The 72089-nt window shown below is 39.7% G+C and overlaps 2 protein-coding genes and 4 pseudogenes across 2 annotated transcripts; 1 reads left to right on the forward strand and 5 right to left on the reverse strand.

Annotated features, from left to right (window-relative positions):
• Positions 1 to 5208: 5208 nt before the first annotated feature.
• LOC136167706 (olfactory receptor 4C3) lies at positions 5209 to 6117 on the forward strand. The gene has a single exon (XM_065935215.1). It carries the CDS (start codon positions 5209 to 5211, stop codon positions 6115 to 6117), a length of 909 nt encoding a protein of 302 aa, XP_065791287.1.
• Positions 6118 to 11772: 5655 nt separating this feature from the next.
• LOC136167915 (olfactory receptor 4C45-like) lies at positions 11773 to 12715 on the reverse strand (annotated as a pseudogene).
• Positions 12716 to 18107: 5392 nt separating this feature from the next.
• Positions 18108 to 36680, reverse strand: LOC136167435 (olfactory receptor 4C3D-like; annotated as a pseudogene).
• A 1703-nt stretch (positions 36681 to 38383) lies between these two features.
• On the reverse strand, positions 38384 to 39313 carry LOC136167707 (olfactory receptor 4X2-like). Its single transcript, XM_065935217.1, has one exon. The coding sequence runs from the start codon at positions 39311 to 39313 to the stop codon at positions 38384 to 38386; it is 930 nt and encodes a 309-aa protein (XP_065791289.1).
• A 6413-nt stretch (positions 39314 to 45726) lies between these two features.
• Positions 45727 to 46654, reverse strand: LOC136167708 (olfactory receptor 4X2-like; annotated as a pseudogene).
• A 16989-nt stretch (positions 46655 to 63643) lies between these two features.
• LOC136167436 (olfactory receptor 4B1-like) lies at positions 63644 to 67525 on the reverse strand (annotated as a pseudogene).
• Between the last annotated feature and the right edge of the window lie 4564 nt (positions 67526 to 72089).

Below are 72089 nucleotides of genomic sequence, written 5' to 3' on the forward strand. Positions count from 1 at the left end.
GTTATAGGAAATTTCCAGTGATTTAAGAACAAGTCATGGAGCTGTCATGGAACAGTACACAATCACAAATCTGAGCTAGAGTAAAGAATCATCCATACAATGTACACAATGAAATTCTAAGAGATTCAAAAATAGAGATTAACTGCTTTGGACCAAATAGGCTTAATTTCTCTTATCAAATCTAACATTAATTATTCCAGTAAATGTTAGCAGATTGTTTCACCTATCTATTTTTTCATCTTTAATAGAAAAAAAAAAAAAAAAGAATTTCCCAGGTGGCTAAGTAGTAAAGAATCTGCCTGCCAAGCAGGAGACACAGGTTCGATCCCTGGGTTGGGAAGATCCCCTGGAGAGGGAGGACTTGGTAACTCTCTCCAGTGTTCTTGCCTGGGAAATCCCATGGACAGAGGACCTTGGTGGGCTACAGTCCATGGTGCCACAAAGAGGCAGACACAACATCACAACTAACAACAACAAATAGGAAAATAACATTACATGCTTCCTTAAATTGTGCAGATTAAATGACTTCAAGCAGAAAACTGAGTCAGCTAAAAATTAACAAAAATTGCCCAGACTTCGTTTTAACTTTCAGAGATTTCACAAGAGCATAAACTATTCTGGGGACAGTGGTTCCTAACTGAGCACTGCTACTGTTATTCACTAACCAGAATGGCAGGGAGACCAAACGTCCATCCCAACCTCACTTCACTACAAAATGTGTCATCACAACCAACAGGCAGTTCTCTGAATACTGAGAGCTAGTCCCTCACCAACTCCCTATTCTGGGATTAAACCACACTTAAATAGTGTCTCCCTATAGTGACAATAGGGAGAGCTGGTGGGATCAGCTATGAGATGCTTGAAAGTGAAAGTCACTCAGTCGTGCATGACTCTTTGTGAACCCATGGACTATAGTTCATGGAATTCTCCAGACCAGAATATTGGAGTAGGCAGCCAGTTCCCTCTTCCAGGGGATCTTCCCAACCCAGGGATCGAACCCATGTCTCCCACATTGCAGGTGGATTCTTTATTGGCTGAACCACCAAGGAAGCCCAAGAATACTGGAGTGGGTAGACTATCCCTTCTCCAGTGGATCTTTCCAACCCAGGAATTGAACTGGAGTCTCCTGCAAATTGCAGGTGGATTCTTTACCAGCTGAGCTACCAGGGAAGTTTGAGCAGCACTTATTTCAGAAGCTCTCACTGATAATGAATCCTTTTATTCCGTTCCCATCCTCTGGAAGAAAGAGAAAAAAGGAGAGCTCAGTTGGAGAGACCAAGAGGTCAATCTCTATATAGAATTTGTGATTTCTGGGGGAGACTTCAGAAACTTGTTTTCAGGTGAGTTCTCAACCAGGAATTTGAACCTAAGATGATGCCAGCATTGCATTTCTAATGTTCTTAAGATTTTATTATCAGGTTAGCTCTCACTGTAATTATAAAGGCTTTAAACAATAGATATTTTGCCATAATCTCCTATGAGTGATTATTTTATAAATATATATATACTTATAAGCAATAATATATAAGCAACTGTGTGTTTAAAAAATCAAAATTATCTTTTAAACATCTAGCTGTAGTTCCCAAGAAACCTGGAATGCCACAGGATAATGTAGAAATAAATGTGATGATGGTGATGGTGACACTGGTAACACTTATGCCACTAGCTATTTACTGAGCCCTTTCTTTGAGTGAAGTCTTGACCTGAGGACTCATTCTATGTGTTTGGGAGGCAACAAATTTCTGATCTTAATTTGTGTCTTTCTTTAAACCTCAAGCCGTGGAACTTATCTCTGTCTAAAATATTTCTTTATTTGAATGTAATGGCGAACCTAGGCTTAGGATGGGGTAAACATCAAAAACTTAATGCTAGTGTAAAAAAAAATAATTATGACACCTTTTCTTATTTGTGTGTTTACTCTGTGCAAGACCTTTATAATTCTTTTGCTATTTAATTCTTATTAAAGCCCAGTGAGTACAGTAATACTGATATTTACTTAACATTGTTGTATGTAATATATGGCTTCCCGCTGGCTCAACGGTAAAGAATCGCCTGCAATGCAAGAGACCTGTGTTCAATTCCTGGGTTGGGAAGATCCCCTGGAGGAGGGCATGACTACCCACTCCAGTATTCTTGCCTGGAGAATCCGCATAGAGAGAGGAGCCTGTGGTCTACAATCCACGGGGTCACAAAGAGTCAGACACAACTTAGGGAGTAAACAATAAAGGATATTATATGTGAAAGCACCTAGGACGGGTGCTTGGAACACAGAAGATGATCAATAAATGCTATTAATTTTTGTTCTTATTGTCCAGTCAGCAACCTCCCTAAAGATGCTAACCCTACAATATCTGTTCCTGAAATAACCTAACTCCCTTTTCCTCCTAACAATTTGTGGACTCTCTCTCTAGACACTATAAGGACACTGGGCACTTTTAGGAAATAAGGTGAAAGTCTCCTCCTTGTGAGACCAAAACTGCATTCAAGGGAACTAATTAATGATGGCACCACATTGCATTTTAACCTGTGAGTGAGCCAAAAACCAAGCCCCAGAACTGTCTCAGCAAGTGATCCTGTGAGGAGAGAACTAGTCTCCTTCAGAGAAACTTAGCAGTGGTAATCACCATGTTATCACGCTCACCACATAAGTCACCCTTTGCAGAGGAAAGAGAAAGATTTTCTCTGAGACTATGTTGATGAATATTGTTAGTGGAAAGCAGAGCCGACAAACCAGCTATTCCTTTTTGAGGGTTTTCTCCCTAATGTGAGCCACAGTTTTTGTTGTTGTTGTTGTTGTTGTTGTTTTTTTGGCTTCTCAATGACAAAGAAAGTAGATATCAGATTATCTACTATTATCTATTATCTACTGTTATCGGTGGTGGTGACATCAGAAGGCATAGAGCCTGGAATGTCGAGTGACCTGGGTTCCAGCTGCACCTCCACCACGAACCATCAGTTCAACTTTGGACAGCCTGCACCTCACCTTTCTGAGTCTTAAATCCACCACCTTTAAAACAGAGATAACTGGAAAGGATGGTTTTAAATGCCATAGGGTTCTTCAGGAAATAAGAGAGAAATGGATAATGGAACAAATTCTCTGCTGCTTATGAATGAATGATGCCCTTTTGGGTTTTCACCTAGTATACTAGTCTAAGAAACTTTCAGTTCAGATACATTCCTGCAATCAATAGCACTTCTTCAATCTAAGATTTGTCTAAATGAGAAAAACAGTTCTAATCTCATGCAGGAGTTTGAGTACATGGAACAGTGATATTTGGATTGATATGCTTCGAGCTGGTCTAGGTGACTCTAACAACTCAACCATGTCCACCATTTCATGATGTTAGGATGTAAAATAGCAAAAACAAAGACAAAATACCAGATGACGTGCTTGTGTCCTCAGATCCAATAAATGTAAGTTGTTGTCCATGGCATTGGTGATGGTGACTTCAGCGATACCATTGTTTGAGTGGTTATCATATCCAGGCTCTGTACAAACACTTACATGCACTGTTTTCACGGACTGCTCTTTGCAGACTCAGGGTGTAGCAGTTCTCTTATTTTCATTTTATAGATAAGAACATTGAGGCTTTGAGAAATTGCCCGTGATTACACAGAAAATAAATGATACTGGAAATATTCAAACTTAAGTGAGTTTATGTGACAGGATAGTATGGTGAAGCCCACAGACTCTATAGCAGAAATTCCTGGGTGTGTCCTAACTCTGCAACTTATTAGCTGATTATGCTTCTGTAAGTTTCTAAATGTGTCTCTCACTTTCTCCCTCTGAAGTAATGAGGAGAAATATAATCATCTACATTGTGGGGATATTATGAGGATTAAATGGGCTTATATATTTAAAGCAGTTAGAACAGTGCTTGCAAAGACGGAGTGTTACACTGATGACATTTATCACTGCCATTTGTGTTCTTGGCCATAATATTCTCCTCTGAAAAGGTAATGATTTATTTCTTGCAGAAACTGTATTTGCCTTTGTAACCATGCTTGGAAAGAAAGTGTGCAGCTTACTGATCAATACAAGAATCTTCTCTCCAGCACTTCTTATATTTGCGCATCTCTTCCTTTGACACTCAATGATTCTCCTTTCATTCATATCAAGCTGAGCATCAAATCCTCAGCAAGTTGGGAGATTTAGTTACTTTAAGAAGATTTATGTCTCCAGGAAATAAACTACTGGTGGGTGGGATGAATGACAATTTTTTGTTTATTTGCTTGTTTAATCAAAGCTCAGACAAGCACAGCCATTTCCTTAATATAATTAGGAGAATAAACCATGAGTAGGAATATTTTGTTGGATAAGATTCTAATTTACAAGGACATTGGTTAAGACAGACCATCCCTTCTTCCTCTTCCTGTAGCCTCCTTTATATAGTGAACAGGCAGATAATCATTTAACAAAATTTTTCACTGCTGGTCACTTTTTTTTTTTTTTTTTAACTTTGACTCATCCCTGTAGACTGTAGAAGGACTGGAAGCCTTTAACTAGAAGGATCTCCCCAGGTCCAGTGAAAGTAAAGCCCAGACATACATATAATGTGTAAAGCAAGGGGGAAGAGTAATTTAACTTCTTATACATGATACTGCCCGCAGCACAGGCAGAAGTAGGAGTAAATGAACAGAGAAACAGACCACTTGGGCAAGTCTCCATCTGCACCCAAGTCAATGTCTCCCTACTCTACTTCAGTTTGCTTTGCATCAATTTGTGTTACTACTGGAAACACAGCAGAAAATGTAGCAAACCTCATTGCAAAGAAGAAGAAAGGGTTAATCCAAAGGGTATAAACTATGCATGCAGAGATTTCAGAAGATCCTAAGTATTCATGGATTTCTTGAGAGACTTTGTATCTATGTGGAACCCTGCTGAAAATTGTCAGAGATATTCTTTGGTTGAATTAGAAAATTAATGTCTGCCAAATGTTCCATTTCAGTAGAAACAAAGTAAATTCTAGATAATTAAATAATTAATTTCAAGTAAAAACAGACATCTGTTACACAGTGATGCTAAAGTTAACAGGCTTGTTTACAATTTGTGGTGAACAGGATGAATTGGTACACAATTTTTGGAACAGAAAGGGTTAAGAAAAATAAAGAGAAGTGGGTTTGGCTGCAGGAAATCTTGTAACATTTTGTTTCTCTCTTGACTTTATAGGTAATACTGGATTCGCATCCTTAGTGTCCTTGGACTCTATGGAAATACCACACAATATCACAGAATTTTTCATGCTGGGACTCTCACAGAACTCAGAAGTACAAAGAGTTCTCTTTGTGGCCTTTTTGACCATATATGGGATCACAGTTTGTGGCAATATTCTCATTGTGATCACCATCACCTATAGTCCCATGTTGGTTTCCCCTATGTATTTTTTCCTGGCCAACCTGTCCTTTATTGATACTTGTTATTCTTCTTCTATGGCCCCTAGACTCATAGCTGACTCCTTGCATGAGGGGAGAGCCATCTCCTATGAGGGTTGCATGGCTCAGCTCTTTGGAGCTCATTTTTTTGGAGGTGCTGAGATCATCCTGCTCACAGTGATGGCCTATGACCGCTATGTGGCCATCTGCAAGCCCCTGCACTACACAACTGTCATGACCAGGCATCTCTGTGCCCTGCTGGTGGGGCTGGCTTGGCTGGGGGGCTTCCTGCATTCCCTGGTTCAGCTCCTGCTGGTCCTGCAGTTGCCCTTCTGCGGGCCTAACGTGATCAATCACTTTGTCTGTGACTTGTACCCCCTGCTGGAACTTGCCTGCACCGACACCTATGTCATCGGCCTGCTGGTGGTGGCCAACAGTGGCGTGATCTGCCTGTTGAACTTTCTCCTGCTGGCTGCCTCCTACCTCGTCATCCTGTGCTCCTTGAGGTCCCGCAGTGCAGAGGGGAGGCGCAGAGCCCTCTCCACCTGTGGGGCCCACTTCACGGTTGTTGCTTTGTTCTTCGTGCCCTGTATGTTTACTTACATGCGCCCATCATCTACTTTATCTATAGACAAAAACATGGCAGTGTTTTATGGTATCCTGACTCCTATGTTGAATCCACTCATTTACACTCTGAGAAATGAAGAGGTAAAGAATGCCTTGACAAAGTTATTCACACAGTAAGAACTTGCGGATAGCTAATAATTTGGAAAGTAGGAAATAAAAATGACTTTATTTTGGAAAGAGGAACGAACCAAAACCTGTTCCTTATTGCCATATACATCTTAATCCATCTTATCCATTCTTTCATCTTCATGGACTTTACTGATTTGCTTAGTCTTTCATATGAATTGCATATTTTGATAATAAAACAACTATATGAAATATATATCATATGAATGATTATTACCCAACTTTAGAAATGAAGAAACCATAACTATTGATGTGGTTAATTGATTCATTAAAATTATCTAGCTTTGAACTGCTTGAAACAAAACTCAGAATCAGTTATTTTTGATCTGTCATACCAAAATAATTTCACACATAGCCACATATAGTAGTTTGTGTGCATAGAAGTCTGGCTTCTCTTCCATCTCATCACCATTTATGGCATCAGCAGCTACTACAAAAATAGAGAAGAGGGTAAGATCTCAGTTCTGGAGACAGATCAACCTGAGTTTGAGTCTTATTTCCCATACTGCTTCGTGGCACAAACTTGAGCAAGTCTCCAAGAACCATTAAGTTCAAGAGATATTTATGAGATAGTTATTGCTTTACCTGAACTTCTATGCATAACAAAAACAACAGTTGCACAATTCTTAGGCAAAATATTGTCTTTCTTAACTTTGCCACATTTTGATAATGTAGTTAATAATAGCTAAGTATAGCAGATTTTGAGCCTTTAACAATTCATTTCTACTGTTAGATTAAAAAAATATAATTAAGCTAATTTTCTAATTAACTACAAAATATGAAATCATTGGGAGGGTTATTAAAAGTAGCCAAGCCATCTTCCCACAGTTTAATCTCAGGAAGCTTTCCAGAAAAGAATGCTTACTTTACTTGAAATTCAAAAAACGCTTTTATTTTTATTAGAGTTAAAATAGCAAATAGCCAAAGGGACTGATCTAGTGCCCCCTTGCTTTCTGTTGTTCAAGTTATGATTAACAGCAGCTCAACCATCTTATGAGTACTGCTCATTTTTGAAAAATTTCAACATGCTGGAATAAACACAAGAGTAAATACCACCAGGAGTTTTCTAGATGATTTATTAATTATTACTAATCTGTTTACAGAGGAAGTGTTATCTTCCAGATGATGTAAAATATCTTTCCTCCTAAACACATATCTCTTTCAGAATTTAGAAAATAAGTGTGTGTGTAAATCCACTTATAAACCCACTATCTAGAGGTAATTACCATTAACAATTTGGTAAATAGCCTTCTAATCATCATCTTTTTCTTCTCTTACACTTATTCCTTCAGCTACTTCTACACACTTGGTTGAGTTTCTATCTTTCTAAAAGTTATCTGGGACTAAATTATTTCTTTAGTTTACAAGGCATCTTAGGCAAACAAATATTTCTGATCCTCAGTTTGCAAATCCAATAATGGGCAGTTTAGGGACATCCTTGGGCGTCCAGCAGCTAAGACTCCATGTTCCTAATGCAGGGGGCCCAGATTCAATCCCTGGTCAGGAAACTAAGATCCCACGTACCACAACAAAGCCCACAAGCCATGACTACTGAGCCGTAGGGCTCTAGTGCCCACAGGCCAGGACTAGAGAAGACCATGTGCAAGAAGCAAGATCCAGTTCAGTTTGACTCAGTCGCTCAGTCATATACAACTCTTTGTGACTCCATGGATTGCAGCACACCACGCTTCCTTGCTCATCACCAACTCCCAGCGCTTACACAAATTCATGTCCATCGTGTTGGTGATGCCATCCAACAGTCTTATCCTCTGTCATTCCCTTCTCCTCCTGCCTTCAATCTTTCCCAGCATCAGGGTCTTTTCCAATGAGTCAGCTCTTCCCTTCAGGTGGCCAAAGTATTGAAGCTTCAGCTTCAGCATCAGTCCTTCCAATGAACACCCAGGGCTGATCTCCTTTAGGATGGACTGGTTGGATCTCCTTGCAGTCCAAGGGACTCCCATGAGTCTTCTCCAACACCACAGTTAAAAAGCATCAATTCTTTGGTGCTGAGCTTTCTTTGTAGCCCAACTCTCACATCCATACATGACTACTGGAAAGCCATAGTTTTGACTAGACGGCCCTTTGCTGGCAAAGTAATGTCTCTGCTTTGAAAAAATACTGTCTCGGTTGGGCATAGCTTTTCTCCCAAGGAGCAAGTGTCTTTTAATTTCATGGCTACACTCACCATCTGTGAATTTGGAGCCCCCCAAAATAAAGTCTGTCACTGTTTCCATCGTTTCCCCATCTATTTGCTATGAAGTGATGGGACCATATGCCTTGATCTTAGTTTTCTGAATGTTGAGTTTTAAGCCAAGTTATCCACTCTCCTCTTTTGCCAAAATAAATATTTTTAAAATTTTAATTTTTAATTACATTTAACTTTTAATTTTTTAAAATTAATTAAAATTTTTAATTAAAAATTTTGAAAAGCAGGGCAATTAATCCTTATGACCTTATGAAAGGAGATTGACTATGAAGAGCATTGTATCTGACAGGTGATAGGAGTCTAGTGAATTGTCAAAAATATACTTGTGGAATAAAAATAAAAAAACAAAAACTATATCTGGCATTATTATTCCACTGGTCATGGTTACATGGCAATAGCTCAGCTACTTAATAAAAAGTTCACCATCTCTCTTGAACTCCCCTACCTCAAGCAGAGTATTATTTTATTTATTTGTATATATTTTAATGGACAACAGCAGAATGAATACATATTCATATCAAATCTATTTGCTAATTTAAAAAATTAACAAAGGAAAGTACTGAAATATAAGCCAATTGTTACGTATAAACTAATGCAGATGGATAATAAAATAATTTCAAAGGGATTTCCTATTACATGGGAATCAAATATTTTTGTAATTGCCAACCAATCCCTAGCTGGTTCTTCTCAGACTCATGCATTTCAGGTCTGTGAGAGAAAGTCCACTTTACAATTGGTTAACACATGAAGGCCAAAAGGTTTCGAGAAGAGAATTCTCAAGATTCAAGGGAAACATGAGAAATTTAGTATATTGGCTGTTTATATTAGGGGGATACAAAATGGTTTTGGTAAAGCACTAAGGCTGTGGGTCACATAGGCTTAGATTTAAATTCTTGTTCAGCCAAACTTTAAATAACTGATCTCTAGCAATATAATTGACCTCTCTGACACTTTGTTTCCTAATTTATGAAATGGAAATATTAATATGTAATTATTGGGCTATAGTGAAAATTAAATAAAATGAATATAAAGCACTTTGCACAGGGTGAAAACACAAGTAAGAAAAGCTGTCATAATTTTTTGCACTAACATTCACTTATTTATATTCATACCATTCTTAGCATAGGTTCACAATTATGTGCAAATGAAGAAATATAAGTTCCACAGTTTGAGATAAATTAAAGAAAGACATAACTTAAGGCCACAAATTTGTTTCCTCCAAAACATATAAAATGAGTGTTCAGGTGAAGACTTTATTCACAGAAAGGGCTCAGTAGACAGCTATCATTATCATCACTATTATCTTTGCTTTTACATCATCCTATTTCATTCCAGCTTTCTTGGGGACTACAACTAGATGTTTAAAAGATAAATGTGATTTTTTTTTTAAACACACAGTTGCTTACATATATTTACAAAATGATCACGCATAGGAGGTTGTGGTGAAGTAAAATATCTATTTTTTAAAGCCTTTATATATACAGTGAGATCTAACCTGATAATAAAGTCCTGAGAACATGAGAAATGCAAAGCCAGCATCACCTGATATTCAAATCCTTGGTTGAGAAATCTCATGAAAACAAGTTTCTGAGCTCTTCCTCAGAAATTGCAAGCTCTGGCCTTTTGGTCTCTGGAACTGAGTTGTCCTTTCTCCTCTTTCTTCCAGAGGACAGGGTCATGACAGGATCCACCATCAGTGAGAGTTTCTGAAATAAGTGCTACTCCAGCATCTCACAACTGATCCCACCAGCTCTCCCACATGTCACTGTAGAGACATTTAAGGGCGTTTTAATCCCAGAATAGAGAGTCAGTGAGGGACTAGCTCTCAATATTCAGAAACCGGCACACTGGCTGACATGACACATTTTGCAGTGAAGTGAGGCTGGGAGGGACGTTTGGTCTCCCTGTGGTTGTGGTTAGTGAATAACAGTAGTGTTTTCTGGGCTCCTCCATCAGGAACCACTATCCCCAGCATCCCTTATGCTCTGGTGGCATCTCTGAAGGCTACAATGTCTGAGCAATTTTAGATTTTCAGCAGACTCATTTTACAAATTAAGTAATTTAATCCTCACAATTTAAGCAAGTGCATAACATTAGTTCCCTTTTACAGATGAAAAATACAGAGAGGTGAAACAATTTGCTAACATTGACAAGGCTGATTAATGCTATAGACAAGAAGAGAAATCAAGACTTTTTGAGTCAAAGCTCTTAATCTCTGATTTAAAAACAACTATTTCTGAATCTCTTGGAATTTTATTACATTTATGGTCCAGATTATTTTCTATAACACAGGTTTGCGATTGCTGCCCAGTTCTGTGACACATGTTCTTGTGCTTAGCCACTAGGTCATGCCCCACTCTTTGTGACTCCATGGACTGTAGACCCCCAGGCTTCTCTGTCCATGGGGTTTCCTAGACAGGAATACTGGAGTGGGTTGCCATTCCTTCTTCAGGGGATCTTTCTAAACCAAGAACTGAACCCACGCTTCCAGATTGGCAGACGGATTCTTTACCACTCCACCACCAGTAAAACTCCCTATAATACACACTTGTTCTTAAATCACTGGTAATTTCCCATAAGAACAACTTCATTTTCAGAATTTTCGTTTCCTCTGTTGGAGTCTAAAACTACTTTAATGTACAGGCATTTTCTGCCTTAACTCTACAGACTTTATAAATGATGTTTCTTTCATGCTCACCAATATTATATTTCCAACTTTTTTGTGTGTACTATGGTATACTACAGGGAATGATGGAAATGTAATTTTTGAAAACTACTTCTGTGTGCAAATCCTGTCTTCTTGGGAATGTGATAAGTAAAAAGTTGGGGTTTTTTTTGTTTTTTTTTTTTTTTTTAATTACTGTAGTGGGAGAACATTTATAAACCTCTCAAACCTAGGATGATCAGAAAAAAGTATACTTTGATAAATGTACTTTTAGAATACTCTCTTTACTGTTCTATATTTTTTTAAATGTATAGTTACTTTCCTTCTTTTAAAATAAAACTTCACTCTAGCTATAGTGCTTGGTATAATGAGTATTCAACAATATTGCTGTTGATCTGTTTCATACCCACAATCAGGGCAACATTATGACTTTTGTGAGCCTTTGGTACTTTCATCCTCATGGACCATTTCCTCCATAAAATATTAAAAATCATATTTTCTGACTGCATTGTTATATAGATGACTATAATCCAAGTTGAATTTAAATTATATTAATTTTTTCTGGCTGTTTTAAAGTTAAAACATGTCAAGGGCTCTTAAAAATATTGTGGGCTGTAGGCACTGTGTCGACTATGCCTTAATGGGTATCAACCCTTGCTTACAATTTATGAGCCCCTGAAAAAAAAAAAAAACTGATCCAGACTAATACAGGAAATAAATTCCTATATATATCACTAGTGTTTTGTTTTTTAAACCTGAATACTCCAAATAAGGTTTATTCATCACCAGTTTTCATTATTTGTCCCCAGAGCTTCTTCATGATATTTTTCACTTCTGCATTTCTCAGGGTGTAGATTAAAGGGTTCAACATAGGAGTTACTATGGTGCAAAACAGTCACAGCTTTGTCAATGGGGAAGGAGGTCATGGGTCTTAGGCAGAGGAATGAACAAAGTACAAAGAATGAGATGACAGCTGTGACGTGAGAGGCACAGGTGGACAGGGCTTTGCGACGCCCTTCAGAGCTGTGAGTCCTCAGGGAGCGCAGGAAGACAACATAAGAAGCAACCAGCATTGAAAAAATTAGCAAACACAGTGACCCACTTGGAGAAATCAGGGGCCCCAGAGTGTGCATGTCTGTGCAGGCTAGCTCCAGGAGAGGTATTAAATCACACATAAGATGGTCAATGACATTGTGGCCACAGAATGGTAACTGAACCATGAACAAAATCTGGATCCCTCCATGGAGAAACCCTAAAGCCCCAGCCATTCCAGCCAGCAAAGCACACTCAGGTCAGTTCATGACAGTCATGTAGTGCAGGGGCTTACAGATGGCTACATAGCGGTCATAGGCCATGCCAATCAACAAGACAATCATGGCTCCAGCAAAGAAATGTTCAGCAAAGACCTGAGTGATGCAGTCACTGAAGGAAATGGTGTTCTTTCCAGAGATCAAGTAAAAGATCAACTTGGGTGCTGTGGAGGAAGAGTAGAAACCATCCATCATGGACAAATAAGACAGAAAAATGTACATGGGAGAACCGAGGGCTGGGCTGGTGAAGATGGTGACTGAGATGATCTGGTTACCTGCCAATGTGATCAAGTAGGTGATCAGAAACAAACAAACAAAAACAAAATAAAAAATTAAGAGCTTTTGCATTCCTGGATTCTGGGTCAGATCCAGTAGGATAAATTCTGTTACATTGCTCATCCTTTCCATCAATTCATGTTGGTCCTTCTGGAAAGATCACAGCTTTTCTGAATGACTGTCTCAAATTTAACATAAAATATTTCATCATATATACAGAATCAATCTATTTAGTGATACATAAATACTAATTACAGCTTTGTAAAGCAACTTGCATTTTTCAACAGCATCTTTTAAGGAACATTGTTGTTGTTTAGTCTGTAAGCCATGTCCAACTGTTTTGTGACCCCATTATCTATAGCCTGCCAGATTCCTCTGTCCATGGGATTTTCCAGGCCAGAATAGTGCAATGTGTTGTCATTTTCTTCTACAAGGGATCTTCCCAAATCTGGGATCGAATCCACATCTCCTGCATTGGCAGGCGGATTCTTCTACCACCGAGTCACCAAGGAAGCCCTTTAGGAAATTTATAGTGTTTATTAATATCTTCTTATCATTATGTCCAAATTCATTCTTAGAAAGTTTAACCTTCAATTCACAGAATCTAACTACAAAAATTATCTCAGTGAAATGAAATTGACTAAATTAAGTTAACCTTCTTAAGTTTCAGAAAAAGAACTAGTTGTCACTAACCAGGATTAGTTAATTGTAGATTCCTCAGTTTTTAAATTAAGCAGCCATTGCTTTCTTCCCACCAGCATTTGCTCCACAGCTGCAAATAAACTATGTAAACTATCAAGAGGAACATTAAAGTTCTTATGTCTCTAGACAGCTCTCTCATTTTATTGACTTGCTCAGAAAATGAACTGTTAGTTAAGAAAGTGGTAGTTCTAGGATCTAATTTTGACTAGACTCATTTTCTTGGCTTCTTGTGAGATTATAAATCCATCTTCAAAAATGTAGTATGAAAAATTTTTCAAATCAGGAAGAACTAGTACATGGAATTATAGAATGTATAAGGAAATCAAATCTATTTGATTGGACATGGTTTTCTCAAATCAATTCTGCCAAAGAGACTTTGGGAGCAGTTAATCTCAAACAGATCTTCGGCTTGCTGGTGCATGGCTCTGTGGCTGTTATTTACTTCAAGGTCCTTCTTTACAACTCTTTCTTCACTGACTCTAGAGAAGTGCTTAAATAGATTTTCACAAAGTGCAGGGTTTGGTAGTGCATTGACCTGTCAAGTCCTCAGAGGATTAGTACTTGTCCCTGTTGGAATTTTTACTGACTTTCCTTTGCTCCTGTCTGGCTCCCACAAACAACAATTAGAGGCCAGAAATGCAGTTGAGCTTAGGTTACACACATGTCTCTGGCTATAGTTAAGGCTGAGACTTGGTAAGTTAAGTGCAAAGTTTGGTGACAGGGCTTTGTTCCTCACTTTGGTATTGGTGATACTGGCGAAGATATAAGGGGTGATTTTAGGCATAGGTCAGAGTTCAGAGAATAAATTTCGCTCTGAAAATATGAATGTTCAAAAGGCTATGGTTGCTCTGGGAATGGAAATGACAGTCTTCAAAGTTATGTGCCAGCTTATCCTGCGATATTGTGATGTTTTTATGAGGAGACTTAGATGACAGGATTCCCAGTTCCCATACACTGAGCAATTTAAAAGTCATAAGCATATAAACTTCCTCTGGGATGAGTACCTAGGTGACAGGTTCTCATGGTTTCTGTGGTATTCTCATGGTATTCTCCCTACAAAAAGAGAGAATCATGGGAATTTACAGTAAGTCCTAGGCTTTCACAGAGTAGCCAGTGAGAAAATCACACCCAGCTAGTCACTCATGTATGAAGAAGTACAGAGGTAGAGAATAGAAACACTTCAGGAAGGAGGCTACACTACTGTCGTCTGTCCCTCCACTTCTGAGGTGATGAAGATCCATCTGGGACCCCGTCACCTTTCTTTGCTATCAATCTTTACCTTTAAACCAAATGAATGCATTCCTGAAGTTCAGAACAGAGAGGAAGCCATGCACTCAGTTCTCTCCACAACTGTTAACAAATTTGCTCCTATTTGCTGCCAACTTCACTCAAAGTCTGTCCCTTCCCCTTGATTCTTTTATTGTCATACAATACACATAACATGAAATTTAGCATTTTAAGTGCACAGTCAGTGGCATTTAATACATTTATTAATATATTGTCATGTAAACATCTTCATAACTTTTTCATCTTCTCAGATTGAAACTCCACATCCGTTAAATAATTGCTTCTCATTCCTGCCTTCCCCTAGCCCCTAGAAACCATAATTTTGTTCTCTTTGCCTCTAAGAGTTTTATTATTTTATACAATTAAATAAGTGGAATTAGGCAGTATTTGTCCTTCTATCACTGACTTATTTTACTTAAAATAATGACATAAGTATTCATCCATGTTGTTACAAATGGCAGAATTTCCTTCTTTTTAAAGCCTGAATGATTTTCCACATAAGTATACACCACATTAGAAAGTCCATTCATCTACTGATGAACATTTAGGTTGTTTCCACATCCTGGCTGTAGTGAATAATGCTGATAGAGAAAAGTGACAGTTGTTCAGTCACGTCTGACTCTTTGTGACCCCATGGACTATATAGTAAATGGAATTCTCCAGGTCAGAATCCTGGAGTGGGCAGCCTTTCCCTTCTCCAGGGGATCTTCCCAATCCAGGAATCAAACCCAGGTTTCCCTCATTGTAGGGGGATTCTTTACCAGCTGAGTCACCAGGGAAGCCCAAGAATACTGGAGTGGGTAGCCTATCCCTTCTCCAGCGGATCTTCTCAACCCAGGAATTGAACTGGGGTCTCCTGCATTGCAGGTGGATTCTTTACCAACTGATCTATCAGGGAAGCTCAAAAGTGAAAGTGAAAGTGTCTCAGTTGTGTCCAACTCTTTGCGACCCCATGGACTATACAGTTCATGCAATTTTCCAGGCCAGATTACTGGAGTGGGCAGCTCTTTCCTTTCTCCAGGGGATCTTTCCAGCCCAAGGATTGAACAATGCTGAAATAAATTTAATAGTGCAAATACTTCCTTGAGATCTTAATTTAAATTGTTTTGAATAAATACCAAAAAGTGGGATTACAGGACATGTGGTACTTCTAACATTGATTTTTTGAGGAAACCCCCTCCTGTTTTCCAAAGGGTCTATACCAATTTATATTCCCATTGACAGTAAGACAAAAGTCCCCGTTTCTCCACATCTTTGCCAACCCTTTTGTTTTATATAATGGATATTCTAACAGTGAGGGGATATCTCACTGTGGTTTTGATTTGGATTTCCCTGATGGTTAATGTTGTTAAACATCTTTTCATATACTTGTTATTCATATGTGTGTCTCCTTTGTAGAAAAACATATTCAAGGCCTTTGCCCATTAAAAAAAAATAAGCTATTGTTGAGCATGTGAACACTAGGTTAAAGTGAAAGTGAAATCACGCAGTCGTGTCCGGCTCTTTGCAACCCCATGGACTGTAGCCTACCAGGCTCCTCCATCCATGGAATTTTCCAGGTAAGAATACTGGAGTAGGTTGCCATTTCCTTCTCCAGGGGATCTTCCCAACCCAGGGATTGAACCTGGATCTCCTGCATGGCAGACAGATTCTGTACCCTCTAAGCCATCAGGAAAACCCTTTAAGTACTGGATACCTAAGTTATTACATGAAAATAATAATTTAATTACCTAAAATTTATTTTGTTTCTATTAAATTGGAACATTTAGCAGACATTGATTTTTCTAGTTCAACCTGAGTACATCTCTGACAATTTTCAGCAGGGTTCCACATAGATACAATGGCCCTTGTGTAACCCATGAATAGGACTTCCTGAAATCTCTGTATGTATAGTCCATACTTGAGTCCATATTTGAGTTAAATCTTCTGCTATGCAATGAGGTTTTCTACATTTTCTGTTGTGTTTCTAATAGTAACACAAATTAATGGAAAGTAAGCTGAAGTAGAATGGGGAGACATTGACTTGGCTGTAGCTGGAGACTTGCCCAATTTCTCTTTTACCCCCATTTGCTTGTTTACCTCCACTTCTGCCTGTGCTAGATAGTATCATGCATAAGAAGTTAAATTACTCATTCCCCTTGCTTTACGCATTATATATACTTCTGGGTTTTGCTTTCTTTCAATTTGGAGAAATCTTTCTAGTTAAAAACTACCCATCCTTCTGCAGTCTAAAGGGATGAATCAATGTTAAACCGTCAGTGAAAGATTCTATTAAATGACTTTGTACCTATTTACTTGAGGGAAGGAGGAAGAACAATGTCCTTGTAAATTAGAATCTCATCTGGTAAAATATTCCTGCCTACCCTTTATTCCCCTATACTCAGGAAATGCCTGTGTTTATCTAAGTTTTGATAAAATAAAAACAGTCCCACCCACCAGCAGTTTACTATTTTCCTGGAAACACGAGTCTTCTTAAAGTAGCTAAATATCTCAACCTGCTGAGAATCTGATGATCAGTATGATGAATCTGATAAATCAGTATGATGAATCGGTATGAGAATCTCATGATAGTTGGATGGCATCGCCAACTCGGACCCTAATTTGAGCAAACTCTGGGAGTTGGTATGGGAACTCCCAGGGAAGACTGGCATGCTGCAGTCTATGGGGTCACAAACAGTTGAACAGGACTGAAAAATTGAACTAAACTGAATGATAAGAATTGGTGCCTCTCTGGTGGCTCAGTGGTAAAGAAACTGCCTGCCAATGATGGAGATGTAAGAGACGCCGGTTCAATCCCTAGGTGGGGAAGATCCCCTGAAGGAGAAAATGGCACACCACTCCAATATTCTCGCCTGGATAATCCCATGAAAGAGGAGCTTGGCTGGCTATAGTTCGTAGGGTTGCAAGTGTCAGATACGACTGAGTGTCTGAGCAGTGGAGCAGTGTGTGCTAACACCAGATCGATGCTTGATAAACCATACACCACGTTGGAGTGTATGTGCATGTGGGTGCAAGTGTGTGTGGTCACATGTGCACACTGGACATTTGTTTCAGAATTTCACACCACATTACAGTTAGTATACAATCATGCTTATACATTTACATGACTTTAGTTCAATCAATCTTAATTGTATTACCTGTCTTCTAAAAGTATCATCAAATTATAGATTCTTTCTGATATCACTGTCAGTATACATCAGGTGCAGGTGAATCATCAATAACTGTTGTGATCAGTACTCTGATGTGGAGAGTTGGAGGACCAGGTTAGTAACATTTCAATAAGGAGATTTTGCCCATGATAAACTCTAAGTACCCCAGACTGAGGAAGGCTCCATCTCAAACACAAGTTGGGAAGAGAAATGTGGTGCTTCCATGCTCTGCGGTTTAGGACAAACTTAATAATTAAAAACATGAAGTGGCATATACTCACTTGCATGGTCAACAACACAGAATATGGATATATTAGGCATAATTTCAAACATTCAAATCAGCTTTATTCTGAAACTTGTTGATGATTTCTCAACTTTCACAATGACTAAGAATTCTTCTCTGAGAGTGACTGGTCATTTCTTTCCCTAGGTTCCTGTATCCTCCATCCACAATTGCTCATTTTTTTCCAGAGATTTTTCAGGGCATTTTTCACCTTTGCATTTCTCAGGGTATAAATCAGGGGGTTGAACATGGGTGTCAAAATACAATAAAACACGGCCACCATTTTGTCAATGGACAAAGTAGATGATGGTCGCATGAAATAAATATACAGGGCACGAAGTACAAGGCAACAACCGTGAAGTGGGCCCCACAGGTGGAGAGGGCTCTGCACCTCCCCTCTGCACTGTGGGACACAAGGAGTGCAGGATGACGAGGTAGGAGGCAGCCAGCAGGAGAAAGTTCAACAGGCAGATCACGCCACTGTTGGCCACCACCAGCAGGCCGATGACAGAGGTGTCGGTGCAGGCAAGTTCCAGCAGGGGGTACAAGTCACAGACAAAGTGATTGATCACGTTAGGCCCACAGAAGGGCAACTGCAGGACCAGCAGGAGCTGAACCAGGGAATGCAGGAAGCCCCCCAGCCAAGCCAGCCCCACCAGCAGGGCACAGAGATGCCTGGTCATGACGGCCGTGTAGTGCAGGGGCTTGCAGATGGCCACGTAGCGGTCATAGGCCATCACCGTGAGCAGGATGATCTCAGTTCCTCCCAGTAAATGGGCAACAAAGAATTGAGCCAGGAATCCCTTAAAAGTGATGACTCTCCCTTCATACAAGGAGTCAGCAATGAGCTTGGGATTCATACATGAGGAATAGCAAGTATCAATAAAAGACAAACACGAGAGGAAAATGTACATAGGAAAGCCCAAGGTGGGGCTGAAGACAATGGTGATCATGAGAAGCAGGTTGCCCTGAACAGAGACCAGGTAGACAATCAAAAAGAATACAAATAAAACCCTCTGTACCTTGGGGTTTTGTGAAAGTCCTGAGCTGCCATAAGAACTTGGATGAAAAGAGATTTACCAAAAAAAATTTTTCACTACCTCTTATAAGGCATTAAAAAAAATATTGGGGGAATTCAATGTGCAATACAATTAAATCAAATCTCGAATCCTAAAGCAAAGACATACAGATTATTTTTTGTGCTTTAAATTAGTAATTTTGCCAAAGTACAAAGTTAAATTACAGACAAAATAAACAACTCCCCAAAATATTACATCTCTTGTTTTGTAACCATTATGAATAAATTCTCATTCTTTTTAGATTGAAATCTTCATGGAGCTTTTTGTAATAGAAATTATATATACATATATATATATGTGTGTGTCATATAAGTTCATTAGAGATACCCAGTTATGGGAAAATAATTTTTTCCTAAATATTTTTCACAGCCACACTTCCAACTCCCAATTGCACTGTTCAGTGCACCTGGCTATCTTCTATATTTCTTCCATCATCTACTATAACCATGGAAATCATCCTTGACTTTTCCCTTTACTAGTCCATCTTATAATACCAAAATGAATCACTGCAACTTTTCAAATCTTATTCCTTAACCTTCATCCATTCACTGATTCATTTATTTATTCATTTATTTATTCCATAAACATTTTTGAGTATCTACCACACTGCAGGCTTTCCTGGTGGCTCAAATAGTGAAGAATCTGCCTGCAATGTGGGAGACCCAGGTTCGATCCCTGAGTTGGGAAGATTCCCTGGAGAAGGGAATGGCTACCCACTCCAGTATTCTTGTCTGGAGAATCCATGGACATAAGAGCCTGGCAGGCTACAGTTCATGGGTTTGCAAAGGGTCAAACACAACTGCATGACTAACACTTTCACTTCACTTTCACCATACCCAACCATAGTTCTCAGCACTGCTGCTTCTGCTGCTAAGTTGCTTCAGTGGTGTCTGAGTCCATGCGACCCCATAGACAGCAGCCCACCAGGCTCCTCTGTCCCTGGGATTCTCCAGGCAAAAATACTGGAGTGGGTTGTCATTTCCTTCTCCAATGCATGCATGCATGCTAAGTCGCTTCAGTTGTGTCTGACTCTGTATGACCGCACAGGTAGCAACCCACCAGTCTTCTCCATTCACAGGATTCCCCAGGCAAGAACACTAGATTTAGATTAATTAGCAAAATAAGTTGATGGCTGCTACAATAACATCATAGCTGGTGTCTCCGTCATCTTCGTCACCCAGACACCTGCACAGTGGTTCACATTTCAATCACAATGATATTTATTAAACTTAATCATTCAGTCATGTCATTACCCAGTTTAAAAGTCTTCAAAGACTTCTTTATATTCAAGATAACATCTAAGCATTTAGTCCCTGGACCCTGCAAACCCATCCATGTTATTCTTCAGCTCCCCTCCCTATTCACTACTGTGGACTACCCTAAATTTCTGACCAAGTCATGCTCATTCACACCTCATTGCAGTCCTCGTGTTATTCCATCACCCCACCTACTGCCCCATCCTATATACCCATTCCCAATCCTACTGATTGACTCTTAAACATCCTTTAAATTTTCCACAAGGAAAATGATCTCTTCCATCACCTTAGTCTGGATTATAAGAACTTCCACTGTACACCTACATCATCTCCATTCTGGACTTTTGCATACTATGTTCTATTGGTCTTCCTCCAGCCTCCCACTCTACATTAGGAGTAGCTCGAAAGCAGGAATTTTTTGTGCTAGGTATCCTCACTGCCAAACCTGGAGCAGTGTTCAGTGAATATCTGTTAAATGACAAAATCTAAAACCAAAAATTATAGGAAACTTACAATACCTGGATCTAAGAAGATTGATAGCTTCCTATTAGAATTTTTATTATATTCTAAAATGGCAGGGTGACAGAACCAATATAATTCTTAACAGGTCATCTGGTCCATATTTCTGCATCATCTGGTCTTTCTTCCCCCCACTTTGAAGATATGTGTGTTAAATGCCTAAATAGGATTTTCAAAAGTTCCTGCTGAGAGAGAAAAAAATGCAGTGAGAAATTATCTATGATTTCATAATCTCTTCTTTGACTTGGAAATCTCCCACAACCCTGAGTGACCCAGGTTCAAAAACTGGGTGAGGTATTTCATCTATTTATGGGCTACAGTGGACTTCTTAAATCATCACTTCCTACTTTTTCTGCTTAAAATCCTATCAAGAGTGTTTGTGACAATTTGACACACACATCTTTGGTTTTTGACCTAGACATATGAAGTAAGCAGTCCAAGTCACAGAAGCTAGGTTGTGGGTTACTGAACACAGACCCCATATGTTCTTACCCTCAGCCTATACCCCCTCGTACACCATAAAGCGTCCTCTAGAACCCAGAATACAAAGCCCATGGAAGGACAGAGGAACAGAAGAAAGACAAAACTGCTCACTCTGGTTTGTGCCAAGGTTGTGTATCAGCAAATACTCTAAGGAAAAGGTGGGGGGAGTAATTACAAAAATAAATCAGAATGATTAGACAAAGTTTCAAAGACATTTAAAGTAGATTAAATATAACTCCTAGTACTGACATCAAAAAGGAAAATTCTCAATTTTCTAGTGCACTTTACTTTCACTCTTTCTTCCATATATGGGTTTTTGTTCACTTCTCACTTATACTTTGGAAATTATACCATATATTTAACATATAATCTTAATTAATATTATAATTTAGACATTTCCCATATCATTGCAAACTCTTTAAACATTATTTTTAACAATAGCATATTATTCTTTCAAGTGGATGCATCAAATAATAGTCATTGTTTCTAATACCATGAAAATCTCAACATGCATTAATTTATTTCTGGGTCCCTAGGATAATTTCTCAAATGAATATACAATGTGAAAGCATGAATGTGTTAGTCACTCAGTCATGTTCGACTCTTTGCAACCCCATGGACTGTTCCAGGCTCCTCTGTCCATGGAATTCTTGCCTGGAATTCCCCTGGCAAGAATACTGGAGTGTGTTGCCATTTCCTTCTCCAGAGGATCTTCCCAGCCCAGGGATAGAACCTGCATTTTCTGCACTGCAGGAGGGTTCTTTACTGTCTGAACTATTAGGGAAGCCCCAAATATACAATAGAGAATTATAGATATTATAAAGACTTTTGATATCTCTAACCAAAAGGGTACTACTCCCAATTTACACAGTTATCACCAAAATCTATTAGATTATTTCTTTCTTTCACCCAGGCCAGTAATGAATATCACAATTTATTTATTTTTGCTAAATTTTTCTTTCTTTATTTCTTTTTGCTAGACCACTGCTGATGGTAAACAACTTCCTGTGTTTTTCTATCCAATGTATTCTCTCTTTGGAAATTGTTAAAGTTATAAAGAGCAATCTGGAGTGAACTGAGAAGTAACTTATTAGATGACTGAATTTCCCAACCTTATCCTCTTAGGTGAAAACTCTTAAAATTTCCTGCCAAGCTAGTTTTGGAATTGGTTGAGAAAATTTTATGTCCATATAATTGGCCTATATGAACATATAACTCATTTTATTATGTACAATATTGTTTCATCATTACAATCAAACTGAAAAGCAAATTTTATTTTCTGCTTCATAGGTGATGAAATTAAATATCAGTGAAATCTCTCCTCATACTTAATATCCCAAGGCTAGCAAGTGGTAAAAGAGAATTTAATCACAGCTGTATCTAATTGTCAAATTCACACACATTTCATTGCATCATTCTACTAGGTTAGAAAACTGCCCAAGTTTCATAATTCTTTCTTTCCTAAACAGCACCATTTGATATTAATAATGTCTGACCAAGTCAGGAGGACTGAGTTCTCGTCCTAAGTCAGCCAAGAGGTAACTGTGAGACTTTCGGAAATTGACTTCACCTTCCTGAGCCATAATATTCTCACTTGTAAAGTGACAGAAACTGAAGGTAAAGAAAAGTGTTGTCAAGACATAGAGAACAAATATATCAACATGAAGGGGGTAAAGGGGGGATGGAATAAATTGGGAGATTGGAATTGACATATATACACTACTATGTGTAAAATATAAAACTAATGAGAACCTACAGTATAGCACGGGGTGGGGGAAGGTACAATTAGTTTGTAGGACATATATTAAGTTAATGTTAAAAATGCATTCCAATATACACTGAGTGCAGACAAATACTGTTTGATTCCACCAATATGAGATACCCATGCTTCCTTAGTGACTCAGATGGTAAAGAATCTGCCTGCAATATGGGAGACCCAAGTTAGATCTTAGGTTGTGAAGATCCCCTGGGGAAGGGAATAGAAACCCACTCCAATATTCTTGCCTGGGAAATCCCATGGACAGAGGAAGGAGTCTGGCAGGCTACAGTCCATGGGGTACAAAGAGTTGAACACAACTGAGTGACTAGCAGACACACATATGAGATACCTAAAACAGTCAGGGTTATAGAGTCAGAAAGTACATCGGTAGATGCCAGGGGTTGGGGGGCAGGAGGAGGAGGAGGGAGGAAAGGGGAATTGGTCTTTAACAGAGACAGAGTTTCAGTTTAGGAAAGGGGAAAAATTCAGGAAATGAACGATGGTGAGAGCTGCACAACAATGCAAATGTTCTTAGTGCCACTGAATCATACAGTTAAATATGGTTAAAATAGTACATTTTATATTATGTAATTTTACCACAAATGAAAAAAATAAATAAATAAAGTGTTATCTGCTGTAACTAACTGTGGTGGTGTTTGGTGTTTAGTCACTCAGTCCTGTCTGACTCTTTGCCACCCTATGGACTGTGGCCCTTTAGGCTCCTCAGTTCATGGGATTTCTTAGGCAATAACTAACTGAGCCTGTTAGTAAACTGAAATTTTCCCTTGTGCTTGCAAGCCATTGTTTTCATTTTATAATCTCAGCACAATTTGAGACCTGGGCTTGAATCCCAGTGTTGGTACTTACTAATTGTATGACTTTGAGCAGATTTTTAACCTCTTTATGCCTTGATTTCCTCTTCCTTGTATCTAAAGGGATAAAAATCTGCTTTCATTTTTTTCCCCCTACTTATTATCACAGAAATGAACCTCAAGGATCTCTTTAGTGCAGTTCACTCCTTCAAGACCCTGAATACCAAACCACTGATTTTGGACTGTGCAACTCTAAAGTTAGTTACTTCAGCAATTACAAGTCTGAAAGAAGGACTTGAAATATTCTACATGCACCTTGAAAGATGAGCTATAGGAAATTATAAGGGAAATGTTATATTCAAAGTATTTGTAAGCCATGTAAAGCGGGAGTTCATTCACAGCTCCCGAGATTCACAGTAGGTTTGAAAGGCCTACCCACAATTACTAAACCCAAAAATACATTCTCTTGGTAGCCAGGAAGAAATCGATCTAGCTACAATTTAGCGATGAGAGAATTTATCTTCCAAGTTCCACTCTCCTTGTAGACATATCAATCCAAGTCACAGGGAGAAACTAGCAGACTGGGACCAGCACTCCAAACACGTGTTGTAGTCTTCTGGCTATACTGCAGGTCATGAAGAGACACATTATAGGGAACCCATCAGCTCAGGAAAACTATAACCTGCGATTAAGGTTTCAAGAAAATTTTGCCTAAATAGAAAGCTTCACTCACCCAACCTAAGTTTAGTATCAAAGAACAGTCTGCTGTTGTAAAAGAAAAAACAAACAAACAAACAAAAAAATCAGTTCATATTTACACACAAGAGGGAGAAGTCTTAGTAAAAGGATAGAGAGAAGAGAGGCTTCTGGGAAGGAGGAGTCAGAGAAAGAATCAAGGAATAGATATCATTTTTGGCTATTTTGTTTGTTTACAGAGACTGAGAACAAGCATGTATTGATGTTTAATTGGCACAGGTTAGAAGGAAATGGCAACCCACTCCAGTAATCTTGCCTGGAGAGTTCCATGAACAGAGGAGCCTGGCAGGCTACAGTCCATGGTGTTGCAAAGAATCAGGCATGACTGAGCAACTATCACTCACTCTACAGTAAACTCTTTACACACATCATCTCAGTCAATCTTCACAATAATCCTTAAGATACATGTGCCATGTTTATAATGAAGAATCCATGTCAAAGACAATTGGCATGCTCAAGCTTACTTCTCATGACCAGTAAGTAGCCCAGTCTGGATTTTAATTGAAGCTATCTATTTGAATACACATCAAGGGTTTGAAACGGAATGACCCTGAAATATTAAATGGTCAATTGTGATCAACTGGAAACAGCAATAGATTCTGCCAAAATGAGCAGATGCTCACTCTGGGTAAAAAGATTTACAGGCTAAAACATCATTAAACCAGAAGATTCATAGCTGGGGCCCAGAACTTAAAAATGTATTACATTGAGGAATTCAACTAGGTCCAAAGACCAGCCTGTCCTCTTTTAAAAACCGGGAGAGAGAAGTATCAGCTTTTTTATGCTTTGTTATAAAAAAGACTGAGACATAGATTCAAAAAGAACAGAATTTTAAAAGCTCAAAATTTAAAATTCAAGGCTTCCCTGGTGGCTCAGTGGTGGCAGGCAGATTGGGTTGGGTTCGATCCCCAACCCAGGAAGATCCCACATGCTGCAGAGTGCTACGCCCGTGCACCCCAACTATTGGGCCTGTGTTCTGGAGCCCAGGAGCTGCAACTACTAAGCCTGCACCCTGAAACCTGTGCTCCAATACAGAAGAGGCCCCCACAATGGGAGGCCTGCTCACAGCAGCTAGGGATTAGCCTGTGCAGCAACAAAGACCCAACACAGCCAAAAATAAAAAATTATTTAAAAAAACCTTAATTCCTTAAAAAAGAAAACTCTGACATTCTAATGGACATGACTGAACCAATGAATATTTTTATTCAAAATGGAAAAAAAAGTACAGTATTAAGCCAGCAAAGGATGAATTTAATGTATTCTAAAATCCCTGACAGTGATTGTAGCAACCCCAGTCCCTTTTGGATCAGCTTTCGTACCGGCAGTGTTCCACATCTTAGTGGATGAACACTAACGCTTCCTAGAATTCATCAAATCAAATTAAAATAGAGCTGAGACATGGGAAGAACCTTAGATTCTCTATTCATTTACTCATTCATTCTTCATTCAACAGGTATTATTTTAGGTATTGGGCTAATTGATCGGGAAGCAGCAGAGGAAATCAGCTTGATTCCCCTTCTCACAGAGAGCGTGGTATTCAGTGCTGTGACAGACATTTGCCCAAGAATTGTATGAGCACGAGGATGAGTCCCATCCCAACCTGGAGGCAAAGAGTGGGAAAACTAAATTCCTCACAAGTGCTAAACTTAGCTCCCTCAGCACTAAGCACTCTCAGCTTCTCCCTGCACAGATTATACTCATCTCTCACCTGGGAACCTTGCCACTGCCACCCTATGGTCCCTGGATGACACCCCCAAAAGTCTCCCACCCATTTCTCTATGCTCCACAGTTTCCCCACCCATCCAGCTCTCCTGGTCATGGGGCTTCTTTATTTCAAGCTCTGCAATGCCCTCCTCTATAACTAAACTCCAATCTCTGACATCCAAGTTGTTGATTAGGGCCCATAAATTTCAACAAGGCATCACATTGTACACCTTAAACTTACATATGCTATGTGTCGATAATATCTGGATGAAGCTGGAAAAAAATACACCTACCTCATAAGGCCTTTATGAGGTTAAAATGATAGTTTATATAAAACACTTAGAACAATGTCTGGCACGTAGTAATTGCTATGTAAGTATCTGCTACCACAGCTACTAGTAACACCATCATCATTACTATCTTCAATGTTGCTATTCCCTAACCACCTGCACAGGCTTCCCTGGTGACTCAGCGATAAAGAATCTCCCTGCCAGTGCAGGAGATGCAGGTTTGATTCCTGGGTCAGGAAGATCCCCTGGAGAAGGAAATGGCAACCCACTCCACTCTTTTTGCCTGGGAAATCCCAGGGACAAAGGACCCTAGTGGGCTACAGTCCATGGGGTCGCAAAGAGTTGGACACGACTAGCAACTAAACATTACTAACAACAACCATGTGCATCTAACCACTTCTGTGCTTTTTAGCATACAGATACTTGATTGAATTATGTGACCCAAAGATAGCATAAAGAAAGTTTTGTAATATAAAGAAAATCCCAATGACCTAGAGGGGTGAAACGGGGGTAGTGGAGGGGAGGTTCAAGAGGGAGGGATCTATACTTATAACTGATTCACGTTGTTGTATGGCAGAGACCAACAGAACATTGTAAAGCAATTATTCTCCAATTAAAAATAAATAGAACAAAATAAAGGAAATCCTGAGTGTTAACATCAGGCACCAGTGCTCTCAGCGGCCACCAACCACACCACATCCGTCCTAGGGAGTCTCTAGATCAGGTCGCCCCCATCTCTTGAGGCTGCTTCTTCAGGCCCCATCACATCTGCTGATCTTCTCTTCCCTCTACCCAGAGCCCCACATGTCTACCTCCAGATCTTTGGAGAGAGGAAAAAATCAGTTAGCATCCTTACAACTTCTTCACTCAAAATAATCACCCTTTTATTTTACTATTTAATACTTTATTCTGTTACTAATATGTTTTATTAGGTATGAATAAACTAAACAGTACAGCTTAAATCTTTTCTGCTTCAACTTCTCTTTAGAGATTCAGGGACCTTGACTTTATAAAAGTCAAATGATAATTGAAATCTTTCTTAAGAAAGCAGTAGTACTCACTCCAAATATGAATTTTGCCATCATCTTTAGTATGTTTTTTTTTTTTATAGTGTGAAACTTTTTTTTTTTAATAGTGTGAAACTGAAAATCTTCTAAAATGTTCCCTTCACCTCCCCTAGTGGCCATAGACCACCTAGAAGCCCTTCTTCCTTCTGTGACTTTTTCAGCATCTCCACTCTCAAACAATGGCCTTTAAGCTTAGCTGTAAACGTCAGCATGTTATCACACTGTACCACCTACTTCACACATTTGTCTCTTTCCTCCTCCTGTTGGTCATTTTTCACCCAGAGGGTACATTATGGAACTGTAAAAATGAATCTACAAGCAATCCATTATTTTTTCTTGAAATAATGGGATATAAAATCTGGTAGGGACATTTGAAAGTTTATAAATCTAACTTCTCATTTTAAAGAAAAGAGACACACGGCTCAGAAAAGGTCATGAAAGTGTGAGGAAACGGTGGAAATTGAGAGCTAGGATCCATCTCGGAAAATCTACAGCCTTGTCAAAGTCACCACACCACTCTGACCTTCATCCCATCTGCTCATCCTTCCATCCAAGAGGAACTGATACATTTGAGCTGGACATTGTACACAATGAGGTTTCAGGTTAAGGAGGGTCAGATAGAAAAAAAAAATACACATGGCTTCTGCCGCCATGGCATGGTCAATGTAGTAGGCATAATGACTCATTTGGGGGGATATAATTTGGGATCAGGAAGATTTTTCAGGATTGCAACAATATAACCCAGGGATACCCTGGAGTTAAACACTGTTAATAGTAAAAATTGTGCTTTCTTATTTGTAAATTGAATTTTGCAAAGAATTTGCTCATCCATTAACATGTTTGTTGATCAGAATGTTGTATATTAATAGAAGGCAGGGCAGATGTGATTATCAGCATTCATTTATTCTGTAATACACCGCTGTAATACACTGTAATACACTGCTACCTTAGCAACCACTAATTCAGCTCAGAGGTCTAAGGTTCCTCATTTCAGAACTTCCCCAACTAAGGTTGTTCCTCCACCACTAATGCAGTAGTTGGGCAGGGTTTACACTCTGGGCACCAAATAGCTGGGGGCATTGTGGGAAGGTGTACAGAGGGTTAGAGAGATGGTGATCAGTGCCACACTGAGAGGCAGCACAGCAAGACTTCTGTCTAGGACAGCTCCTGGTCCCGTGAACAGCGCTTCTAGGAATGGCCCATCCATCCAGTCCTTCCTAGGTGCCCCATCTCTAGCCCTTCCATTCCTTACTTTATCAAGTGAATTCATTAGTAACTCTATCATCTGTATTAATTGTCATGGGCTAGAAATGCTCTTATAGTGCAAAACAGCCCAAAACTCAGTGGCCTAATTCCAGTAAAAGTTTATTTCTCATTCACACTAAGTCCAATGCAGATTTGCAGATTTTAGGCACAGCTCTCCACCAAGCTGTGACTCCCAGAAACAGACCCATAGCAATATGTGATGCCTCTGGTCTGCTGGGGCTTCAGGACCAACTGCTGGATCATCTGCACCCAGCTAGCCAGTCATCAAAGATAAACTGAGGATCACTGGGGACATTTTAAGGACCAAGTCTAAACGGGTACATTTCCACCTTTTAGTAACATGACCCCATGTGGATGTAAGGGGGCCAGGAAAGTCAGCTTGTGTGCCCAGAAGAAAAAGATGAAGTAATTTGGTAAACATATTCCATTATTCAGGCCACAATTCCTCATTTACTGGCCTCTATCCCTCCTTTCAGAAAACTAAGATCATGGCATCTGGTCCCATCACTTTATGGCAAAATAGATGGGGAAACAATGGAAACAGTGACAGATTTTATTTTCTTGGGCTCCAGAATCACTGTAGATGGTGACTGCAGCCATGAAATTAAATTGATGCTTGCTCTCTGGAAGAAATGATATGACCAACCTAGACAGCATATTAAGCATATTACTTTAACAACAACAGTATAGTCAAAGCTATGGTTTCTGCAGTAGTCATATATGGATGTGAGAGTTGAACTATAAAGAAAGCTGAGTGCTGAAGAATTGATGCTTTTGAACTGTGGTGTTGGAAAAGACTCTTGAGAGTCCCTTGGACTGCAGGGAGATCAAACCTGTCAATCCTAAAGGAAATTAGTCCTGACTATTCATTGGAAGGAATGATGCTGAAACTTTGGCCACCTGATGCGAAGAACTGACTCCTTGGAAAAGACAATGATGATGGGAAAGGTTGAAGACAGGAGAAGGGAACGACAGAGGATGAGATGGTTGGATGGCATCACTGACTCAATGGACATGAGTTTGAGCAAGCTCCGGGAGCTGGTGATGGACAGGTAAGCCTGGCTGTAGTCCATGGGATCGCAAAGAGTCGGACATGACTGAGTGACTGATCTGAATTGAACTGATTCCTCCCCTTTTCCCATCAAAGTTTATTTATTAGTATATTCAAGAAACTTTTGATACTCAATAGATCTTGATAATCTAATTAAAACCAGAGTCCAAATCATTGTAACACACACAAAAAATGTTTTAACTTTTATATTAGCTGCTTTCCATGCCATGAATACTTGTCAAGTATAAATTATTGTCAATATAGTAGATTCCACACTTGAGACCCAGGATCCACTGTTTATGGTTCTATGATCTTGGGCCAATGACCTAACCTCTCTGTGCCTCAGTCACTCATCTTTGAAATGGAGATTTTTTAAAAATTCTTATTGGAATATAGGTGATTTACAATGTTGCATTAGTTTCAGGTACCACAAAAGTGAATCAGTTATACATAGACATATATCCATTCTTTGTTTAAATTGTTTTCCCATATAGGTTATTACAAAGTATTGGGTAGCATTCCCTTTTCTATAGAGTAGGTCCATATTAGTTTAAAATAAGATTTTTTTTTAAAAGAGAGAGAGAGATTGACATTAGAAAGCTGGACTTCAAAACTTCTCTTCGGATACAACCCTCAATAAACCTGGAAAGATCCGGTAGTTCTTCCATGAGCCCATCAGCCACAACGGGAGGATGCTGGTAGTTATCACTGGTTCATTGTCAAAGGCAGTATGGTAGACAGTGGGAACAAAGTAAGTAAAATTCCACAGTACTTCACTTGAGCCTTTCTTTTATCAACAACTTTTTTTTTCAATAACCAAAAAAAAAAAAAAAAAAAAGTCAAATGATATTTGTTAACAGCAGAACAGGACTTTCTTGATAGTACAGTGGTTAAGAATCCAGTTGCCAATGCAGGGACATGGGTTCAATCCCTGGTCCAGGAAGATCCTACATGCCACAGAGCAATTAAACCCATTCACCACAACTATTGAAGCCCATGCCACCTAGAGCCTGTGCTCTGCAACGAGAAGTCACAGCAATGAGAAGCCTGTTCATCCCAACTAGAGAAAGCCTTCACATAGCAGCAAAGAGCCAACACAGCCATTTTTTTTTTAATGGCAGAACAGTAAAGAGGATCCTCCCTTATGTGCTATAAGGATTTAGATAAGCTGCAGTTTTCACATCTCCCAGAGATATGAGATCCTGATAAAGGATTGACTGAAGACTGGTAGGAAGAATTGAAATGCCTTTGGCATGTACTCACTGAGGTTGGCACAAAGGGGTTATACTTAGCTAAGCCCAATTCAGATAGAGCTGAAAGAAAAGTAAGTAATAATAATGCCAGAGCCAGGAATGAGGAAATAATTTTCTTCTCCTGGGACCTTCTACCCAGGCTTATTAAGTACCTTCACCTCCAAGAAATTCCCAACAGAAAATATACACATTTATTTTGCAGAAAAAATATTCCTCTACCCCTTGCTAAAATTCTGAAAGTTGTTTGACCAGATGATTACATTTAACCACAGAACAGGAAAAATAACCCTGGAAATATCGAGTCAGGTCCTTTCATTGAAAGAGAATGCTAGAACCAAAAATAATATAATCATTGGGTATAACCTCCAAAAAAGGCTGTAGTAGCAGATAAATAACCCAAGCATCATTTCACACACACACACACACACACACACACACACACACACATAAAAAAAATTTTTTTTTTAAAAACAAAAAACTACCATATTTTGTTTTTACTTAGTTTGGTGATTGATGTAAAGCATGCTTCTTGTTTCTGTCTGGTCTTTTGTAATACTCAAAAAAAAAAAAAAAACTCAATAAAGACATTCTGATGTTCTGATGTAAGATGCTTGCAATTGCATAGTTGGGTTGGTATTTAGGCCATCAAATGAAAACTTCTCTGGGAGGCAGCATTATCTTAAGAAAACCTTGGTACTGGAGACATATTTCATGAAACTGATTTTCAGTTCTTACATTCTTCAGCTAAACGACATTGGGCGAGTTATTTGATCCTTGAGAAACTCAGTTTCTTCATATTTCAGATGGAGAAAATAACACATGTCACATAGGGTGGCCAAGTAAAATGATGTGCAAGTATTTAGCCCAATTCTTGTCATTCAGTAGGTGCTTAATAAATATCAAGTATTATTAGATTTCAATGGTTACACATTAGAGTCAAGTAGGAGATTAATTTATAAGGCCACTGCCATAGGATTTATTTCCCAGGTTCTCTTTTACTTCTATTTTTTTCAAAACATTTTTTAAATTAAATTTCAGCTACAAAGAATCATAAAACAGGATATCTAGTGGGCAAGTTGGTCTAGTTCTATACAGTTCACAAGGTGAAAAAAATAATAATGATAAAGGATTATGAAGATGACTGAATGCTACAAGTCCCATGACACAGTCTGCAGTCATAATGGAAAGACTCAATAATAACATGATCCTAAGAGATGAGGCAATTTCAGAGCAGTCTGAGTCAAAACTTCATGTTCAGGAGAGTTCACCCTGATTTGGCCCACTACATTTTCTGAGGCATGCCTTCACTCTCATTGAGGAAGTCGTTGCCCTGATTCTCTGGATTTGGACTTTAGAAGGAACAAGGACTTACTATAGAGCACAGAGATGCTCAGTGTTATGGGGCAGTCTGGATAGGAGGGGAGTTTGGGGGAGAACGGAAACATGTATATGTATGGCTGCCTCCCTTTGGTGTCCACCTGAAACTATCACAACAGTGTTAAGTCAGCTATACTCCAGTATAAAATAAAGTGCTTTAAAAATCCTTTAAAAAAAGATCTAGTTTTAAAAAAGAAATCTTGGCTCTGCTCCCCCTGCTCAGAATGGAGGTCATTTCCTAAAGCCTGCCACTCCATAACCAAGCTATAGAACCTGGCTATGAACAAATCAAGAAAGACATGTAGACATAATATTTTAGAGTGTTTTCTAAAGTTTCTTAAAGGATTAGGCTATCTTTTATAAGCATAAATCTTACATGTAAAGTTTATTTTTCAAAAAGAAATAAGGCAGATAATCAGTTACTTTAATTGAAGTCCCACAAGTACCTGTTTGACTGCATCTTGTCCTCTCCTGCTCTGCTTCTCCACCAATCCCTGAGGTGCTTGAAGAACTCTGGGTTCTAGCTCATGGTTCACAAAGAGCTGGTTCAGAAAAAACAACCGGGGCTTTGGAAGAGTCCTTGACCTGCAGTTTCCTCAACTGCAAAGTGAGCGTTGTCCCACCTGGGGCAGTCTGCTGCTGCTGCTAAGTCGCTTCAGTCGTGTCTGACTCTGTGCGACCCCATGGACTGCAGCATACCAGACTCCTCCATCTATGGGATTTTCCAGGCAAGAGTACTGGAGTGGGTTGCTATTGCCTTCTCGCCCTTCAGATCTAATTTTAGGAAATTGATTAGGGGATACTCAACTCATATTAGTCTTTGACTTCTATTTCCCATTTTCTGAAACGTCTGTCAGTCTCAAGAATGCTGCCTTTTTCAGCATTTGAAAAATTCTTCTTGGGCAACATAAGGCGTTTTGACCCTATATATTAACCAACTCTTGCAACTCAGTGATCAGCTTTTACTTTCATGAGAACTAGAGGCTGAGCTGAGAGGAGCACCATGTTTTCCTGGTGTTTCAGCTCACCATTTCCAGATCTGGCATCTCAGGCCCTGGTTTTCTGTGGGCCCAGGAATGCATGTGAACACCATAAGGCAGTTCAGGCTGTATTTTTAAGAAACACTTTTCATTTACGTTGAAGTGATTCCATAGAAAAACACCTGACAATAACAGAGATTATGAAACCTCAGTTTTGGAATTCAGAGACATAGATGTGTTTGTGTTCTGTGATCATTAAAGAGAAGCAGAGGGATACACAGAGAGAGCAAGAACTTAGAAATCAGACAGAGCTGGGTTTGAATTCAGCCTTTGAATGATGTAACTCTATGACCTGAACTAAGGCACTGATCTCCCAAAGCCTCAGTCTCTTTATCCATAAAGCAGGAGACTCACACCTACATCACCAGAGCATTTTAGGATGAAATGGAAATAAAATATATGAAATATCTTGGATAATAGTAAAATATATACTTAATACATGCTCTTTTCCTATACATGTGTAACGTGTGTATGTGCTAAGTGACTTCAGTCATGTCTGACTCTCTGACCCTATGGAGCCTTCCAGGATCCTCTGTCCTTTGGATTCTCCAGCCAATGTAGGTTATTCTCAGAAAAATTAAGCAGTGATTATTCACTTGTCTCAAGCAGTATAGTATTGGTTTATTAATTAGATAGTTGAGGTGAAAATACAGATATAACAACCACTATTCACTTACAATCTGAAGCACTACTGACTTCTGGAAACTTAATAGACCATATATTTATGAAGTTTTATGATATGTCATTAAGAGCAAGGGATACACATGAGTAAGATTCATGCTGTATACCCAAGAGTTAAAGTCTAGGGGCAGAGTCAGGGCTGGAGGGGTAAGAAAAATAAACACTGAAATTTAGGTAGCAAAGGCTTGAAAAGATTCTAGCCAAGTGTTGTGGGAATTCCAAGTATTGAATACATTTTTCTCTCTCTTTTATCCTTCTGGGACTCCTAAAATGTGAATGTTGGTATGCTTGATGCTGTCAGAGTTCCAAAAATTATTCTTATTTTTCTAAATTTGTCTTTCTTTTTGCTGTTCTGATTATTTTCTATTATTTTATCTACCAGATAGCTTATGCATTCTTCTGAATCATCTAATCTGCTGTTAATTCCCTTTAGTGTAGTTTTCATTTCATTTATTATATTTTTCAGCTCTGACTGGTTCTTTTTTATACTTCTGAGAAATACCAATAACCTCAGGTATGCAGATGACATCACCCTTATGGCAGAAAGTGAAGAGGAACTAAAAAGCCTCTTGATGAAAGTGAAGGAGGACAGTGAAAAAGTTGGCTTAAAGCTCAGCATTCATAAAACTAAAATCATGGCATCTGGTCCCACCACTTCATGGCAAATAGATGGGGAAACAGTAGAAACTGTGTCAGACTTTATTTTGGGGTGCTCCAAAATCACTGCATATGGTGATTACAGCCATGAAATTAAAAGACACTTACTGCTTGGAAGGAAAGTTATGACCAACCTAGATAGCATGTTAAAAAGCAGAGACATTACTTTACCAACAAAGGTCTGTCTAGTCAAGGCTATGGTTTTTCCAGTAGTCATGTATGGATGTGAGAGTTGGACTGTGAAGAAGGCTGAGCACCAAAGAATTGATGCTTTTGAACTGTGATGTTGAAGAAGATTCTTGAGAGTCCCTTTGAGTGCAAGGAGATCCAACCAGTCCATCCTAATGGAGATCAGTCCTGGGTGTTCATTGGAAGGACTGATGCTGAAGGTGAAACTCCAATACTTTGGCCACCTCATGCAAAGAGTTGACTCATTGGAAAAGACCCTGATGCTGGGAAAGATTGAGGGCAGGAGGAGAAGGGGACGACAGTGGATGAGATGGCTGGATGGCATCACCAACTCGATGGGCATGAGTTTGAGTAAACTCTGGGTGTTGGTGATAGACAGGGAGGCCTGGCATGCTGTGATTCATGGGGTCGCAAAGAGTCAGACACAACTGAGCTATTGAACTGAACTGAATCTCTGTTAAAATTCTCACTGTGTTCAACTGTTCTTTTCCCAAGTTCAGTTACAGTTGATTCAAACTCTTTATCAGGTAAATTATTTCTCTGTTTCACTCAGATTTTTTTATGGATTATTTTCTTGTTCTTTCACTTGAAACCTATCCCTCTGTCTTCTCATTTTGTTTAACTTTCTGTATGAAATTATGTGAAGCTGTCACCTATGCCGGTCATGAAGGCATGTCCTTTTGAGGAACCAGCCCTGTGCAGTCTGTGTGTGCCCTGTGGCTTGGGGGAGAGCTTTCCCTATGTGCAGTGGCCGTCACGGCCTTGTTGGAGGTGGACTCTGGACCAAGGAGGTGAAGCAGGAACCCTGAGAGCATCGGGTTCCTCCCAGGTTTGATGGCAGTTTCCACCCTGGTTTGGGACCTGGTTGGGGTGTGAGGTCTTGCAGTTGCACTTCCCAGGTGGTGCTAGTGGTAAAGAACCCACGTGCCAATGCAACAGAGAAGAGACATGGGCGGTTTCATTCCATGGATCAGGAAGATCCCCTGGAGAAGGGCATGGCAACCCACTCTAGTATTCTTGCTTGGATGATCCCATGGACAGAGAAGCCAATGGGCTACAGTCCATGGAATCACAAAGAGTTGAACACAACTGGAGTGACTCAGCATGCATACACATGTGTACCTTAGTTAGAGGATGGGCTGGGGTCTGAGCAGTGGGTGCCACACCACTGGGCTTGTCCACTCCTCCCCCCCCCCCAAGTGTGCACAGGGGATGCACACCCCAGGAGTGGAGGTCTCTATCCTACAGCTTCGCTCTCTCCCTTCAGAGAGTGTGCACAATGACAGACGCTCTGGCGGTGGCTATCTCCACTCGGGAGCTAGTCTTGCTCCCTCTCAAGTATGTGCACCGAAGCGTGTACTGGCTGCTTCCACCCCAGTCAGAAGTGGGACCAGGGTCCAAGCTGACTTTGTTCCCTCGAAGTGTGCTCTCCTTCATTGGCAATGGCAGCCCCTGCCTTAGTGGGGAGAAGCACCAGAGCAAGAGGGGCTGGAATAGGAGCCCAGGGTGGATCTGGGGACACTGGGTTGACTCTGGTAAGCCAGCAGGAGCAACAGGCAGCTTTTAATCCACTGCCTTTGTGCTGTGACTGGAAGTAACCAAATATGTGTGTGTGATGTTCTCAAGAGCAGAGTCTCACAGTCCTCCAGTAATCCTCACCGGTTTTCCAGTTAAGAGGCTTGTCTTACCAGTATCAGAGCCAAAGGGCTGGGTACCTAGGTGTAGGTCTAAATTCTCACTCCCCAGGGAGGATTCCTGACCCTGTAACACTCCCTCCTCTCCTGTGTGCCCCCTTGGAAGTGTGGGTCCTGACCAGACTGCTTCTCCTCCCTTACTAGCAGTCTCCATGTGGCTCTTTCTTCACAGCTTTGGTTGTAGAAGAATCCCGCTAGTACCCAGGTTGACTGCAGTAGGAGTCACTATATATGTAGTTGCAGTTTTCATATGTTCATGAAGGGAGGTGAGTCAGCATTCTTCTACCCTACCATCTTGATCTCTTTCCTTGCAAACTATTCTTCAGTGGAGGCTTCAGTGATATTTTATGATTAAAGTGAGGCTATATATTTTTGATAGGAATACTACAGTAATTATGCTGGTGTGCCTCTTAGTCTAAATATCATAAATGTGTCTAATTATTAAAAGGAGTGCCTTCTAGGATTTTTTATTGTAAAGTCATATTTATCCTTTTGCAATTAATAAATATCTTGTGGGGAGATGAGTTGAGACTGTATAAAATCTTATTTCTCATCAAGAAAAAAATTTAATGACTGTTGAGTTACAAACATTCTGAGAATATATTTAGCACCATGCATCAAAAGTTATTACACTTTTTAACAAAGTAAGGTTTCTATACCAAATAACTGTTTAAAAATCAGTATTATCAGAGATTTCTGTTCAGGAAATTAGAACATTGTTATTTATATAATAAAACTTCAGAAACAATTTAAGCATCTAACAGAAAAGTGGCCAATTAAGTAATAGTAAGAGAAAATATTAAAAAGCAGAGACATTACTTTGCCAAAAAAGGTCCATCTGGTCAAGGCTATGGTTTTTCCAGTGGTCATGTATGGATGTGAGAATTGGACTGTGAAGAAAGCTGAGCACCGAAAAATTGATGCTTTTGAACTGTGGTGTTGGAGAAGACTCTAGAGAGTCCCTTGGACTGCAAGGAGATCCAACCAGTCCATCCTCAAGGAGATCAGTCCTGGGTGTTCATTGGAAGGACTGATGCTGAAGCTGAAACTCCAATACTTTGGCTATCTCATGCGAAGAGTTGACTCATTGGAAAAGACCCTGATACTGGGAGGGACTGGGGGCAGGAGAAGAAGGGGGCGACAGAGGATGAGATGGCTGGATGGCATCACTGGCTCGATGGGCATGAGTTTGAGTAAACTTCGTTGTGATGGACAGCGAGGACTGGCGTGCTACGATTCATGGGGTTGCAGAGTCAGACACGACTGAGCGACTGAACTGAATTGAACTGAACTGAAGAGAAAATATATGCTAAGTGATTATAGTGAAGTTGATGAAGAAGAACTTTAAAATTAGCAAGTCCTGTGAACTGTACTTCATCTCATTCTGGCCTTTCAGTTTAGACAGAGCATCACTTAAACACAAGGATCAAGACCAAGACTCAGCCTTTATCTCTCTTCTACTTTCATTGTTCTGATCCACAGCCTCTTCATGGCCTTCTTCACTTCAGCATTTCTCAGAGAATAGATGACAGGATTGAGGAGTGGGGTGATCACTGTGTAGAACACAGCTACCATCTTGTCCACCGGCAAGGTGGTAGAAGGTCTCAGATAGATGAAGATGCAGGGTGCAAAGAATAAGGTGACCACAGTGATGTGGGACCCACAGGTGGACAGGGCCTTGCGCCGACCCTCGGGGGTTTGAGTCCTCACATGGAGCAAAATGGCCACATAGGATGCTAAGAGGACGATGAAGCTGATCACAGACAGGCTCCCCCCATTGGCAATGATCAGAACACCAATGAGGAAGGTGTCAGAGCAAGCAAGATTGAGCAGAGGAAACACGTCACAGAAATAGTGGTCGATCACATTGGGGCCACAGAAGGGCAAGTGGAAGATGAGAAGGATTTGGGATAAGGAATGCACAAACGCCCCCACCCATGCAATTCCCACCAGGAAGGAACACACCTGCCAGTTCATGATGGTGGTGTAGCTGAGGGGCTTGAATATAGCCACGTAGCGGTCATAGGCCATCACAGAGAGCAGGAAAATCTCAGTGCCAGCAAAGAAGTGGATAAAGAAAACTTGTGACATGCAGCCCCAGAGAGATATGGCTTTCCTTTCAGCCAGCAGACCTAAGATGAGCTTGGGTGTTGTAGTAGAGGCGTAGCAGATCTCCACAAAGGACAGGTAGCTCAGGAAGAAGTACATGGGGGAGCCAAGGCTTTTGCTGGTCATGACAGTGAAGACAATGAGGAAATTCCCTAGCACAATGGCTATATACAGGAGCAGAAATATCACAAAGCAGACTTTCTGCACCTTCTGATTGGGAGAAAGTCCCAAGAAGATAAATTCTGTCACATTGTGTATGCTAGCCATGAAGTCACCAACAGGAAGCAATATTTTGAGTAGGGTGATCTGGAATGATACAATAAAAAAGACTCCTACATAAGTGGGAAATTAACATAACAATCCCTCACATATCTGAGAAGCTTGTGAGCTAGATATTGAAAGATGAGTAGGACTCAGTCAGGTAGAAGAGAAGAGCACTGAAAGAAAACAGAAGAGGAAGTGCAAACTAAAAATTCACCCGAGCCTGGAGTAAAGTGGAGAATGGCAGTCAAAGAGCTGGAGATAGAACCTAGTACCAGTTCATAAAATGCTATTATGGACTTTGGGGTTTTACTCAACAGAAAATGGGGAATCATCCAGAATGTTAGTCAGCTGGAAAGTAAAATTACTTTGTGGGTAGAGGTTAGACCAGGGGACTAGAGGTTGGACTGGGAGAAACCTATTAGGACACTGATTGCCTCACTGGATGATGTGGGGCAGCAAACGTACTGTTGCTGTCTCCATGATAACAGCCTCTCTGTTGCCTCTGATGCTTTTGACTTTTGCCTGTAGACTTCCTTCATCTTACTTCCTTTTGATCTGTTTCCTGTTTGGTTTGCAGAATAGGATTCTCACATTCCCACATACCCCTCAAAGCCTTCTGAAGAAATTTCCCTTGACACTCAGCACCCCCTCTTATTTCTGCTTCTCCTCCTAATTATATCCATCTACACCTGCTCCCTAGGTGACCTAGTTCCTTTCAAAAGGTCCAGCTCAAATCCACTCACAATTCTTCTCTGTGTAAGTGCCTTCACTTCCCCCAATCATATGTCCCTCAGTGGCAATAAAAGTGCAAACCACGTCTCTCCACTCAAACTGCCCCCTCATCCTAGGACACATTCTTATCAGATGTCCAACCTTAAAATACCTCAAACTGTCACCAAGATTGTGTTCACTGGCTGATTAGCAGACTGTCTTCACCCTTGTCAAATCTGCCCAAGGTGACAGAGATCAGTGTGTTCCAATACAGTCCCTCCTACAGTTAAAGACTCCAGAACATCTGAGACTAGGATTCATATGACATCCATTCTTGCCACAAAGCTTCCTTCCTTGAGCAATGGGGACAGGCTAAGGTAATTAAGCACTGCCATGAGTCACCACCATGAAGAAATTGCAGATAGAGTTTCTGATTGCAGAGACCAACAGAAGGCAGAGGCCAGTACTAAACTCTCAGATTGGCTTGGGGATTTTACCAAGGCACTTGTGGAAAAAAGCACTGCTGGCAGTCTTGACTCCTGAGTTTACATCCTAGTTTCGACAGGTGATGTCTTAGTGATATCTAGAAAGTTATTTAACCTCTCAGAGATTCAACATCCAAACTGTATCATGGAGAAGAAACCTACCTCACAGGAGATGCTTATGAGAGTGTTATATAAATTGCCATGTGCATCTTGCAATATCCCCTTTGCTTTCAAAGTGGAATTGTAATCAACACATTGTCCAAAAACAAAACTTACCACACGATTTCTGTAGCTTTGCTGTCTCACCACAATTCTTTTTTCTGTTCTGACCACAGAGGGCAAATAAAGCCCTGAGAGCATCTACCAGATCACGCAGGTTTTCCAATTATTCAATCTGAAAACATTAAAGCCAAACTCTCAACCAAAGTTCACATATCTCAGGAGTCACCAGATGGAGAATCTGCTTCCCAGGCAGTGTTAGACTTGGGAATGCTGAAACTAAGTCTGTAGGTCTATTCAACCTGATTAAAAACAAGAGCACACTAGACTTGCCTCCCACATGTTCCATAAAGAAATAAGACTTCTGGCCACTGAGCCTGAGTTCATGTTGCTGAGACACACCAGGGGGGAAGGCATGGTGATCAAGTGAGAGAAGATTGGTCCCCAGAGATCCACACTTCTCCCCTTCCTCATCAGGTGCCTGCCTCATGGGAAACAGGACCTGGGTACTAATATCTCAAACTTCTTTGTAGGTAACAGAACTTCAGAAATCAATGGGAAATGGTAAATTAATTTCACCCAGCGTTTATGGACCACTTAGGCTATAGGGCTCTATGCTGTTGAGAGGTCAGTTAGATCCAGCTCTTGCTTATCATGAACTCAGTCATATGGCTTTACATGAAATGAAACCATTTCAAGGATGGATCCAAGGAATTACAGACCACAAGTGTTTCAGAAGACTGAGCTAGCTCTTCTGGCCTTTAGCGTGCATGAGGGTATAGAACTGTGGTTCTCAACTATGGGTAGTTTTGCCCCTAAGAGGATATCTGGCAACATTTGAAGACATTTTTTTTTGGTCCCAATCTGGGAGTGAAGGACATGCTACTGGCATCTATTGGGCAGAGGCCAGAGATCTAAGAAATACCCTACAATGCACAGGACAGACCCCCACAGAAAAAAATTGTCTGAGCCGAAAAGGACAATACTACTGCTATTGAGATAACCTGCCCAAGAGGAAGCAAAATGTGTCCAAATCAATATTTATTAAAATTTGATTTTAGTTACATGTGATTATATTAATCTGCCTTTGCCACATCTGAATATGTACTAAGCTTTCTGTAGTGAAAGGTTTTGCAAATGCCATAATGGCACTTTGTAAGATCAATGTGCTCTACACCAGTGCTACTCATTAATGTCATTAATCTAGCCTTGAAGAAAGTTGAAACAAGAGGGCATATTTTAACTGATGATTAAAGAGAAAATTATGTTGAGATACTTAACATTGTTTTAAAATTTTTAATGTAATTGCTTTTGAGAGTGCAAACCCTGAATTAACCATTGCCGTTTATATTGAAATATATACGAGGCAGAAGATTAGCAAATAATTACATAAAAACTCTGAATATTTAAATAATAGTAATAATAAATGTGTATACATTTTGACAAATTTTAACTTTTTATATTGGATTTATGCATATTTTATTGTAGTAAATAATATACTACACTAGACTAATACATACATGTATTGTATGCATCCATGACATAATTTTTCTTAAAGTTTTCAATATTTGTATACTACATGGTTCATCTGCAAGGTTTTTCAGATCCTCACAAATCTGTGAATTTTTTTCAATATATGTATTAAAATAATCTTCATAAAAGTGACCCTGCACAGTTCAATCCATGTTGCTTTTGTCAACCATATAAGCGTATTTAGTATAAAAAGTAATAGAGGTGCTATGTCAGATAAAATATTCATTGAGAAGCTACATTTTGACAAGTACTGTGCCTGAACAACAAAAGTGTAAGCAACAGAGGCCAAAGAAAAAGCCTCAAAATAGAATGACTGAATTGCTTCAAATATCTGAAAATAGATAGTGACTGCAGTATCATGGTGGGATAAGCCACCTTCACTTTCATTCCCCCATTTTGCAGTAAATATTCATCATCCACCCATGAATAGAAGCACATCTATGAAGATGTGGGATCCAGCTCCATATACCAAGGAACTCACCAAGATTCTCATACACAGGTGTATGGGGCAAGAGGCAGACAGGTGTCAAGACCAGCTGTGGGACCTACAGGAGACTGCAAAGGAGTTCTGGCCCCTCTTGGCCTTGTTTTGGGGAGGACCTGTAACTGAATGGGAATGTCACCGACATACAAGTGAATCTTTGTGGAAGTAAGCTTTCTCAAGAAGTTCCACACTCCATTGAAACAATATATATGTGTGTTTATATATATATATATATATATATGTGTGTGTGTGTGTGTGTGTGTGTGTGTGTGTGTGTGTGTGTGTGTATGATTTTGAATGCATTAGGGTGTGAAGAATGAGCATCTTGACTTTGCCAGCATCTTACCTCTCCCAAGGTGGCACACCGTAAGGGTGACCTAGGTTGCCATAATTTCCCACGAGGGAAAGGAGACCTGGAGAGTGAACATGTGGCTTCCCCAGCTCTGCAGGACACTACTCAAGAGGCTTGTTTGTCTCTCACAACTTCCAGAGTGTTAAGCTGGGAATTTCATGACTAATGGGGAACCAGATAGGTACAGAGAAATTTTGGATTCCTAGATTTATTAAAGAGATTATGTTCCTACTCATTGAATTATAGACTCCCTCAGTAAGAATCAAAATCCCTTTTAAGGAAATTCAATGAGCTACAAAAAGAAGCAGCCAGACAGTTCAAAGAGAAAATTGACTAACATTATAGATCACACAAAAAAAGCAAACAAATTCTGGAGCTAAATTTCTGAAGAATTCAATGGATAGAAAACACAATAGAGAGCATGATCAACAGATCAAATTGAAGAAAATAATCAATAGACAAGACGAGAAACATTGAAATAACAATACTGAATAGAAACTTATTAATAAAAAAGAATGAAGAAATCCTATGTGATCTATGGGAAACCATCTAAAGGATATAAAAATCATTGTCATTCCAGAGGACAAGAGACAGAGAAGGGGTCAGAGAGTTTATTTAAAAAAAAATTACAGCAGACTCTCCAAACACAGGGAGAGATCTGGGGAATCAAGTCATGAAGGTAAAAGAGTACTCATTATATTAATTAAAAATGATCTTCTCAGGACACATTATAATAAAATTGTAAAAATCAAACACAAAGAGAGAAGCTTTAAAGCAGAAGAGGGAAGAAGTTTGAAGACTGCAAAGAAACCTCCACTAGATTAAAGCAGATTTCTCAGCAGAAACCTTAGAGACTTGGAAAGACTGAAACAATATTCACAAATTATTGAAAGAAATAAGTTGCTGACACAAAATATCAAAAGCTGTCATTCAGAATTAAAGCAGAAAAAAGACATTCAGAGAAACTGTTAAGGAACTTCAATACCATTAGACCTACACTGAGGCTTCTCAGGTAACTCAGTGGTAAAGAATCCACCTGCCCAGGAGGAGATGCAAGTTCAATCCCTGGTTCAGGAAGATCCCCTGGAGAAGGAAATGGCAACCCACTTCAGTATTCTTGCCTGGGAAATCCCATGGACAGAGGAGCCTAGTGTACTATAGTCCTTGGGGTCACAAGAGTCGGGCACAACTTAATGTCTAAACGACAGACCTATCTTACAAGGAGTGCTGAAATTTCTTTAAGCTAAAATAAAGAAACATTGACTAGTAACATGAAAATACATGGAAATCACTGTTGTTAGGTCACTAATCTTGTCTGACTCTAAGTGACACCATGGACTGCAGCAGGTCAAGCTTCATCATCCTTCACTAACTCTCAGAATTTGCTCAAACTCATGCTCATTGAATTGGTAATGCCATCCAATCATCTCATCCTCTGTCACCCACTTTTCCCTCCTTCCTTCAATCTTTTCCAGCATCAAGGTCTTTTCTAATGAGGCAGTTCTTCACATCATGTGGCCAAAGTATTGGAGCTCCAGCTTCAGCATCAGTCCTTCCAATGAATATTCAGGATTGGTTTCCTTTAGGGTTGGCTGGGACCTCCTTACAGTCCAAGCGACTCTCAAGTCTTCTCCAGCAAAATTCAAAAGCATCAGTTTTTTGGTGCTCGGCCTTCTTTATGGTCCAACTCTCACATCCATACATGACTACTGGAAAAACCATAGCTTTGACTATATGGACCTCTGTGGACAAAGTGATGTCTCCATTTTTTTAATATGCTGTCTAGGTTTGTCATAGGTTTTCTTCCAAGGAGCAAGCATCTTGTAATTTCATGGTGGCAGTCACTGTCTGCAGTGATTTTAGAGCCCAAGAATATAAAATCTGCCATTGTTTCCTATACCACACACTGAATAAAGAAAATGTGCAATCAAATTCTGAAAATGTAATACTATATTAGATGGTGTGCTAACTACTTAACTATAGTATGAAAGTAAAAAAAAATGAGTATCAAATTAGCCATAACAACTATAATTTATGAAAGAATGTACAACATAAGAAGAGGCATATTGTAACATTAAAAACATGTGGGGGATATAAGAGTGTAGAACATATGCAATTGAATTAAGTTGCTATCAGTATCGGTATAAAGTAGATTGTGTCACTATGTTTTAGGTAAGCCCCATGGTTTCCTAAACCACAAGCTCAACCAACAGTAGACTCACAAAAGATAAAGGCAAGGAAAGGAGAGCATAACACCATACAAGGTCACCAATTCAAAAATGTAGGCAGCAAAAAGGATCAACTATCAATACAAAACCAACAGAAAACAGTCAAATAGGAATAGTAAGTCTTTACATTTCAATGATTACTATAAGGATAAATGAATTGAATTCTCCAATCAAAAGGCACAGCGTTGCTGGCTGTAATTTAACAAAATAAGAGGAATGTCCTGGCTGTCCTATAGTTAGGGCTTCTAGTTTTCCTTCTGAGGATGTGAGTTCAGTCCCTGGCCCAGCAACTAGTATCCCACAAGCCATATGGCACAATCAAAAAAAAAAAAAAAAGTGGATTTCCACAAGATTAATATATGTAACTATGTGTGGTGATGGATATTAATTCCAAGACTCAATCTCTATTTCTCTTCTAGTTTCATTGTCCTGATCCACAACCTCTTCATGGCCTTCTTCACTTCAGTGTTTCTCAGAGGGTAGATGACAAGGTTGAAGCGTGGGGTAATCACCGTGCAGAACACAGCCACCATCTTGTCCACAGACAGGGTGGTAGAAAGTCCCAGATAGATGAAGATGCAAGGGCCAAAGAACAAGGTGACCACAGTGATGTGGGACCCACAGGTTGACAGGGCCTTGCGCCAACCCTCAGAGCTTCGAGTCCTCACATGGAGCAAGATGACCACATAGGAGGCTAAGAGGATGATGAAGACGATCAGACAGGGTCTCTCCATTGGCAACAATCAGAAGATCAATGAGGAAGGTGTCAGAGCAGGTAAGTTTCATGAGTGGAAGCACATCACAGAAATAGTGGTCAATCATATTGGGGCCACAGAAGGGCAAATGAAAGATAAGAAGGATTTGGGCCAAGGAATGCACTAATCCCCATATCCATGCTGCTCCCACCAGGAAGGCACGCACCTGCCGGTTCATGATGGTGGTGTAGTTGAGGGACTTGCAGATGGCCATGTAGTGGTCACAGGCCATCACAGTGAGCAGGAAAATCTCAGTGCCAGCAAAGAAGTGGAGAAAGGAAATCTGTGTCATGCAGCCCCACAGAGATATGGCTTTCCTTTCAGCCAGCTGACCTGAGATGAGTTTGGGCATTGTAGTCGAGGCATAGCAGATCTCCACAAAGGACAGGTAGCTCAGGAAGAAGTACATGGGGGAACCAAGGCTTCTGCTGGTTATGACAGTGAGGACAATGAGGAAATTTCTCAGGACAACGGCTATATACAGGAGCAGAAATACCACAAAGCAAACTTTCTGCACCTCTGGATTGGAAGAAAGTCCCAAGGAAATAAATTCTGTCACCTTGTGTGCTTTAGCCATGACATAACCACCAGGAGGCAGTAATTTGTGTGTGTGATCCGAAATAACACAAAAGACTTCTTCCTTTAGCAGCTGAATTATATAACGGTCACTTGCATATCTGAAATGCTACCATTCAGACTCTGCAACCTAAAAGTGTTCTCAGAAGTAGGAAATCCATCTCTGCAATCCATAGGCCATTACAGTCAGTGACTCTCTTCTTCTAGGACATTTTGGAAACACAGCACTTTACACATTGAATTGTATTTACTATATGTATCTGGCCCACCAAACTGAACTTTCTAGAGCAGAGATTATTTCTTGCTACCACTCTATCTCCAGTGTTAACTGAAGCACCTGCACAAAATTACACTCAGTGAATGTACATAGGATGGAGGAACAGTGCATATAGATCATCCTAGCCTTCTTAGCACAGTATTTGGTACGTCACAGAAGTTCAGCAAATACTGAAAGAACAAAGGTCACCAATAACCAAGACCACATCTTTCCACCTCTGAATCCCATGTCTAGCACAGTGCTTATTTCAAGCAATAACTAGACCAATGTGAGAGCACTTTGTGAAATACCACAGGCTTTCTGTTACCATTCCCTTTACTTTCAAAGTGAAATTATAATTATCACATGCTCACAAAACAAAACTCACCCTACTGTTTCTGTGCCTTTGCTGTCTCACTACTGTTCCTTTTATCTGTTCTGATCCCAGAGAGGCCAATAGTGCTCTGAGCACATCCTGTTTTCAATTTCTAAGCATTAAAGCCAAGTTATGTGCCAGAGCTCATACATTTTAGGCATTGCCAGATGGAGAATCTGCTCTCCATGCAACCTTAGGAATGTTGAGACTAAGCCAGTGAGTCTATTCCACCTGATTAAAAAGAAGAACACAGTATGTTCCACATAGAAATGGAACAGATGTTCCACAGAAAAATAAGAATTCTGTCAGCTAAGCTTTGAGTTCACTCTGCTGAGAGATACTGGAGGTGGAAGGTGTATATGATGATCAAATGAGAGGAGATTGGTCCCCAGAGAGCCATGTTTTTCCCCTTCCTAACCAGGTACCTACCTAATGGGAAGAAGAACCTGGATACCAACCTCTCAACCTTTCTTATAGGTAACATAGCTTCAGAAATCAATAGGGAATATATTAAATTAATTTCACCCAGTGGTCACAGAGCATTTAGGTTATGGGGCTCTATGCTGTTCTGAGGGCAATTAGATCCAGCTCTTGCTTATCATGAACTCAGTCATGGTTCTACATGAAATGACACCACCCCACCCAAGGATCAGTTCAGTTCAGTCTTTCAGTTATGTCTGACACTTTGCGACCCCATGGACTGCAGCATGCCAGGCTTCCCTGTCCATCACTAACTGCTGGAGCTTACTCAAATTCATGTCCATCGTGTCAGTAATGCCATCCAATAGTCTAATCCTCTGTTGCCCCTTCTCCTCCTTCCTTCAATCTTTCCCAGCCTCAGGGTCTTTTCCAATGAGTTGGTTTTTTACATCAGGTAGCTGAAGTATTGGAGTTTCAGCTTCAATATCAGTCCTTCCAATGAATATTCAAGACTGATTTCCTTTAGGATTGACTGGTTGGGTCTTCTTGCTGTCCAAGAGACTCTCAAGAGCCTTCTCCAACACCACAGTTCAAAAGCATCAATTCTCTGGCACTTAGCCTTCTTTATGGTCCAACTCTCACATCCATACATATGGAAAAACCATAGCTTTGACTAGACAGAACTTTGTTGATAAAGTAATGTCTCTGCTGTCTAGGTTGGCCATGGCTTTTCTTCCAAGGAGCAAGCATCTTTTAAATTCATGGCTGCAGTCACAATCTGTAGTGATTTTGTAGTCCCCCAAAATAAAACCTGCAACTGTTTCCATTATTTCCCTATCTATTTCACATGAAGTGATGCAACTAGATGCCATGATATTAGCTTTATGAATGTTGAGTCTTAAGCCAACCTTTTCACTGTCCTCTTTCAATTTCATCAAGAGACTCTTTAGTTCTTCTTTGCTTTCTGCCATAAGGATGGCATCATCTGCATACCTGAGGTTATGTATATTTCTCCTAACGGTCTTGATTCCAGCTCATGCTTCATCCAGCCCAGCGTTTCTCATGATGTACTCTGCATAGAAGTTAAATAAGCAGAGTGACAATAGACAGCCTTGACGTACTCATTTCCCAATTTGAAATCAGTCTGTTTTCCCATGTCCAGTTCTAACTGTTGCTTCTTTACCTGCATACAGATTTCTCAGGAAGCAAGTCAGGTGGTCTGGTAGTCCCATCTCTTTCAGATTTTCCACAGTTTGCTGTGATCCACAGAGTCAAAGGCTGGGCTTAAGTAATTATGGGCCACAAATGTCAGAAACTGAGACAGCACTTCTCCTGGCTTTTGGGGTGGATGAGGGTGAGGCTACAGAACAGCGGTTCCAGCCATGGGAGATTTTGCCCCCAAGAGGATATTTGGCAACATCTGGTGTCATTTTTCTTTCTTTTTTTTTTTTTTCATTTCCTACCTGTGTGGGAAGGAGGTGTTCCTGGTATTTAGTGGGCAGAGGCCAGAGATGCTAAGAAACATCCTACAATGCAGAAAACATCCCCTTACCACCACAACAAAGGATATCTGAGCCAAAAATCACAATATGACTGCTATTGATACACTTCTGAGTGGTATGAAATGGAACCTCATTGTGGCTTTGATTTGCATTTCTCTAATAATGAGTGATGTTTAGCGTCTTTTCATATGTTTGTTAGCCATCTGTATGTCTTCTTAAGAGAAATGTCTTTTTAGTCCTTTGGCCCGTGTTTTGATTGGGTTGCTTATTCTTTTGGAATTGAGATGCAGGAGTTGCTTGTATATTTTTGAGATTAATTCTTTCTCAGTTTCTTCCTTTGCTATTATTTTTTCCCACTCTGAAGGCTGCCTTTTCACCTTGCTTATAGTTTCCTTTGTTGTGCAAAAGCTTTTAATTTTAATTAGGTTGCATTTGTTTATTTTTCCTTTTATTTGCATTACTCTGGGAGGCGGGTCATAGAGGATCCTGCTATGGTTTATGTCAGAGAGTGTTGTGCCTATGTTTTCCTCTAGGAGTTTTATAGTTTCTGGGCTTACGTTTAGATCTTTAATCCATTTTGAGTTTATTTTTGTGTATGGTGTCAGAAAGTGTTCTAGTTTCATTCTTTTACAAGTAGTTGAACAGTTTTCCCAGCACCACTTGTTAAAGAGATTATCTTTTCTCCATTGTATATTCTTGCCTACTTAGTCGAAGATAAGTTGTCCATTGGTGCATAGATTTATCTCTGGGCTTTCTATTTTGTTCCATTGATCTATATTTCTGTTTTTCTGCCAATACCATACTGTCTTGATGACTGCAGCTTTGTAGTAGAGCTTGAAGTCAGGCAGGTTGATTCCTCCAGTTCCATTCTTCTTTCTCAAGATTGCTTTGGCTATTCGAGGTTTTTTGTATTTCCATACAAATTGCAAAATTCTTTGTTCTAGTTCTGTGAAAAATACTGTTGATAGCTTGATAGGGATTGCATTGAATCTATAGATTGCTTTGGGTAGCATACTCATTTTCACTATATCGATTCTTCCAATCCATGAACACGGTATATTTCTTCATCTATTTGTGTCCTCTTTGATTTCTTTCACCAGTGTTTTATAGTTTTCTATATATAAGTGTTTTATTTCTTTGGGTAGATATATTCCTAAGTGTTTTATTCTTTTCGTTGCAATGGTGAATGGAATTGTTTCCTTGATTTCTCTTTCTGTTTTCTCATTGTTAATGTATAAGAATGCAAGGAATTTTCGTGTGTTGATTTTATATCCTGCGACTTTACTATAGCCCTTGATTAGGTTTAGTAATTTTCTGTTGGAGTCTTTAGGATTCTCTTTGTAGTGGATCATGTCATCTGCAAACAGTGAGAGTTTTAATTCTTCTTTTCCAATCTGAATTCCTTTTATTTCTTTTTCTGCTCTGATTGCTGTGGCCAAAACTTCCAAGACTATGTTGAATAGTAGTGGTGAGAGTGGGCACCCTTGTCTTGTTCCTGACTTTAAGGGAAATGCTTTCAATTTTTCACCTTTGAGGATAATGTTTGCTGTGGGTTTGTCATATATAGCTTTTATTATGTTGAGGTATGTTCCTTCTATTCCTGCTTTCTGGAGGGTTTTTATCATAAATGTATGTTGAATTTTGTCAAAGGTTTTCTCTGCATCTACTGAGATAATCATATGACTTTTATTTTTCTATTTGCTAATGTGGTGTATTACATTGATTGATTTGCAGATGTTGAAGAATCAATACATCCTAGGATAAAGCCCACTTGGTCATGATGTATGATCTGTTTAATGTGAAGTTGGAGTCTGTTTGCTAGAATTTTGTTAAGTTTTTTGCATCTATGTTCATCAGTGATATTGGCCTGTAGTTTTCTTTTTTTGTGGCATCTTTGTCAGGTTTTGGTATTAGGGTGATGGTGGCCTCATAGAATGAGTTTGAAAGTTTACCTTCCTATGAAATTTTCTAGACTAGTTTGAGTAGGATAGGTGTTAGCTCTTCTCTAAATTTTTGGTAGAATTCAGCTGTGAAACCATCTGGTCCTGGGCTTTTGTTTGCTGGAAGATTTCTGATTACAGCTTCAATTAACATGCTTCTGATGGGTCTGTTAAGATTTTCTATTCCTTCCTGGTTCAGTTTTGGAAAGCTGTACTTTTCTAATAATTTGTCCATTTCTTCCAAGTTGTCCATTTTATTGGCATATAGTTGTTGATAGTGGTCTCTTATGATCCTTGTATTTCTATGTTGTCTGTTGTGATCTCTCCATTTTCATTTCTAATTTTGTTAATTTGATTTTTCTCCCTTTGTTTCTTGATGAGTCTGGCTAATGTTTGTCAATTTTATTTATCTTCTCAAAGAACCAGCTTTTGGTTCTGTTTATTTTTGCTGCGATCTCTTTTGCTTCTTTTGCATTTATTTCTGCCCTAACTTTTAAGATTTTTTTTCCTTCTACTAACCCAGGGGTTCTTCATTTCTTCCTTTTCTAGTTTCTTTAGGTGTAAAGTTAGGTTATTTATTTGACTTTTTTCTTGTTTCTTGAGGTAAGGCTGTATTCCTATGAACCTTCCCCTTATCACTGCTTTTACAGTGTCCCATAGGTTTTGGGTTGTTGTGTTTTCATTTTCATTCGTTTCTATGCATATTTTTATTTCTTCTGTGATTTGTTGGATATTCAGCAGCGTGTTGTTCAGCCTGCATATGTTGGAATTTTAATAGTTTTTCTCCTGTAATTGACATCTAATCTTACTGCATTGTGGTCAGAAAAGATGCTTGGAATGATTTCAATTTTTTTTTTTTTTTTTAATTTACCAAGGCTAGATTTATGGCCCAGTATGTGGTCTACCCTGGAGAAGGTTCCACGTGCACTTGAAAAAGGATGAAATTCATTGTTTGGTATGAAATGTCCTATAGCTATCAATTAGGTCTAATTGGTCTACTGTATCATTTAAAGTTTGTGTTTCCTTGATAATTTTCTGTTTAGTTGATCTATCCATAGGTGTGAGTGGGTTAGTCTCCCACTATTATTGTGTTATTGTTAATTTCCCCTTTCACACTCGTTAGCATTTGTCTTACATATTGCGGTGCTCCTATGTTGGGTGGATATTGTTTATAATTTTATATCGTCTTCTTGGATTGATCCTTTGATTGTTATGTAGTGTCCATCTTTGTCTATTTTCACAGCCTTTTTTTTAAAGTCTATTTTATTTGATGTGAATATTGCTACTCCTGCTTTCTTTTGGTCTCTATTTGCATGGAATATCTTTTTCCAGTCCTTCACTTTCAGTCTGTATGTGTCCCTTGTTTCCAGGTGGGGTTCTTGTAGACCACATATACAGGGGTCTTGTTTTTATACCTATTCAGTCAGTCAGTCTTTGTCCTTTGGTTTGGGCATTCAACCCATTTACATATAAGGTAATTATTGATAAGTATGATATCATTGCCATTTATTTTATTGTTTTGGGTTTGAGTTTATACACCCTTTCTGTGTTTCCTATTTAGAGAAGATCCTTTAACCTTTGTTGGAGAGCTGGTTTGGTGGTGCTGAATTCTCTCAGCTTTTGCTTCTCTGTAAAGTTTTTGATTTCTCCTCCATATCTGAATGAGATCCTTGCTGGGTACAATAATCTGGGCTGTAGGTTATTTTCTTTCACCACTTTAAGTATGTCCTGCCATTCCCTTCTGGCCTGAAGAGTTTCTATTGAAAGATCAGCTGTTATCCTTATGGGAATCCCCTTGTGTGTTATTTGTTGTTTTTCCTTTGCTGCTTTTAATATTTGTTCTTTGTGTTTGATCTTTGTAAATTTGATTAGTATGTGTCTTGAGGTGTTTCTTCTTGGGTTTATTCTGTTTGGGACTCTCTGGGTTTCTTGGACTTGGGTGATTACTTCCTTTCCCATTTTAGAGAAGTTTTCAACTATTATCTCTTCAGGTATTTTCTCATGGTCTTTCTTTTTGTCTTCTTCTTTTGGTACTCCTATGATTTGAATGTTGGGGTGCTTAACATTGTCCCAGAGGTCTCTGAGGTTGTGCTCATTTCCTTTCATTCTTTTTTTTTTCTTTTTTCCTCTCTGTTTCATTTATTTCTACCATTCTATCTTCTACCTCACTTATCCTATCTTCTGCCTCCGTTATTCTACTGTTAATTCCCTCCAGAGTGTTTTTTATCTCATTTATTGCATTATTCATTATATATTGACTCTTTTTTATTTCTTCTAGGTCCTTGTTAAACATTTCTTGCATCTTTTCAAGTTTTGTCTCCAGGCTACTTATCTGTAACTCCATTTTGTTTTCAAGATCTTGGATCATTTTCACTATCATTATTCAGAATTCTTTATCAGGTACATTCCCTATCTCTTCCTTTTTTTTTTTTTTTTTTTTTTTGGTTTGGTGGGCATTTATCCTGTTCCTTTACCTGCTGGGTATTTCTCTGCCTTTTTATCTTGTTTATACCACTGTGTTTGGCAGTGGCCTTTCCATATTCTGGCAGTTTGCAGTTCCTCTTTATTGTGAAGGTTCCTCACTATGGGTGGGGTTGGATGGGTGGCCTTTCAAGGTTTCCTGGTTAGGGAAGTTTGTGTCCATGTTCTGGTGGGTGGAGCTGGATTTCTTCTCTCTGGAGTGCAATGAAGTGTCCAGTAGTGAGTTTTGAGATGTCAATGGGTTTGGTGTGACTTTGGGCAACTTGTACATTGAAGCTCAGGGCTATGATCCTGTGTTTCTGGAGAATTTGTGTGGTATGTCTTGCTCTGGAACTTGTTGGCTCTTGGGCAGTGCTTGATTTCAGTGTAGGTATGGATGCACTTGATGAGCTCCTATCGATTAATGTTCCCTGGAGTCAGGAGTTCTCTGGTACTCTCATGATTTGGTCTTAAACCTCCTGCCTCTGGTTTTCAGTCTATTCTTACAGTAGCCTCAAGACTTCTCCATCTATACAGCACTGATGATAAAACATCTAGGTTAATGATGAAAAGTTTCTCCACAGTGAGGGACACCCAGAGAGATGCACAGAGTTACATGGAGAAGAGAAGAGGGAGGAGGGAGATAGAGGTGACCAGGAGGAGAAGAACGAGAATCAAAAGGGTAGAGAGCAAGCTAGCCAGTAATCACTTCCCTATGTGCTCTCCACAGTCTGGATCCCTCAGAGATGTTCACGGAGTTACACAGAGAAGAGAAGAGGGAGGAAGGAGACAGAGGTGGCCAGGAGGATAAAAGGGGGAATCAAGAGGAGAGAGACAGATCTAGCCAGTAATCAGTTCCCTAAGTGTTTTCCACAGCCCAGAACACACAAATAGAGTCACAGAATTGGGTGGAGAAGAGAAGGGGGAGGGGGAAATAGAGGCAACGTGGTGGAGAAAAAGGAGAGTCCAAAGTGGGAGAGAGCTATCCAGCCAGTAATCTTGCTCCCAAGTAAAAATGGATACTGAAGGTTGGGTTCTTAAAAGTACAATATTGACAACAAATACCAAAAAGCAAAGATTAAAAATCTAGAGTAGAGGTTAGATTCTCAAAAATACAGTATTAAAGAAAAAAACAAATTTATAGAAATTTTATATATATATATATATATGAAGTTTGCTTTAAAAATAAGGTCTTTTTTTTCAAAGTAATAGTAGGTTATAAAATGAAAATTAAAGGAGTAATAGAGGACTTAAAAATTGAAAAAATAAAAATTTATAAAATGATAATAGTAAAAATATATCTAGGACTTTCTCCGGTGTTGTGGACAGTGTGGGGTCAGTTCATTTTCAGATAGTTCCTTGATCCAGCTTATACTTCTCAAGATCTATAGGCCCCTTCCTATATAGTTGGTGCTAATGCTAATTCATATATATATAATTAAACTCTCACAACAAAACAAATGGAAGAAGAAATTATCTGGTCATTTCCAAATGGTATCCTACAGAATCCCAAATTTGTAAAGGCTTTTAATTCATCAAATTGTATGTTATATATTTTTACCATCATGTAAATAAATAAATATAATTGATGAATCCCTCCTCAAAAATACCATCAAACCCAACCTCCTTAATTTATAAATAAATACTTGTGACTCAAAGATAGAAATTGGCTTGCCCAGTGTCCTATGACTGTTTAGAAACTCTGCGTCTTATTTCTAATCACACCTTTATCTTTAGGACAGAAGATCTGCTGTGGTTCATTCTTCCTTGGAACAGGAATTTGGATCAGACAGAGATCAAATGCACTCAGTGCCTCCAATTCAGCATGAAGCTAGCCATTCTGTTGGATTTGATTGATCATTACTCAAGGAGGTGATCTGGTTTGCAGAAAATGAAATGAGATGGAGCACTGAACTCCTCTCTGGGAATCCTTGTCCTTGACAAGCAAGATGCTTTGACTAGTATTACCCACCCACATGATTTTTCAGTGAAAGCCTCCAGTGAGCAAAATCCAGGACAAAATAAGCTAAGCCACTCTGAGAATGGTGTTGAAAAATAAATAAATATTTTGTTAAAAAAATAATAATTTAGAGGCTTTACTTCGAGCCCCTCAATTATATAATTTATATTTTATGAAAGGGACTGAAAGAGGTTAATTACATTACCCAAGGCACACAGTAATTGGCTAGTACTAACTCAGAAATCATTCTTCTTTTACTGACACTAGGCTGCCCTCTGATCAAAGGTACTGGTGGTACTTTCTACTAGATTCAGTGATCAGTCCTTGTCCCCAATAACAAATCACCAAGATGTCAGATGTTTTTAGATGACAAAGTAGATATAAGATAAATCACTATAAAACATAAAATAAAGACAATTCAGGAGATCTGGATCTGGTTGGATATTTGGGTTTGTAATAACTGAGAAATAACATCCCAAGAATAAGCAGCACCAGAGATTTTTAAAAGTCTGATTTTCATTGTAGAAAACCTACCACCTATCCACCCACTAAAAGTCCAAATGTTGTGATTAACTGATTTGATCCTTGAACTATTTAAAATAAATTAAGCACACATATAATCAAGGGAACAATTTCCCCATGGAATTTCATTTCTCTAAGATGAACTTTGCCAAATAAACTATGAATTGGGGAAAGTTTCAAAATTAGTTTCAATTATTTGAGATAGATATTTCTATAAAGTTTTTGCACCTAATAATGAGGATAAATTCAGTTCAGTCACTCAGTCATGCCTGACTTTTGTGACCCCCATGGACCGCAACATGCTAGGTTTCCCTGTCCTTTACAATCTCCTGAAGATTGCCCAAACTCATGTCCATTGAATCGGCAATGCCATCCAAACATCTCATACTCTGTCATCCCCTCTCCTCCTGCCCTCAATCTTTCCAGCATCAGGGTCTTTTCATGTGAGCCAGTTCTTCACATCAGGGGGCCAAAGTATTGTGTCCATAATAATGAGATAGCAAAGAAGAAACTTGAAGGTAAGAAAAAAAGGAACTTTTTTCAGACTAGACTACTGAAAAAGAAAAGGAGGGGAAAAAGAGAGAGAGAGAACTGGACAGGAAGCCAGGACACCTGGGCACTAGCACTCATTTAATAGCTGGTTAACTATCTAACTTAATCCATATCATTTCACCTCTCCACTTTTATCTTCTCACATTTCCATTTCTATATGACATTACCAAGTTGGGCTAGACAACTTCCAGTGTATGTTCTAATTCAAAATCCATGGATTCATGTATAATTCAGTCTCTGCATGCCTCAGCCTCTCCATCAGAAATCATAGTGGTAATACTAATAATTCAATATAATAAGAATTTTCTCAAAAAGAGATGCCATCAAACTGTTGACTGAAAAAGAAAACACATAACATTAGATCTGTGAGTTTCAGTTTTATTGGAGGTCTTACTGTCAGGAAGACAGCTATTCAGATATCTCTGAGGAACTGCTCCAAAGAGGTGGGGAGACAGGAATCAGTACATTTGTGACTTTGGAGAAGAGGTACATCTGATCAAGCACATATCTCAGTAGAGGGTTACTATTAGTCATGAGGCACAGATAACTTAGTTAATGATTTTAGCACTTTTCTAAGCATGGGAAGCTTCAACAAAATAGATTCATATTTTTTTTTCTCTTGAAAATATCTAACTATCTGAAGTCCTATTCTATGAGCTTTCTCAGAGCACAGGGTGCCTCATTCCTGATATCTGACCTGAACTCCTTTCAGCAGGTGTTGAAGGTCAGCAAGTGCAGTGGCTAAGGACTCAATCCTTATAGAACTAGATGGTGAGCAACATTCTTTAAATGGCACATCCATCCATTTATTCACACATTCATTCAACAAATTGGATTGAATCCTATTATGTGCCAAGCACTTTTCTAGGTGCTGAGTTTTTGGCCAAGAGCAGACAGTCCTTAGATGCATGGAAGTTGCATCCTTCATAATGCCACCAGGATCTAATGGAGATGGAGACAAATGAGGAACAAATAAAACTAACTATGCAAGTCAGATAGTAGGTCCTATGAAGAAAAATAAAACAGGTTAATGAGAATAATGGACGCTGCAGAGTATTAGTTTTATTTTTTTACATATTGGTAAGGAAAGATCATTTCAAGTCAAGATCTGTGTGCTGTCTTGAGATCAAAGAAAAGGGAAAAGGAAATATTAGAGGTAAATATAAGGAAACCAGTTAGATGACCATCACCATAATCTGGTCAAGAGATGATTGTGACATAGGCCAGAATGGTAGCACTGAAGATTTTAGAAAATTATCAGTCTGGATATTTTGAAAGTAGAGCTTAGAAGATTTGCTAATGTTTTGACTGAAAGGAGAGATAGGAAAGAGTTAAGGAACCTCCAAATAGACTTAAGTATCAGAACAGAGTTGCCACTTACTGAGGCTGGAATGACTGAAGAAGAGGGAGAGAGCAGGCAAAATTGGGAGCTCAGTTTTGGACATGTTAAATGAAGTTGCCTTTAAAAATTCCCAGTAGAGGTGTTGACTAGATAATTGCATATATAAATCAAATCTCAGGGAAAACGTCCATTTGGGAGCTTTAAAGCTTAGAGACATAAACACCTGAAAGATATTACAGCAATGAGACTCAACAGTATCTCCTTAGAGACCAATAGGAAGCAGTTTGAGAACAAAGCATGCTGACGCTTAAAAATTGAAGAAGTGAGAAGAAGCTAGTAAAGGGAACTGAGGAGTAGCCAGTGTGCTAGGAAAGGAACCAAGAGAGAATGGTGTCATGCAAATGAAGATATCTATTGTTTCAAAGAGAGAATGACCTATTGTGTCTCATGCTTTAAAAAGTCCATTCTTAGAAGTAGCTCATCACGGGGCAGGAAAAGACACAGGCACAGTTAATTCCTGAAGCACATGGTTGGTGGGGTGCCCCATCCCTCCGGTCACCCAGGCACTTCTCTGCAGGCATGGGGCGGGGAGCAGCCACGTGAGGATGAGCTAGAAGAGCTGGATAGTGAGAGCCGAGATTAAAGTAGTCAGCCACAGAACCATCACGGGACTGTTCAGTTCAGTTCAGTCACTCAGTCACCTCTGACTCTTTATGACCCCATGGACTGCAGCATGCCAGGCTTTCCTGTCCATCACCAACTCCCAGAACTTGCTCAAACTCATGTCCAGTGAGTCAGTGATGCCATCCAACCATCTCATCCTCTGTTGTCCCCTTCTCCTCCTGCCTTCAATCTTTCCCAGCATCAGGATCTTTTCCAATGAGTCAGTTCGCATCATGTGGCCAAAGTATTGGAGCTTCAACTTCAGCATCAGTCCTTCCAATGAATATTCAAGATTGATTTCCTTTATGTTTGACTGGTTTGATCTCCTTGCAGTTATGTACTCATGGTACTTTACTGGGGAATGGGAGCAATCTCACCCCTGATCTGCAGTAATAATGATAATTTTGTAGCACAAGTAAACAATAAAGTGCTATGGATCCATGATATCCAATTTGGTTGTCAAGAGCCACTTAAGGCTATACATTGCAGTTGTCGTTCAGTCACGAAGTCATGTCTGACTCTTTGAGACCCCATGAACTGCAGCATGCCAGGCTCCCGTGTCCTCCACCATCTCCCAGAGTATGCTCAAATTCATGTCCATTGAGTCAATGATGCTGTCTAACCATCTCATCCTCTGCTGCCCCCTTCTCTTTTGTCTTCGGTGTTTACCAGCATCAGGGTCTTTTTCCAGTGGGTCAGCTCTTCACATCAGGTAGCCAAAATATTGGAGCTTCAGCATCAGTCTTTCCAATGAATATTCAGGGTATATAAATTTAATTAAAAATAAATAGTAAAAAGTCAGTTCTTCGGTTTCTGAGGCCTATTTTCATATGTTAATTAGCCACATGACTGGGGCCACTATGCACTAACACAGATACAGAAGATCTCCTTCACTAAGAGTTCTCAACAGCTTCAGAAAACAAAATGCATTCTTAGAATATAACTCCACATACGCAAGGACCTTCTCTGTCCTGTGTACTGCTATACAGCCCAAGCCCTTAGAACAATCCCTGGCACATAACACTTGCCAAATAAACTAGCAAATAAATGCCTTGAAACGATTGAACAATTAAGTAAATTATGCCACTACTAGACTCTGTGATAGTACCAAGCCGTTACAAATCATGTTTAAGAAAAATGCTAACTGCATTTGGAATTATCCAGCGAATATATGCCAATCCTTACATCCATTCACCCCTTCTTATTTAGAAACAGCAAAGAACCCTGAGTTTAACTGACAGCAATTTCACACAAAATTAAATATATATATATAGTTTCCAGCCCTCCTTGTGATTAAAGGTGGCCAATGACTAATTTCCATCAAATGAGATGAAAGCAAAAGTGCTGCATGACAGTTTTGGGGAATCTCCTGAAAGGTTGGGTCACGTCATAAAAATCTGTCTGCAATACAGGAGGCATAAATTTGATCCCTAGGTCAAGAAGAACTCTTGGAGAAGGAAATGGCAACCCATTCCAGTTTTCGTGCCTGGGAAATCTCATGACAGAGGACACTGGTGGGCTACAGTCTGTGGAGTCACAAAGAGTCAGACATGACTTAGCAACTAAACCACCACCACCACCTAAGAGGGAAAGAGGTGAGCTTATCTTTTCCCTTTTCTTTTGGTCTGCCTCCTGGAGTATAAATGAAATGCTAGAGCTGTGCTGCTGAATATGGCATCTAAAAGCCATGAGTAACTTGTTAAATTTAAGCTTATTAAATTAAATAAAATTTAAAATTGTTGATTTCCCTAAACACAGGGCAAATTCTCTATGACAACTACCATACTGGACAATACCAATAGAGATCCTCCCTAGCCTGGAATTATGTATTACTAAATGGCATGGGATAGAGCACCAGGGGGGCTCTGAGGTCATAAGACTGAAGCTGAAGTCTTCTCGAGGTGGAAACTTCTAGACTGAAGCTGGAAACTCTAGAGGTGATCAGTTCAGTTCAGTCACTCAGTTGTGTCCAGCTCTTTGAGACCCCATGGACCACAGCACACCAGAATTCTCTGTCCATCACCAACTCCCGGAGCTTGCTCAAACTCATGTCCGTTGAGTCAGTGATGCCATCCAACCATCTCATCCTCTGTCATTCTCTTCTCCTCCTGCCTTCAATATTTCCCAGCATAAAGGTCTTTTCCAACGTGTCAGTTCTTCCCATCAGTGGCCAAAGTACTGGAGCCTCAGCTTCAGCATCAATCCTTCCAATGACTATTCAGGACTGCTTTCCTTTAGGATTGATTTGTTGGATCTCCTTGCTGTCCAAGGAACTCTCAAGTGTTGTCTCCAACACCACAGTTCAACAGCATCAATTCTTCAGTGCTCAACTTTCTTTATAGTCCAATTCTCACATCCATACATGACTGCTGGGAAAACCATAGCTTTGACTAGATGGACCTTTGTTGGCAAAGCAATGTCTCTGCTTTTTAATATGTTGTCTAGGTTGGTCAAGGCTTTTCTTCCAAGAATCAAGTCTCTTTTTATTTCATGGCTGCACTCACCATATGCAGTGATTTTGGAGCCCAAGAAAATAAAGTCTGTCACTGTTTCCATTGTTTCCCTATCTGTTTGCCATGAAGTGATGGGACCGGATGCCATGATCTTCGTTTTTTGAATATTGAGTTTTAAGCCAGCATTTTGACTCCCCTCTTTCACTTTCATCAAGAGGCTCTTTAGTTCCTCTTCACTTTCTTCCATAAGAGTGGTGTCATCTGTATATCTGAGGTTATTGATATTTCTCCCAGCATTCTTAATTCCAGCTTGTGCTTCATCCAGCCTGGCATTTTGCATGATGTACTCTGCATAGAAGTTAAATAACTAGGGTGACAATATGCAGCTTTAACGTACTCCTTTCCCAATTTGGAACCAGTCCCTTGATCCATGTCCAGTTCTAACTGTTGCTTCTTGACCTACATACAGATTTCTCAGGAGGCAGGTCAGGTGGTCTGGTATTCCCATCTCTTTCAGAATTTTCCAACAGTTTGTTGTGGTCCACGCAGTCAAAGGCTTTCACTTCCAGCTTATTTAGTTGCACCTCCACAATAGTTCTACCTCTGCTATTTGCAAAGAACTGGCCCAGAACTATGGGTGTATGAATACGTATGAAAATAAGACTCATCCCTTGCCTTCAAGGACTCCAGTGATGGTTTGGTTCCTGCACACAACTCAAAGGCAGTCACATCACAGGGATCACTCTTTTACTTTTCAGAGTAAAATTAAAGCAGGGTGCACTCTTGGGAAAACAATGACATAAGGAAAACTGTTCTAGCACTTAACTCTAACTCTCATACCAAGGAAACTGTGTCACAGAGTTTCAATCACTTGTCTGATCATACACAGTCACTGTTGAGTGTGGGGTTTCAGCCAGTCAGTCAGTCTGGCACCAGAGTCACATTCCTTAACTACCTCACTATGCCCAGGTGTACCAGCCTCCAAGATATTGCCTCTGTTGAAACTCCTGTGGAGGAACTCCTTCTTTAAGGACAGAGCTCTGGCCGTGTTCAAGCATCAATGTACCCAGCCCAAGGGAAACACAGTGTCTGGTGTAAGCTAATTGTATCACCCCATTCCCCTTTGCCACTACTCACTCTCCCAGCCTCCTTTGCATCTAGGTAGAGACACATGACCCCGTTCTGAGTCAGTGAAAAAATAAAAAGAATTATCTTTGAAAGTTTCAAGAAAATATTTCCCAAAATAAAGAGCCTCTCCCTTTCCACATAAAAATATAATACATGTAAATCCATGGCTTACTCATGTCAATGTATGGCAAAAACCAAATATATATATATATGTGCGTGTGTGTATAAACATCCACACAAAAATGTTATCAAAAAAAAATAATAATACCTATAACTATTATTGGCATTATAGGCAATAAGGGGACACCAAGAGAATTAAAGAGTCACCAACCAGGTGCCTTAACATCACAGAACCAACAGAACAACCCTGGAACCATTAACCTCTAATTTTCTTATTGAGAAACCAACCAACATTATTAAAGCTTAAGGTAGGAGCTGGAAAACTCTGTCAGAGTTACTTATGAAATAGTTAAACTTAGCAAACTATATAGTCTGTCACAACTACTCAATTTTGCCACTGTGGCACAAAAGCAACCAGAGATAACACATATAACAATGGCCATGGAGATAGTCAAATACACTTTTATTTATGGCCACTAGATTTGAATTTCCTATGACTTTCATGTGTCACAAATTGCTATTATACTTTTTTTTCAGTTATTTAAACATGTGCATATCATTCTTAACTCATAGTCTGTACATAAACAGACAACAGGCTGGATCCAGCTATGTCATATCTCAGTGCCCAGAAAACATATATAGAAGGGAGACATCGTGTAAAATTATTCAGATTAGTATATTAATGGATAATAATAGCTTATTATATTTCACCTTCTAAAGGCTTTTCCACTCTAACCATGCTCCCTAACCCCATAAAATAAAACTCCCACTACAGAATTTCAGATTTGTAATCATATTTTAACGCTGTTAGGGAACCAAATGAAGTAGGAGGGACTTTCTAGGACTCCCACAAGATAACACTAATAGGAATGAAAAAAGAAAAACATAATATTGTCTCTAAGTGCCACAGTCTTTCTGCATACCAGAGTATGAAAGTGAACAAACCACAGGTGGCCAACGTAGAGGATAATAGGTAGAAATTCCAGTCAGGTGATTCTTTCCCTAAGTCTATTCACTTTGCATGATAGACTACTGAAACAAGAGGAGGAAGAAAGCTTAAATTTTAACATTTTCCAAAATACAGATCACTACATATGCATTTATGGCTGTGATTGATCCCATGGAACATAAGGAGCTCATCTAAATTACAACAGAAAATAAAAATGTTTAATTTGCCCTGTTCCTTATAGTTGACCAAAATCAGGATGCATATTTTGTCAACTCATTCTTACTAATTTTTTTCAGGTCTTTATTTTGATCCCACCCCTGAGTTCACTTTCCTGCCCCCCAACCTTTTCATTCACCTACATTCACCTCTGCATTTCTGAGTGTGTAGGTGATGGGGTTCAGCATGGGGGTGACCACTGGGTAGAAGACAGCCCCCTCTTTGTCCTCAGTGAATGTGGAGGAGGGCCACATGTAGAGGAAGATGGCAGGTCCAAAGAACAAGATGACCACCATGATGTGAGAGACACAGGTGGAGAGGGCTTTGCGTCTTCCCTCTGCAGAAAGATTCCTCAAGTTGACCAGGATGAAGACATAGGAGGAAACCAAGATAAGGAGGGAAATTATAGACATTAATCCACTACTGGCCAGCACAATAACCCCCTTCCACAGAGGTGTCAATGCAAGCAAGCTTGAATAAGGAATGGAGGTCACAGAAGTAGTGGTCAATCATTTTGGGCCCACAGAAGGGCAACTGGACAGTGACAAGGATCTGCACCACGGAGAGAATTATGCCCACTAGCCTGGAACTGGCCACCAGTAGGTGACACACAGTCCGACTCAATGATCGTTGTGTAGTGAAGGGGCTTGCAGATGGCCACATAGTGGTCATAGGCCATTACCGTAAGCAGGAAGGTCTCAGCAACTCCAAACAAGTGAAACAAGAATATCTGAGCCACACAGCCCTCCAGGGAGATGGCTTTAATCTTGGAAAGTAAGTCTGTGAGGAAGTTAGGGGCAACAGTGGAGGAGTAACTGATCTCCACCAGGGACAGGTGACTAAGGAAGAAGTACATGGAGAATGCAGGTTCTTACTGACTTTGACTGTCAGAAATGTGAGGCCATTGCCCACCATTGTGGCCAAGTACATGGGAAGAAACACCACAAAGCATGCTCTCTGCACCTCTGGGTGCTGGAAAAGATCAGTGATAACTAACTCAGTCACATTATTTGTACTCGCCGGGAATCCATTCAGCTGTGCTGGATAAGAGCTACTGAGAGTCCTGTAATAAAAGAAACACTGATCATAATGAATTCTCTCTATATGTAGCACATTGGGCAGTGCAAACAATGTTATAATACACTTAGTATGATATCATTCATTTAGCCAGTATGAATTTAGCATTAAATTTGACCAATCTAACAACTGTTTATATATCAGAAAATTAAGGCTCAGAGAATTGGTTCTTTACCCAAGATCACACAGAAAGTAGTGAATTCTGGAACTCAGAACCAGACTTTCTGACTTTAGCCACAATTCATTTTAGTCCATTATAAGACTAAAGGACTTAGTCTGAATTTAGGGAATAATTTAAGTTCAGAGCTTATTATTATATTTATTTATTTATTTATATTATTTTTATTTTAAAACTATTTATTTATATTTATTATTATTTATTTTTTATTATTTACTTATTTATTATTTATTTTATTATCCTTGTTGCAGTTTTTAGTGTTCTTCACTTCAGTGCATTTTGAATGGTCTCTCTTACTGGGGAATTTTAATGAGGCATTTCTGTTCCTAACTTCCTTTTTTTCCTTATCTCTGCCTCAGGGAATCATCTTCCCACTGATATTTCTTCCCTTTTCTAAAAGGTCTTCTGTCCTGATTTCTTCACTCCTTTCTACCAGTCCTCAGACTATTCAGGTCAGATTCCTTCACCAGTCTTACATCTTCAATAACTATGTTCCTATGACAAATGCTCAAACACACTGGGGATAACTCAATTCACTAGCTTGTCACCATCATTATCCTATTACTTTCAAAACACTTGCTTCTCTGCTCAAACTACTAACAGAACATGAACTCACAGAGCTTGTCCTTAGTATTGTTATGGGTGTCCAGTATGTTTGTTCTTTCTCCAGGTTGGTAGCCAGCAGCAAAGTATATAACAAGAGTAAGATTTCTCTATGAGTTACATCTCTTGAACATACTTACTGACACTCCTTACACATCTATACAACCCCAGACTAGAGAGAAGAAATATAGCTCATGATACCACCTCAAGCTAGCAATGTCATGTAATTAAAAAAAAATATCCTCCAGATTAAACTAACCAACTAGGACTTTTTTCACCGCATGTAGTCCATGAGAAATAAGAATGAAATAGTATTAATACTTTGGATTTCTAAGCTTGATCCCATTGTCTTTCCCCTTATCTCCAGGAGTTGGTGATGTACAGGAAGGGCTGGCATGCCACAGTCCATGGGGTTGCAAAAAATCAGACATGACTGAGCGATTGTACTGAGTTGAGCTATCTCTGATTTTATACTAAAACTTTAAAAATATATATATAGCTTTGGACATGATATAAATGAACTTATTTACAAAATAGAAAAAGAAATAAAAACGGGGTGGGGGGGAGGGAGAATAAAAGATGGAAAGACTTCAACCCTAGTGATCCAAGTGATCATGGAAATGTTTCCATTCATCATGATTCCAAGCTTTTCTCATACTGGACTTTGTTTCTTAGGCTGCCGTGTTAGGTTTGAACAGCTTTTCCATTTCCTGAGGTCTGTTCATTTAGATAGCAAATCAATACTGTTGCATCTACTCTAGTGTTGGGGGTGTGGGGAATATTATTTTTGTAAAGGGTTTAGGGACATATGGTTCTGTTTCCTCAACAACTTAAGGACCATGCCCCTAAACAGCAGGAAATAGTTACGGAACAAAAACGACACAATTTTCCCTTGGCAACATCCTTTTCCTAAAAGAAAAGGGGGGAATGAGAGAGTCAATTCCTAGGCAGATTGATAAGAAGTCTGGGGATCCCCAAGGAGAGACAGATTTGGAATTCTCAAGGATGAGGAAAGGGCAAACTTTTTTTCCTCTACATTTCTTTGGATTATATAACAATAATGTATCCTGCTTGAAGACAATTTCTGTAAAAACCTTCTGACTAATCCTGTTATCTTAAAATGTAAATTATGGGAGTGGGTCTACTAAGGTCTTTACAACCTCCAGATATTCTTTTGATCCACTGTAATAAATAATTAAAAAGTATATAGCTCCATTGCTGACACTAGTGAGGGGGTACTCTTTCTGCCCCTTTCTGATGTCTCTGTCAGAAGATTTCTCTATCTTTTACACTTTAATAAAACTCTATTACGCAAAAGCTCTGAGCAATCAAGCCTCGTCTCTGGCCCCGGATTGAATTCTTCTCCTCTGGAGGCCAAGAATCCTTGCGTCTTTCATGGTTCAGCAACAGCCTTTCATCTTGGTGGCTCATCTGAGATGCTTCAGGACAAGGTAAGAATGCTTGGAGCTCTAGTTCTTTGTTCTCCTAGCAAACACATTTTCTGCTGTACTTTACCAACTCTACGGCGTGATTATGTGAGTAAATGACACACCCCGCATGAAGGAAGTGAGGAGTCCTGCTCTGCAGTTCTGTGGTAACCTCATATGGCTTATGGCAGAAACCTGTTGGGGGTTTATACTGACCTGCCAATGCCAAGAGGCACCCAATGTCTCCTTTGGGGACCAACCAGAAATGGGCTAAGCATGTGGACCAAACTCTCTTTTCTTGGTCAAGTTTTCTAGTCTCTTTGACCATTTCATAACTTCTTGGAAATTAGAACTACTAACCTATCTGTCGGATCATAGGCTTTCAAGGGATTCGTGATCTATGCTGTTACTGTGTACTGTGACTTAGGTCCCAAACTTTGATGTGTAATAAGGAAGTGCCTAGTCTCACTAGGAGTCGAAAGTTTGGAAGCCAGATGGAGCTCTAGTTCCAAGAGCATCTCTGAGGTTAAAGGTGACTCATTGGAAGTACGATGAGTTTCTCCCTGTGGTAATGCTAGCTTTTGGTGGACCAGAGGAGGCTTTCCAGTGGCTTTTCTTCCAACTCCTTAGATATTCTTTCTGTGGAATCTGGGAATGAAATGGAAGGACTGTTCCTAATAACTCGAGGACAAAAATCACTTTTTCCTCACTGACCAGCCCTTCGCCATCTCTTTTGCTATCGCTTATACTGATGTGGTGATGCTTGGAAGGAACATCTCAGTACCAGTTCGTGCTGGTCTTATTGTGGTCAGGAACATACTCAGAGTCATGCACAAGCGCTCAGGTGACAAATGTTTCCCCCAGAAGTCTTAACTTGGGAGGCATTCCGAAAGCTTACTCTGATTGCATTCTGGGTGACATCAGAGGCAAGCAAGGTTTTAATGGTGAGGAACTGGACATCAGTCTGGGATGCCATCAGGTCTACCCCAGTGCACCTCCACCCCATCTTGGTGGTAGAACAGGGAGGGACAAGTACAGTGCCTGCATCAGTAAGGGACAGACTAAGTCTGACCAGGGAAGGAAAACTTCAGTGTAAAGTCTGTCTACACCCCCATCTAGAGTAGGGAGGGATGCCTCCAGTAGAAAGATGATGCTGGTCGCTTTTTTTCTCTCTTACAGATGGGAGCTAACAATTCCAGCTTCACTCCTTTGAACTGTATCCTGAAAAACTGGGATAGATTTGATCCCCAAACCTTAAAGAAGGCACTCATGATCTTCTTCTGTGATACTGAATGACCACAGTATCCTTTAGAAGATGGGGAATGCTGACCTGTTGAAGGATCTCAATTATTACTGTTTTACAATTAGGCCAGTTCTGTAGAAAACAAGGGAAATGGGTAGAAGTAGCATATGTGTTGCCCTTTTGCTCTCTGCAAGGTATGCCAGACTTATGTCTTAACAGTATAAATATGGGTGTGAAACCTTCAGCTCCCTCCTGTCCTCCTATTTTGCCCCTGTACCCGGGGCTCCAAGCTGAGCAAACTGAAAGTCAGGGAACCCCCATAGGAAGGGTTGCCTTGGTCTCAGGAAAGATCCAAACTGGGATTCAAACTGTCCAAGGATAGGTCCAAACAACCCCTGTCTCAGTACGACCTCAGACTACTCTGGCTTCAATAGAAACTCAGACAATTGAAGTAAGAGAAACTCAGACAGTAAAAACTAAGGGTGAAATACAGAATGAGATAGAAGACACAAAACAAAGAGATAAAGAAAAGCAGGTTTCTCCAATCTATCCCTGGGATTATATGCACAGAGCAGCCAGAAAGTCTGAGGAACAGCCACACAAGCTGTTGCTGCCTCTTCATGAAGCACCCACCAGGAGAAATAATCAGTCTATGAATGTTAATAAGCCCTTTTCTTATCAAGAAGTACAAAGAATCAAGGAGGATATGTGAGACTATTTAGAGAACCCAGAAAAATATATTAGAGCTTTTAAAGGTGTTACCCTGCTTTATGACCTTACTTGGAAGGATGTGATATTTATCTTGGGACAAAAGCTGACTCCCAACTCAAAAACTCGAGTTTTGGGGAAAGCTGTTGCTTATGGAGATGAATGGCTTGGTAGAGAAGAGGGAGGACGAGATAACCGCCCTCTTCACTGGAAATCCGGTGGTCCCGACTATAGAACTAGACTGGGACTACAACATGGCTAAAGGAAGATGGGATCAGAATCATTTTGTCAGATGTATTCTTGCAGGATCAGGCAAGCATGTGCTAAGACTTTAACCTCTGCCAAATTTACATAGAACAGGAGGAGAAGGAAGCTCCTGGTAAATTCCTAGATAGACTGAGAGAAGCCCTTCGCAGATTCACTGAGATTGATCCTGAAAGTGAAGAGGGGGGAGTGATCTTAAAATATAGATTTCTCACTCAGTTGGCTCCAGATATCTGTCATAAGCTGTTAAAACAGGCGTCTGGGCCAAATCAGTCTTTAGATAATCTGTTGCGACTGGCTCAAGCAGTCTATTATGGTAGGGAACATGAGGAAAAGAAATAAAGGCAGAAAAAGACAAAGAAACAGGCGGGAGCCCTTGTGATGCCTGTCAGAACTGTTCTTAAACAGCCTGAGAAAATGCCCAGAGGAACCAAGTGAAAAAGGATGGGCTTGCTATTACTGTGGGAAGGAGGGGCACCTCAAGTGGGATCAACCTCAGGCATCTAAGCCGCCCCTGGCTCCATGTCTGGTCTTCAAGGGACGACATTGGAAGAGAGACTGCCCCCAGGGACATAGGTTTCAGGGGTCGGACTCTCAGGAAAATCAGGACTGAAGGTGCTTGGTGTTCTCCACACAAGCTCCCGTCCTAATTATACCTGAGAAATCCTGGGCATTAATAACTGAGTGTGTGGGGGGGGGGATGGGGGGTGCGGGGGTGGCAATCCATCGATTTCCTTTCAGATACTAGAGCAACTTCCTCTGTGCTTACTGAAGCCCCTGGTCCACTTCCTTCCCCATCCACTTCCGTAGTGGGACTGTCTGGATGGGCCAAAAGGTATAGCTTAAGTTCTTCTTTAAGCTGTAACAGACTCTGTGCTATATTCACACGAGTCTCTAATCGTGCCAGAGTCTCCCTCACCCGTTCTGGGAAGGGATATACTGAGCAAGGCCTGTGCCTCTGTTTTCATGAATATGGAACACTTCCTTTCTTTCCCTTTAATTGAACAAAATGTGAATCCTAGAGTATGGGCTGATGGAAAATCTGTAGGTGGAGCACAAAATGCTATTCCTGTAGTTGTCAAGTTCAAAGACCCACACTTATCTCCACATAAGAAGCAGTATCCACTGAAATCTGAGGTTAAGGAAGGGTTAAAACCCATCATTGAGAATTTAAAAGAACAGGGGCTATTAATTCCTTGTAACAGTCCATGCAACACTCCTATTTTGGGTATAAAGAAATCAAAAGGTAAATGGAGACTAGTTCAAGATTTATGAATAATAAACGAGGCTGTAGTTCCTTTACACCCCATGGTGCCCAATCCTTATACTCTATTGTCAAATTCCTGAACGAGCCAAATATTTCTCAGTAATTGATTTAAAAGATGCCTTCTATTCAGTGCCTTTGGTGGAGGAATGTCAATTTCTATTTGCCTTTGAAGACCCTGTGCAGCCAGCTTCTCAGCTAACCTGGACAGTTTTGCCCAAGGAATTTCATGACAGCCCTCACCTATTTGGGCAAAGATTGTCACAGGATCTACAAAACTTTAATAGTTCTGAAGTAATGGTGTTACAATATGTAGATGATATTCTGCTCTGTACTGAGACAGAGGAAACTTGTTCACAAGCCTTGAAAGGTTTTTTAAACTTTCTGGCAGGCTGTGGTTACAAGGCATCAAGAGAAAAAGCTCAGCTTTGTCAACAATCTGTTAGATATCTGAGCCTAATCATATCAGAAGGGACTAGAGCCATACACCCATAGAGAATTAAACCTATACTAAATCAATCCCTACCCATGCTCAGTAAATTTTTAATCCAATTTCCTGTTGATGGGTGTAGCTGTGCTTCCTCCTTGCTATTTACCTGTGGCCAGAATATGTATGCAGGTCAGGAAGCAACAGCTAGAAATGGACATGGAACAACAGACTGGTTCTAAATAGGAAAAAAAAAAGTTCAAGGCTGTATATTGTCATCCTGCTTATTTAACTTATATGCGGAGTACATCATGAGAAAGGCTGGGCTAGAAGAAGCAAAGCTGGAATCAAGGTTGTAGAAAATTATTTTTTGTTTTAATTTATTTTCATTAGTTGGAGGCTAATTACTTTATAATATTGTAGTGGTTTTTGTTTAAAGAGATGGGAATACCAGACCACTTTTCCTGTCCCCTGAGAAATCTGTACACATGTCAAGAGGCAACAGTTAGAACTGGACATGGAACAACAGACTTGTTCCAAATTGGGAAAGGATTATGTCAAGGCAGTACGTTGTCACCCTATTTATTTAACTTATGTACAGAGTACATCATGCAAAATGTCAAGCTGGATGAAGCACAAGCTGATATCAAGATTGCTGGAAGGAATATCAATAAACTCAGATATGCATATGACACCACCCTTATAGCAGAAAGTGAAGAACTAAAGAGATTCTTGATAAGAGTGAAAGAGGAGAGTGGAAAAGTTGGCTTAAAACTCAGCATTCAGAAAACTAAGATCATGGCATCCAGCCCCAACACTTCAAGGCAAATAGATGGGGAAATAATGGAAACAGTGAGAGATTTTATTTTGGGGAGGTTCCAAAATAACTGCAGATGGTTACTGCAACCATGAAATTAAAAGACACTTACTCCTTGGAAGAAAAGCTATGACCAACCTAGACAGTATATTAAAAACCAGAGATATTACTTTGCTAACAAAGGTCCATTTAGTCAAAGCTATGGTTTTTCCAGTAGTCGTGTATGGATATGAGAGTTGGAGTATAAAGAAAGCTGAGTGCTGAAGAATTGATGCTTTTGAACCGTGGTGTTGGAGAAGACTCTTGAGAGTCTCTTGGACTGCAAAGAGATACAACCAGTCCATCCTAAAGGAGACCAGTCCTGGGTGTTCATTGGAAGGACTGATGTTGAAGCTGAAACTCCAGTATTTTGTCCACCTGATGCAAAGAACTGACTCATTTGAAAAGACCCTGATGCTGGAAGAGACTGAAGGCAGGAGGAGAAGGGGTTGACAGAGCATGAGATGGTTGAATGGCATCACTGACTCAATGAATATGAGTTTGAGTAAACCTTGGGAGCTGGTGATAGG

Source organism: Muntiacus reevesi, chromosome 4, assembly GCF_963930625.1.
Source record: "Muntiacus reevesi chromosome 4, mMunRee1.1, whole genome shotgun sequence".
Taxonomy (NCBI): Eukaryota; Metazoa; Chordata; class Mammalia; order Artiodactyla; family Cervidae; genus Muntiacus; species Muntiacus reevesi.

Excerpts from the sequence above, each read along its gene's own strand:
- LOC136167706 (XM_065935215.1), top strand. The coding sequence starts at position 5,209 with ATGGAAATACCACACAATATCACAGAATTTTTCATGCTGGGACTCTCA.
- LOC136167707 (XM_065935217.1), bottom strand. The coding sequence starts at position 39,313 with ATGGCTAGCATACACAATGTGACAGAATTTATCTTCTTGGGACTTTCT.